Here is a 70,011-nt window from a genome sequence, read left to right as displayed (position 1 = left end):
TCAATACATCAGGAACTGAGTCAACATCTGTGGGTTGTATTTGCCTCGATTCCCAGAATGGAGTTATGTTTGAAGATTATTCACAAGGACACAGGAGGATGAGCAGTCCAGCATGTGTGTGTGGGTGACTGTCATGTTTCCAAGAGAGAGTGAGTGTAAGGTTTTAGAAAAATGTCTTAGGGTTGAGGAGCCTTACAAATGCATTCAGAGTCTTTAGTGCAAGAGACACTACCTTGTCTTGACAGTGTGTGACAGTCACTTTCTTTTGTGTCCTGCTTGTCCCATTAGGATAGCATACTGTCAGCAGTTGAGGCAAGGGCACTTTCTTGCCCAGTGACTTACTTTTGCCACAAAGAAAGCAAACTCCATGTGGAGTTTCTTCGATGCCCATTTTCTTCTCTGAAGTAGATTGGTGCTGCCAGGAGCAGACATGTCTCATTGTCATAAAAAAGAATAACCTAAATTATTAAAACATATTAAATGCCATATTCTGTAAGTCTCTGAAATGTTTGAAAATGACCTATTAAAATATGTCTTTGTTTGACCTTGAAAACATACCTATGAGACTATAAGTTCAATTATACTAAGTGATTAACTACTAATCTGCATTTCCTTATTATCCTAAACAGTTGGTAATAATCATTTTCAAGGACTAGAAATTTGCATTACGTTGTTAAATGAGTTATATAGGTATAATACCTTGAACAAGAATAGAAATGTATTACAGTACGTTCTAACAAAATTAATCTCAATATACAAAATTTGTATATAATATGCAAAAGTCTAAGCCAATGTAAAACATTTAAAACCAGTAGTTACTTTTTAAAAGTAAATTCAATAATCTACCTTTCCATTTTATCATATCTATAGCTTCCCTTTTTTCTTTTCAGAGTAGATTCAATAATCTATCCTTCTATCTTATCATATCCATAGCCCCCTTTTTTTCTTTTCAAAACAAGAACCCCAAATCTAATCTCCTTTGTTTAGCTTTTGTCCTGATCATTATCCATAACAACTTGTAACGAATTCTCTAAACAAACACAAACATCCACAATGCATTTAACAACCAATAAGCACCCACCCCACCTCTTGGGAATGTGGGCATCATATTCTCAAGTTTACTTCCTGCTGTCTGGGGGAGATGGTATCTTTAGAGGATCCTGAAAAGAAAAACTTGGGCTAATTGTCAAGTCCTGGAAGAGGTAGCTGTATCATTTTTTGTTCCATCTACGTATAATGGGAACATGCAGGGCTTGTCTCAAGTTCTGGCTAGAGTGGTCTGTGAGGCTGGCTCATCTCAGCTAGCCACCTTGAAACTACTCTGGGCAGTTGTAGTCCGAAGCTGATCCTTAGGTGGTGTTTTTCAGATTAGTGGTGTTTTCATAGTCCCGGAGGAGTCATCACTGTGGGATCCCATCCTCCTAATGGAGAATTCAAAGGTCGTTATGTTAGGCATGTTCATGATTCACTGCAGAAAACTGATAGAGACTCAAACCCGAAATCATGTACAGGAAGGTAGATGAAGGTAGATGAAACCTTTTCCTAGAATTAGTTAGTATTCTATATGACCACTAACATCATTACAAAAAGTGTGTGTGTGTGTGCGTGTGTGTAAACACATTAATCTTATAAATCTTATACATTGGTCAGGAGAGATGGTTCAGCTATTAAAGGGTAGGCTCACAACCAAAACAAATCTTGTACCTTTAAAAAAAAAAGCTGTCAAACAGTCAATAAAAAAACAAAAGGATTTTGAGATTTATAGCAATAAAAATCCTTAAAATTTTGTTTTTCTTCTGTCCCATATCATGATTCTTCTGACATGAGACAGAGATTTTGAATTTCACTTTAATAAGCATGCTTGGGTTTAGAGAAGGAGAGAGTCATACACCAACTCCAAAACAGCTTTAATCTTTAATTGGATTGGAATTACAGAAAGACCATTTGTATTATATGTCTGTAAAGAACAGTAGAAACAAACATTTGGGAAGATTTGTGGAAATTTACTCTGTTGGAAATGTGATATACAAATAGACCAATTTTCTCTTTTCCTTGAGACATTTTTTCTGGATAATTTGTTCTTTTTCTTCAAACATACTCATTTGTTCAGATTCCTTAGCTGGATACATTTATTCTGAAAAAACAGAAACAAACCCCTTCCCCAACCCTAACTTTGGGGAGATTCTCTTTTGGCAAGTTATATCTGATAAAATGAAAACCATTTGTTAGTTTTATAGATTAGTTCAGAATAAAAGACCATGATGTTTGATGAACAAGCATCTCTTCTAATTAAGAGGTGTATCTAGTTAAAATTGAATCTTTATCAATTTTGATGGTATCCATAGATTTTCTTCTCCTGTAGAAACAAAAGGAAAACCCCTTCTCCACCATGTCCTGGTTTCCATTCTGAGATCAGTATATCTTTTAAGTATATTGGCTGATTTAATTCTGTAGTTTTATTTCTATCATCCAATGTCTCTTCGCAGCTGTTTTCCTTTTTCATTAGCATTCAGAAAATTCAAAATTAATAAAACATTGTGCAATCTATTCAGAGGTACTTTTCATCCCTTTCTGTTTATTTAACATATCCTTTAGAGTTTGATCTTTCTTCCCCCCCGAAGATGAGGTTCGTGCCCACTGCCTTTGAACATAGAATTTTGCTTTATTCTTGTACACTGCTGCCTCTCACAGCCATGACAAACCCACCCCCAGTGATACACTTCCTCCCCAATCCTTCTCAAATAGTGCCACTCCCTGGTGGCTAAACATTCAAATACATGAGCCTATGCAGACGTTCTTCTTCAAACCACCACAGATGCATACCCTCACCTTGGTGCTGCCATGTCCAATCTGCTTAGAGTCGAGGGCTCAGATGTTTGCATCAGATGCAATGCTGTCCGCGCCATCTTTCTCCCAAATGCTAACTGCTTTGAAGCATTTTTGTGTGGATTCTGTTGTGCCCGTGTTGTAAGACTCCTCCCCGCCACAAGACCACCACAGAGCTACAGCTTCTGTGCAAAACACACTGGAGTATATTGATCTATTGATTTTTCAGGTTAACCCGGACCAAGTTTCAGCACACCATAGCAGCAGTAGAGAAAAACAGCTTTGCAGTTTGTCCCTTTAAAAAACCCTTTAGGGTGAGGGGTTTTTAAAGGGACAAACTGTAAAGCAGGGTGGCACAGGCCTTGGCGCTTCAGGAATGGGTATAGGTATGTAATCTTTAAAGTCATTGGTTGGATATAGTGGAATTTCAAAGCATGAACTGTCAGCAAGCAGAAATTTCAAAACAACAGTTTCATCTGAAGCTTACAAAGACGTCTGAGTCTAGCAGAAGTAAGCAGATGTTGTTTAGGTACCCCATATGGTCATTCTTGTTAAGATTTTTCCAGGCTGACAAACCTCTCTGCTGATGCAATAATCCAAATCAGATCAAATCAAACCGAATTAGAAAAAGGCCCAGGTTCAATGGATGCTCCCTCTCCCAGGAGGCTCTTCAGGCCCCCGAGGGAGGAAGACTAGGAAACCACAGAGAGGAGATGGAGAACAAGAAAGACCATGTGTTTGTTCCCTGGGGGGCAGTTTAAATAGCCTATGGGAGTGGTCTTGACCCTCTCTTGGGAGGGGGTCACCGTTTGGCTGGCTTTCTTGGAGGCAGAGTCTGGACCTTGGCATCTCCCAGGAGAGGAAGCTTGAAATGGAACTTTCCACCCAACATTCCAAAAATGGATGCCAGGAGCTGGGGTGACACTTCCAACCAAACATCCCAGACTTTTTTTGATAAGGATGTTAGGGGCTAAGGAGACACTTTTAACCAAACAATTCTGACCAGTGAGTGGGTTTTTCCTAGAATTATTATTTTTTCTTTTTTTTAATTTAATCTTTTCTTAAAGATTTCTGCCTCCTCCCCGCCACCGCCTCCCATTTCCCTCCCCCTCCCCCAATCAAGTCCCCCTCCCGCATCAGCCCAAAGAGCAATCAGGGTTCCCTGACTTGTGGGAAGTCCAAGGACCACCCACCTCCATCCAGGTCTAATAAGGTGAGCATCCAAACTGCCTAGGCTCCCACAAAGCCAGTACGTGCAGTAGGATCAAAAACCCATTGCCATTGTTCTTGAGTTCTCAGTAGTCCTCATTGTCCACTATGTTCAGCAAGTCTGGTTTTATCCCAGGCTTTTTCAGACCCAGGCCAGCTGGCCTTGGTGAGTTCCCCATAGAACATCCCCATTATCTCAGTGTGTTGGTGCATCCCTCGTGGTCCTGAGTTCCTTGCTCGTGCTCTCTCTCCTTCTGCTCCTGATTTGGACCTTGATATTTCTGTCCAGTGCTCCAATGTGGGTCTCTGTCTCTGTCTCCTTTCATCGCCTGATAAAGATTAATATTCAGGAGGATGCCTATGTGTTTGTCTTTGGGTTCACCTTCTTATTTAGCTTCTCTAGGATGGCGAATTATAGGCTCAATGTCCTTTATTTATGGCTAGAAACCAAATATGAGTGAGTACATCCCATGTTTCTCTTTTTGGGTCTGGCTTACCTCACTCATCCTAGAATTATTTTTAACTTTTACTGGGGTTAAGGTCATCCTCTAGTTGGCCCTTGTCTAAAATGGAGTTCCTTTTAAAATGGAGTTTGTTCTGCTCCTTCAATCCAACACACAAACTTTCTAGGGCTAATGAAGAAGATCACTTTCTCCTCTTTCTTTTTTCCATCTTAGTGTTTTGAGACAGGGTTTCTCTGTGTAACAGCCCTGACTCTGGAATTTGCTTTATAGACAATGTCAGGTATAATTCTTTTTTTTTTTTTAAGATTTTATTTATTTATTATGTATACAACATTCTGCCTGCCTGGATGCCCATACGCCAGAAGAGGGCGCCAGATCTCATTACAGATGGTTGTGAGCCACCATGTGGTTGCTGGGAATTGAACTCGGGACCTCTGGAAGAGCAGCTGGTGCTCTTAACCACTAAGCCATCTCTCCAGCCCCTCAGGTATAATTCTTAAGATGAGCCTCTCCACCATGCAAATAAATCCAATCAGACCAAATTAGACCGAAGGAAAAATGCCCATGTTTAATGCAGCGCTCGCTCCTGGTCACCCGGGAGCGCATGGCAGGAAAGAGAGAGCAGGGGAGACTACGCAAAACGCGGAGACCTTCCTTTGCTGGGTGGGCAGCCTAAATAGCCTATGGGAGTGGTCTGCCTGGGGAGGGGTCACTGCTTGGCTGTGCTCTCCTGGAGGTGGAGGTGGAGTCTGGACCAAGGCAACTACCAGGGGGGAGGGGGCTTCCAAAAATGGATACCAGCTATTACCGACCAGGCTGGCTTCAAATTCACAGAGATTCTCCTGTTTCTGCCTCGCGAGTGCTGGGATTAAAGGCTTGCAGCACTGACCGACTCCTTTTCCGTTTTTTTCCTTTGGTAGGAAAATCTACTCAAACTGAACAGAGACACATGTCTTCTTTTTGTAAAGAAAAAACCAACTTTCATGCACACAAATGGAACATAAGCCTTAAGTAAAACATTCAGAGAAACATTGCCCAAGAGCAAACAAGTTTTAAAACGCAGACACAGCAGAGAATTTGTGAGTATATTTGTTAGAAACTAGCTGCCCCCAGAGAATGCCTTCAGCAACTCAGCTCCAGCAGTAACGTCATCACCAGCTGCCAAATGCGACGCTTGTATGTACCCTGTGAAAGGTCCCTGCCATCACAGACCGTCTCTTACTCTGTCTGTCTCTGTCTTTCCCTCTTGTCCCTGCTCCAAGATGGCCTCTCACTCCCCCCATCCCACCCCAATAAATCTCCGAGACTTTCCTTGGCTCTGATTTGCCGAGGTACCCCTCAGCATAGACCGTAACGTTTCTATCCCCATTCATTCTCATCCCCACTCCAATCTTTTCCCTGTGGGCAGAAGTCTGAGGCTTGACCCACTCACTATACTAGGATTCATTCCCCAAACACCTCAACAGTGTAATTTCTCCTGCAGGGGCAACCGAATGACCTTTCCATTCCCCCACACCAGGAGGCCTTAGAGCGACAACATTCACTCTTTGTTCTAACATAGAACGGTCAATTTATATAGAGTCAATCCCGTAGAATTACCTGCTAATAGAACACAGAGTAATGACTGTGGAAGACAGGCACTGAGCAGGGAGGCAGCGTGCCCCACTTTTACTAACAAACAAGTCTGGGTATCCCCAAAGCTGGTTATCACAAAAGAGATGGGGTGAGGAGAATAGACGAATCCAGGATTCAGGGATGTTTAGTAACTTTATCTAATAGTTTGGAATGTCGGGTATTTCCTTTGAATGTTGGCTAGGTTGAGTCACCTGTTCCGGAGTACCGCTTTGTCAGGTTCTACCTGCCCTTTTTGTGATTGTGATATGCATATTATCATTGTCCTTGCCTATGGAATTTTCCAACTATGTCTGTAAAAACTAGAAACCTTGTGGAGCTCACCCCTTATTCTTCCCCTTATTTTTATTCTTCCTCTATGCACCCCCTTTCACTTCACTTTCTCTCCTCACCCAAAAAATAAAGAACATGCAGAGGTAACGTGCACGAGTTAATTTTTTTTATCCTCATAAACATCCTATTCTGAGCCCTCAGGGGATACTGAGGCTGGTACTCAAGGCTCCCAATACTCAAGGAACAAAACTGATAAAATGAACACAAAATTATATATATATATATATATATATATATATATATATATATATATATATACACACACACACATATGTTGTGGAGTTCAAGAACACCAAAAAACCACCCAGACTCTATCGTGATTTTAATCAGTCTTTGGTCGGATTTGCAACTGTGGCCCTTGCTGGAGCCAAGCTTGAATGGGGGTGGGTGCTAAAGGCAAAAGTCACAGTTCATTGCTGGGGACCTGTGCTTCTGCAGATGCAATTCCTGTGAACAAGCACCCTGGGTCTTTTGCATTCCTGGGATTCCTGAAATGTTCTGACTCAAGCTGCTGACAGGCCAGTCTCAGGCCTCTGGAATGGTTGCTTTACTCAGAAATGGCGTCATTTTAGACATTATATTAAAAGGAAATTTATTAGAGTGACTGTGGCCTAGCTAGTCCAACAGTGACTGTCTACCAACAGGAAACCAGTTGTTCAGCCCACAGACTGGTCTTCAGTATATGTCAGAATCCCAACAAAGTGGGCTCTAAGACCAGCAAAAGAACGCTTCAGCAGCACATAGATGAACGGACTAGCAAGGGTGAGGGTAAGCACGCAAAAATCAAAAGCTTCCTTCTTCCATGCCCTTCTGTGTATGTAGGCTGCCACCAGGTGGCGTGGCCTCAAATTAGGGTGGGTCTTCCCACCTCAAAGGATCCAATCAAGAAAACCCCTCATGGGCATGTCCAGAGGTTGAAGTTTTGGTTGATTGCAGATGTGGTCAAGTTGACAACCAAGATCAGCCATCACACCTACCCTGCCGGAATGGGACTGGCATTGGTTGGAGGAAGTACTCAAAACAAAACTGTCCCATATAGTATAATGCTGATAAAGAAAATAAAACAATTTGATGAAGATAAGAGGCTGTGTGGGAAAGGATGTGGGAGCTCTTTGAACCTTCCCTTTCATTTGCTGTAAACCTAAAACTGCTATTTAGAAAGCAAAACCCAGTGGGAACGCATCTGCCTTGCATACATGAGACCCTGGCTTTGGTTCCCAGCACCACAGGAAGTTAAAACAACTGAGATGGGGGCTGGAGAGATGGCTCAGAGGTTAAGAGCACTGGCCGCTCTTCCAGAGGACCTGAGTTCAATTCCCAGCAACCACATGGTGGCTCGCAACCATCTGTAATGAGATATGGTGCCTTCTTCTGGCCTGCAGGCATGCATATAAGCGGATCACTGTATACTTAATAATCAGATAAATTTTTTAAAAAATCAAAAACATAACTGAGATGGAGGTGAAAAACCAGCCTGTCTCCATCTTAGGCTGAAAATCATCTTCTAGTAAAGACAAACTAGGCTCATTCCTATTTATGATTAAACCCAGGATGCCCCACATGTAACCTTAACTACAAATGGTCCTGTGCTGATTGTGTCAAGAGTAGCAATCATGTCTTTGTTTCAAAAAGCTATTAACCATCTTGCAACCCTACCTGTGTCTCAAAAGGGTGGTTATGGCTACCTTGCTATGACTACCTGTTATCACAACCACCTTGCAACTATGTCTTTGTTTCAGGAGGTCATTAGGACTAACTTGTTATGATGTTCTGCTCCTGTAACCCTGCCTATGTTGCTGCTGAATCCCCCATTTGGAAACCCCTGAGCTATAAAGCCTTGTTTTTCTCACATCCAATGCTGACCTCTCAGATCCCACCTTAGAAGGAAGCAGTTTGTGTACATATATTAAAAAAAAGCTTGCTTTAATTAATCGCTTGCTTTAATTAATTTGACCATGATGATTTGCATCAGTGGTCTTTCCCCACCCATCTTTGGGATTAACAGAGGAAGATGGGTTGGCACAGCCATCCTCTCCTCAGTGTACCAGTCAGGGGAGGTAGCTACGGGGGCCATCATGAAGCCAGACAGGCTAAAGGCTGAGGCTCCATCCAGGCAACCTAAAAGGTCAACTGAACTGCAGGATAACTTGTTTGGAAATATTATGTCTTGGGACAGCTGTGGGATAATGCTCTTGTATACTATAAAGATTTGTCACACATATTAGTTTAATAAAAAAAAAAACTGATTGGCCAGTAGCCAGGCAGGAAGTATAGATGGGCTGACCAGACTAAGAATTCTGGGAAAAGGAAAGGCAGAGTCAGTTGCCACCTAGATGCAGAGGAAGTAAGATGAGAATCCCTCACTGATAAAAGGTACCAAGCCACACGTCTAAACACAGATAAGAATTATGGGTTAATTTAAGTTGTAAGAGCTAATTAATAATAAGTCTGAGCTAACAGACCAAACGGTTTATAATTAATGTAAGTCTCTGTGTGTTTTTTTGGGACTGAACAGCTGTGGGATTGGGTGGGACAGAAACTTCCATTTACATGGGACTCTATAAAACCGTGGAAGCAAACTTCTAGTTTCCTTTAACAGGATATCAGCATGAGAAGGGTGAACAGCAAAAGGAATATCCCACCCAAGGAGTATGGCAAGTATCCCAGGCACTTGATGGGTGGGACAAGGGGCCAGAATCACATGGATCAGAGGTTTTCAATTTTCTTAATGCTGCGGCCTGTTAGTACAATTCCTCATGTTGTGGTGACCTCCAACTACAAAATTATTTCATTGCTACTTCATAACTGTAATTTTGCTACTGTCGTGTGTAAAGTTTTTTTTGCCCAATAAGCCTCTTTGCTGATGCAATAATCCATATCAGACCAAATCAAACCAAATTAGAAAAAGCCCAGGCTTAATGGATGTCAGCACTCCTGGGTAGCCCTTCAGGAAAACACAGAGACTTGGAAGAAGAACCTGAAAGACCATCTGTTTGTTCTCTGGGGGCAGTTTAAATAGCCTATGGGAGTGGTCTTGACTCTCTCTGGGGAGTGGTCACCCTTTGGCGGACTTTCTCGGAGGTAGAGTCTGGACTGTGCAACTCCCAGGGGAAGGGACCTGGACCTGTGGCCCTGTGGCGTGGTCTCATGGCCTGCTGCCCCCTGCCGCCACTCGGGGGCCTGCAGCGGTTTACTTAAATTATAACACTAAGGCCTTGTGGTTCAATTTAATAGAATGCAGTAGTCACAGTAATTGAAGGGCCGTCTCATAGCACCCGGGATCTACAAATTTAGAGACTGAGGAGTGACTACAGGGCAAAGCAAAAACAAAACAAAAGACCAGGAAAAGTCCAGGAAAGATCTGCACCAGGTTCTCAGGGAGAATCTGGACAAGGCTACACTCAGCAGGAAGGAGGCTGGCGGCCATGTTAACCCCTCTTCTACAAGAGGATAAAAGGTGCTATGGGAGATTTTCCCAGAAGGAGAAAAGTGTCTCTAGTTTTCCAGTGGAAATGAGTGAGAAAAGAACTAACCGTCGGGAGAATTCCAAGACTTGCCAGAGGAAAAGAATCCCTTATCACCCGTAGTGTGGATGCCCAGGGCACACCGCCTTAAATCCGTACACGTCAGTCCGTTTGAGCTACCATAGCCAAGTGCCGTAGCCTGGCAGGACTGCGTGTTTGTGGTGATAGGGTTGGAAGCCAAGACCCAGCGCATACTAGGCAGGCACTGAGCTACTGCATCCCCAGCCCATCTAGGAGGCTTAGACATCACAAATACTATTTACTTGATCTTCTGAAGGCTGCTTGTCCATGATCGGGGTGTAGACAAGAGTTAATTTTTCCTAAAGTGTCTCTACTTGGCTTGTAAGTGGCTACCTTTCTCTATATACAAATTCCCACTTCATACAAGAACTTCAACCAGTCCCTGGCCAGCTCTAATTCAACTTAACTATCTCTTTAAAACTCTGTCTCTGAATAGTCACATTCAACCCCAAAGAACTCTTTATACATAAAATTACAAATGTTCAGACATTATCAGGAATCCACTTTCTAATAATGCGCTAATAAGGTGAGTCTGGCCAGGCTGTGCGCACACCTTTAATCTCAGCACTCAGGAGGCAGAGGCAAACTCTCTGAGTTTGAGACCACCCTGGTCTACAGGGCAAGTTCTGGGACAGTCAGGGTTACACAAAGAAACTCTATCTCAAAACAAACAAATAAACAAATTAATAAATAGATAAGATCAACCAAGAAGTGGATATAATGTCCAGGCTAATTTCTTGGACTTCTTTGGCCCTGGAAAATAGTATCTAACTTCAAAGCAACATGTCGGAGAAGTAGATACAAGAAATCTTTGCCTGACATTTTGTTTCTTTAACCTTTGCTCTGCTCCGAGAAGAACAGAAGGACAGACCTTCCTTGCACACTGCCATCCGCTGCCCGACTTTGGGCTCCTGCCCATGCACTTTGCATGAGGCCTCCTGGTGACCCAGGCACACGTGGACGGAGTAGCCTGGGGACATCAAAGGACAGGAAAGTTGAGTAAGAGTTTTTTTAAGCCAGAGCACACATGCCGTGGCTTGCTGTTTAGCATGGCTTCCAGCCTCTGGAGGTGGTAACATATGGGCAGGAGGCAGACTGGATGAAGAGCTGTCTCACGTGTCCACTGAGGCTTGCCATTTACACACAGAAGGGGTGTGTTATCCATTATAAAAGGCTGGTTTCAGTATTCAGTGAGTAGCAGATTCATTAATTTATTTAAGTTTTGTAATGCCAGGGATTTAGGGCTTCAAGCATTCAAGGCAAGTAAACTTAGACTTATTCACTATGTTGGTACATGAGTGAATAGTCTTTTTTTCTTTCTTTCTTTTTGGATTTGATGCTGAGGACAGGAGTCAGGGCCCTACCTAGACTAAACATGCCCTCTGCCACTAAGGTACCTGATACAGGGTATGGCTGGCATACCCTGTCCTCTATCCTGAACTCTCCAGCCCAGGAGGTAGGCTACAAATGTGTGAATGTCGAGAACAAGAATATTAATTCATACAATCGTCACAAAAACTATTCTGTACTTGAATGGAGGTAAGATAAAAGAGAAACTTGGCCGGCTTCAATCTTCATACCTGTTAAAGGCACACCATTCTGTGTTAAAGGCTTTGTCAGTTAGATGAGGAAGTTATCCATATTTCCCACAGATGGGTTCAGATCTGTAATAAAAGTTTTATACCATGTTATAACTGAACTTTCAGATTAGATCATGGGAAGGGGGTAGATATGTTCAGAAAGGGGATCAAGTAAAGGCCGAAGTTAAATCCATTAATAATAATAATAATTTCTTGAGAAGGTTTCTCTGTGTAGCCTTGGCTGTCCTGGAACTAGCTCTATTGATCAGGCTGGCCTTGAACTCACAGAGATCCTCCTTCCTCTGAGTGCTGGGATTAAAGGTATGTGCTACCACCAATCTGCCAAAGTCAAATCTTATCATCCCTAATTTTAATCTCTAATGAAAATCAGCAACACAACATGGGCCACTTTTTAATTTTTTGTCAGTTCTCCAAGAAACCCTGGACTAGTCCTAGTACCTTACCTGGGATCCTTCTCAGCACATTTCACTGGTCCACTACTGTATCCCTCCCTCTGAGAGGCTGAGCTTCTGTTTCCCCTCCTCCCGTCCCCCAGTTTCTCTTCCTTATATTTTGACCACTTAATCTCTTTGGTTCGGTCAGTCTACTGGCTATGTTCAGTTCGGACTCTCCGGATGTCTGCGGCTGTGCCAACACTCACTTCTACAATAAACCTTCTCTTCAACCGTGTCTTTTTTTTTTTTTTTTTGAATTTTCGAGACAGGGTTTCTCCGTAGCTTTTGGTTCCTGTCCTGGAACTAGCTCTTCTAGACCAGGCTGGCCTCGAACTCACAGAGATCCGCCTGCCTCTGCCTCCCAAGTGCTGGGATTAAAGGCGTGCGCCACCACCACCAGGCACGTGTAGCCCAGGCTGGCCTCGAACTCGTGATCCTCCTGCCTCTGCCTCCTTCAGCAAATCCTACCGGCGTGCGCCACCACAACCGGCTCAACCGTGTCTTACAGTGGCCATGTCCTCCTTTTTCATCCAATTTAAAATTACGTATACATATTTCTGTACACGCCTGTGTACGTGCGCGCGTGCGCTTGTGGTCAGAGGACAATTTTCGGGAGTGGGTTCTCTCCTTCCACCATGTAGGTTCCAGGGGTCCACTTAGCTTGGAAACACCTGCTGAGCCATCTTCGCCTACCTCACATTTATCAAAGACGCACTCAAGAACAGTTTCGGGGGGGGGGGCTGGAGAGATGGCTCAGCGGTTAAGAGCATTGCCTGCTCTTCCAAAGGTCCTGAGTTCAATTCCCAGCAACCACATGGTGGCTCACAACCATCTGAATGAGATCTGATGCCCTCTTCTGGCCTGCAGGCAGGCACACAAACAGAATATTGTATACATAATAAATAAATATTTTTAAAAAAAAAGAAAAAAAATAAAAGAAAAGAACAGTTCCGGGCTTTTCTCTGAAGCCCTAAACGCTATCTTGGAGGGGGGGGGGGTGGGAAACGACACAAAGACAGAGCATAGCGGCCCCATGCTGACCAGGGCAATCTTTGGTCCCCTTTTCTGTGCCACGGGATGAGCTAGTTGAGGCAGAGCCTTCAAAATGACCCCAGCTAAAAAGGCTTACTGCCTTCTTTAGGTTAAGTTAGGAAAAAAAAACCAAAAAGTCCCGTCAACGTTTTTACGCGAACTCCTATTCTCCTCCCAGACTCTTAAGAAGTGGCAGGCACTTAATTTTGTTTGGGTCGACTTTTTTGTAAGTGGTGAGTGAAGAGACTCGAAGTTACACTTTTGGACATTCAGGAAATGCCTTCCTAGTGTTTGCGTTTCCATAATAGGCGTGGACTAGCCTTCAACGCCCAAGGTTAAAACGGTCACTCCTCGCTAAAGAAATTCTAATCACAGTCACAGTTAGGGAATCCAACAAGTTTTGAGTTTAATTGTTTACAAACCCCGGTCTTGTTAACAAACCCCTGTCTTGGTGGTGTTTGGCTTGCGGCTCCCACCCACCTCACACCCGTAGGACACCTTGACAACACGTGCCCTCAGGAATGAGTGCCAGAGGCTCAGCTGCAGACGGATTTACAGAGGCCGCCCTTGACCAGCCGCCAGGGGCTGGAAATGCCCACCTTGCCCTCCCCGCAGCCGCCCGGTGTGGACTGGCTGAGAAGTGGGCGTGGTTTACCGCGTGGTTGGGCGGGGCGAGCACGGGGGCGGGGCGCGGGGAGAGGGCGGAGCGAACGGTGAAGGGTGGGGCAAAGAGCGCGGGGCGGGGGCTGTTGTGGGGAGGAGGAACTAATGGTGAGAGGCGGGGCCTGGGATGTGAGGGCGGGGCAAATAGGGCGTAGGGGGTGGGGCACGAGGCGCGCCTACTTGCGCTGCAACTTCTTGCCGGCCTTCCTGCTGCACGGCGCGCGGGCTGAGGCACGGCTTGGCGGGAACGTGAAAAGAGCGTGCGGAACCTCCGGTGTTGGCGGAGGCAACGAGTGGGAGCACGGGTCCGGCCGCAGCACGCGGAACTGAGCTGAAGGTGGCGGGGCCCGGCGAAGCCGCGATGAAGCCGAGCAGCGAGGAGGAGGAGGAGTCGGTGCGGGGAGTGGGCCCCTGGGACGAGTGCTTCGAAGTGGCGGTGCAGTTGGCGTTGCGAGCGGGACAGGTGAGCACGGTGGCCGCGTCCAGCCCTGAGGCACCCCCGAGATGGGCAGCGTGGGAGTGCTGCCGGCGCGTGGGCGGGAGCGGGGCGAGTTGCAAGGACAGGGCCTGTGTTGTTTCTGGGGTGCACCTTGTTTTGGCTCTTCAGCCCCCTGCTGCGGGAGGCGGCGAGCTTGGGGGGCATGGGGTCACCACCATGGCGAGAAGAAGGGCGCAGCCTTCGGGAAAGCGTGAGGGACGCGCTTCTCTTTTGGCAAAGGAATGGCCAACTGCTGGGTACATGACCTTGGCGTTTGAGTCACCTGGAAAGCAAACGTCCCTCCCAGGCTAGAATACCGCAGTTGGCTTCTTTTTAAGGACCAAACCTGCAGCCGGTTGTCGAGGCTCCCTGTTTCAACCCCAGGCGCGTGGAGCTCTGGCTGGGTTGCAGCTGATTGTCTTTCTCCGGGCATCCTGAGGCCAGGCAGCCTAGGCTCACAGCCTGAGAGCGCCTCCAGGGAGTGACTGGCACAGACCCGAGTTCAGGAGGAACTCGTTAGACTGCCGGAAGGATGGAAACCAGCGCAAAGCTGAAGAAAACCAGACTGGGTTTGAAAGCTTAACTGTGGAGTCTCTGTTTTTCTTTTTCATTTCTGTGTTCGCCCCCTAACTGTTCCTCAGTCTCTTCAGCAGTGCCGAACTTATAACATTGGTGGGGTGTATATGCACTGGCTCCCCAGGACGGCAGAGCAGGCCTTGCACCGTGCTTTGCTCCTTAAAACGTGGCTGCATACTGCTGACTTGGGGGGGCGGGGGCAGGAGTTACCGTAGTGTTGTGCACAGAAAGACTTATATCCAAAAAAGGGGGGCATTATTTTCAGGTGTATCTGAAAAATACTCTAAAGGGGAAGTCTGTATTAAAAGGTGTTGCCATGGTGCTGGGGATGGAGCCCAGTGGAGTAGTACATGTACAAAGCCATCCCAACATAGCAACAACCGGAAGAACAGACACTTTGAATTACCCTGTACATTATGGAGAATCCAGCCCTTCACAGACAGTGATAAAGCCTGTAACTCAGACAAACCCTCATCCTAGAAAATAGATCCTCTGGGAGCAGGAAGTGGCAGCCCTCTCTCCCATCTCCTCGCTTCTGTTCCAACAAGAGCATCCTTCTAGAGAGAGCGATGTCAGATGTCAGTGGGTGGAGGAACTTTAAGACTCTGCTCTAAAGCCTTTTCCCCTGGGGACTTTGAGAAACTAGGACTTAGGCACTGCTGTGTGAAAGCTGTTGAGTGGAGTTGCAGGTTCTGTGGCCTTTCAGATTTCAATCTTTAAAGGAATGGTGGTTTAAGTCATTTTTCCTATTCAGCGGTGCTCATCGGAAGTTTGCAGTACCACAGGCACAGTTGCAATTTCCCAACAGCAAAAAAGCTTTAAAAAAAATGTCAGTGAAATAAAGATTCTGACATTAGGAGTCTGGTCAGGGAGCTCAGGACTCTGGGCGCCCTCTTGGGAATTATGCGGTTTCCTGCCTGGCTGGCATTGAGCGAGGGAAAAGCTGAGAGAAACAGAAGACACGCGAGGTCACAGTAACTAACCTGTAAAGAGGGAAAGATTCTCTAAATGATCTGTAGGAATCAGGTACTGACCGGAGAAAGCGGCCTGTAGCGAGGCAGCCCAGTGAGGGCGGAAAGACAGTGGGTGACATCTTTGAGTCCTCCTGAGGCACGGGCTCCACCTGTGTGGATGCTCTGCCAGTTTATCACGGGCTGCTTACTCTCCATTGCCAGCTGAGGGTCTGGGTGCTGTCTGCTACAAGGTCAGGGCCTCAAAGGGAGGGAGCTCCCAAGATATTTGTCCAGTGTCCCCAGACTTCACTATCTCTTCGCACGTTCCTTTTGCTCCATCCTGAGAGAGCTCCCTGCCCAGAGATGCCCCTTGCCTTGCTGTCTCTTCTCTCTCCCCCTTACCTCCTGTGCACCCCACCGGTTTATCCTTAGCCTACTGGACTTGTTCCTGCCCGTCAGAAGTCCCAGCTGCTCACGTGCTAAAGAGGCTGCAAGAGAGTGTGTGTGTGTGTGTTTGTATGTGTGTGTTTGTATGTGTGCACGCATGTATGTGGATAGGGACATGCATGTGTGTTTTGCGAGGGACCCCAGCCAGGGCCTCTAGGGTATGCTCTACCACTTAGCTACACCCCCAGCCCTTATCGTGTTTTCTGTCTCTTTCCTTCTGTTCTTTCCTTTCCTCCCTTCTGACAGTCTCCATATTTAGCGCAGGTTGACCTTATGATCGATCCCCTTAGCCCTGCCTCCCAATACTGGGATTATAGGTGTGCACTGTAATGCCAGCTCATTGTAGTATTTTCTGTAGGGGAACAGGAAGATAAACAGCTTTTCTGACTGCAAAATTGAGCTTATTATCAATGGTTTTGAAAAATTATGATAATATAGTTTAAAATTTTACAGTTGCTGTCAACTGAGAACTTCAAATTTTCTTTAGTGATGCTGTATTTTGTATATTAATCATACTGTAGAAAAGAGTGTTGAACAGGCCTGATCCCAACTGCATGCATTAAAAACCTCACATATCTGGATGCTCACACCTTTCTGATGCCGGCTGCTCATACAGGTGTACTCCTTTCTCTGTACTGAGTAATGGTGACAACGGGCCAGGCCAATTGGTTTGGTGAACAGGAAGAGCGTGTCTGACAGCCGTCCTTTCCTGGCGGGCTAACAATAACTTACAGACAGATAATGCCTGCACGTCCCACAGATAGGTCTCGTCAGTCAAACCTAGGTATGTCTCCTGACACCTCCTTGCCCAATCTGACCACACCCTCTTCAGTCCCAGCAGATGCCAGGTCTGACAGAGAGTTGGTCATGGATGAAAGGGACAGGTCAGATCTAGTCACGGTAGCTGACTTCTGTGCGGTTACAAAAGGTGGTCCGGGGAGTTGAGACTGTTTCATTGTTGGTTCAGATGTCTTGCACATGTTACTTCTTCAATACTATTTGTTTTAAAACCACAGTACTAAAACACTGAAGTTCTCCACCAGGCAACATGTGTCGAGCAGCTCGGGAACTTCAGCCCTATGTTCTGTTTGTGACGCGCGGTCTTGTGTAGAGTCCTATGTGGATCCCATACGAATATGACTGAGCTGTGTAAAGCAGTGGTGAGAAATGATTGATTTGTGAAGGCTGAGGTGACAGTTCGGGTTGGGTGTAGGTCATGAGGGACGGGGTGCTAGGATAGCATCAGGGACGTGGGCCTGAAAATCGGGTTGCCTGCTGGATTTGCGGTGTCCGGAGACAGTGAGCTGCAGGAGGAGCAGAGCAGGTGTACGGCCGTTCCAAGCGTGTGGCCAGTGGACGTCTTGGTGAAGAGACGGAGTGGATGCAGGTTGCAGGAGAGAGGAGATGTGATCGTGGAGTGGCTGGTCAGCCTACAGGGCATATCGCCCCAGGCTGGGGTCTCTTCGGGAGAGTCCCAAATGCCCCTGTATGACCTCTTCATCCTGGTGGCTCCTTTCTCCTGCCTGGGCTGAGACATCTGCCACGGAGGAGGTGAGAAAGGTGGTGACCTCACATTTCCACCGTCTCCCCGTCTGCTTCAGTCCCTGCCTCACTTGCCCCCCTTCCCCGAGGAGCCAGCCTTTGAGCATTTGGTCCTCTCCCTGCCGGCTGCCCTAGTGCTGAAACCCAGGGTTTCCAGCAAGTACTCCACCACAGAGCCGCACACCCAGCCTTTTGTAAGGGCAGGGTCCCTGTGAGGCAACCGCGCACGTGAACCCAGAAACTGTGCTGGTTTTCCAGGTTCCTGACTGCACCTGAGAAGCCAGCTGTTGATCTCCTTATACAGAATCGTGGTGAAAGGGATGTTTTTCTTTTCTTTGGTTTAATAATTTATGTAGCTTTATTTTATGTGCATTGGTGTGAAGGTGTCAGATCCCGTGGAACTGGAGTTACAGACATGTGTGAGCTGCCCTGGCTTCCACATTTTATTCAGCTTTTGGTTTTCTTACCCCAAGGGAACGGGCTTAGGAACTTTGGGACATCCCTCTTTGTATTTCTCACACTTCATTTTGCTGACAAGAGCTGTCTGAGAAAAATGGGAACAGAGAACCTTCTCCACAGAGAGAAGACTTGCTCCCGTGCCTGGCACCTGTAGTTCTTGGCAGATAGGGAGTCCGGTAGAATTCCTCTTTGGTCTCACCTGAGGAAAAGCTGGCGGAGCGCCAGTCCTGGTCTCTGAGGCCCTGAGGTGGTCCTTTGCTAACCCAAAGGAAGCTCTGCCAATGGCGATAAGACCTTGGGGCTGGGGAAGGACAAGGCTAAAATCACGTAGCCAGAATCCCATAGCCAGAAGAGTGTAAAGTTGGCAATCAGTTCCAGGCATTCCGCTTCCATCCCCGCCCCAGCGCTGAGGTAGGTGGAAACTGAATAAAGCCTCTGGGTGCTGGGAACAAAGTAGGGTGCAGAAGAGAGGGGGGTCCTGGCCACCCCTCTCTCCCAGCCTCAGCTGGCCTGCAGCTGCCTTCTCCTGGGAGTTGAGGGGAGGGTTTGGTTTCCCCAGGCTGAACCAGTCTTAGGACCCCAGTGTTGCTATCTCTGCTTGCTCCTAGCCTCTGGTAAGTGTGGCCAGATGTTTCTTCGCAGTGGCTAGAGACTAGTCACAGAAGCCGGTCAAAGGACCTGAGAGGTGGGGCAGCTTCCTGAAAGATGTCATAGTTAATTTCTGTCCTCAAGAAGACTAGGTGATAGGCTCAGGAGGGTGAAGGGGAGGACACAGGGGATAAGAGTGCATATGAAGATGGTGTGGCTGAGATGGAGTACAGAATCCAGGAGCTGAGAAAGCCTAAGATGAGCCCTGGAGGGTCAGCCACTGGGCATGAGAAAGAGAGGTGCATGCTTGGCTAGAATAGGCACTCGGCTTAGGCTGTCTGATATTAAAGGAGATGCATACCTTTCTTTTTTGAGTTTGGAATTCAGACTTTAGAGACTTAGGTCCACATTTTATATATTAAACATTAACCGGGGGCTCTTTGGAGAGGGGAGAAAGTCATGCCAGGAGGTCTCCAAAGAACATGCTGTAGATAGTAACTGTTAAAAAAAAATTAAAGCATACACTAACTTGTTGCTTGTTGACTGATTAAAATCTCTTAAGAATGAAGGGAAAAAGAGTCATAGAAAGGGGCTTAAAACATAACAGTACACATTAACTTGTTGCTGGTAGAATGCTTAATATCTCTAAAATTAAGGGGAAGGAGTCATGGGAAAGGGTTTTAGCTAGTACTCAACATACATTCCCATCTCACTCTGCAGCTTAGCCATGGCCACAGAGCAGGGTTGCAGGTCTTTAAATCTTATCACTTGACTGAAAACAGTCTATCACCTTCCCTAGGTGTGGGAGATTTAGGAGTTAAATTTTCTTTTGTGTTCCTCTTTTTTTTTTTTTTTTTTTTTTTTATGTAGAGCTAGCCCCAGAAATCAAACTTTTCTTAACCTCAGATTTTAGGCGCCTGCTTGACATTTTTACGTGGCATGTTTGAAATAGGTCTCTGGCCTGGCCATAAGCCATTGAATTTTGTCAGGTCTGTGTTCTTACAAAAACCAAAGTGGTGGGAGTCTGCGAGTGTGGTGGTCAGCATGGGCACCTGGCCAGTACTGAAAACAATGCCACTGTTGCTCCAGACAAGGATGCTGGGGCTCGGGGTCCCGAGTAGCTGCTGAATTAAAAGTAGTTTATCCTTCCTACTCCATCAGTGATAGGAGGTGGGTACGAGCAAGAAGATGGATAAGGTAGTGCATTTGTGGAGCGTCCCCGTGTGTGGGGGTCCCCCTGGGCAGGTGCCATCCAGAACATGCTGCCTGCGGAAACTGAGCTTGTCCTGAAGCTGCTCAGGGGAAAGGCTTACTGCTTTGAGTCCAAGGAAGGGACAGTCAGTGCCTCTGCCCCCTCCCCAGTAGCTAAATGCTGTGACTAGCAGCCACTAGCCAAGTAGATGGGTGCTCAGCCAAGACCTAAATGTGCTGAGGAGTGACTAGCCAGTGATGGGTTCAGCAGTAGCTAGGACTAACTAAAAGGGACATTGTGTCCAGAGACACAGATGGGAGGAAGCAGGCAGGAGGATAACCAGAGAGGGTCTGAGCCTGGCGTAGAATGGTCCCAGGTGGCCTCAAGGCCAAGTACGCTTCCGGCTGGGTATGAAGGACCTGCCGCTCAAGATACAAAAAGCAAGTTACCTCGCTGCATTCTGTAGTCTCCACACTCCAGAAGTTGAGGCAGAAAAAGTACCAGTGCAATGCTGGCCTGGCCTGTACAACAAGACCCTGTCTCCAAAAACAAGGGTGGCGCCGGGAGAAGGCATGCACAAGGCTTAGTGCGAGGCCAGGACCTGATGGAGTGCATGAGGTGGATAAGGGGGACACACCCGTCCCACTATTGGAGGACACAGGTACTTTCTGTCTCTATGGCAGCTATGGCAACACACAAGGCAAAAAATGAACAGCTTGTACATCACAGTACAACATGTCACCCCCTCTCCCCAATCCATGCTGCTCCACTGTTGTAGAATCTGTAGTGAGGTGAGGCCTGGCTGTGGATGGAGGCCTTGGGGTCTTAGTGACCAGGCCCAAGTTGCCCACAGAGCCCCTGAGCTCCACACTCAACTGCGTGTCTTTTGGAACTAGAAAACCAAGCTTATAAGTGTCCCTGAGGTTAGACATGATGTCACAAGAACACTTGTTAGTGTGGTTAGTGGGTGGTTCTGTACAGCAGCAGGACATCTTTATCTGCTCCATCAGCAAGTGTTCACGGGGCCCTTCAGGTGTGGCAACCCACGCTTGTGAGAGATGGACACGGAATGAAGGGGTTCTCACCAAGTGCTAAGTGCAGTGGGGAGCCTTCAGGTTTCATTGTGCTGCAGTCCTGTGGAACAAATGCTGGGCTCCGTGGTGGGCCTGTTGTGGAGGGGGGTGACTTTCAGGTTGAGTCAGAGGGAAGAGTGGTGTCTCAGCTGCTCTTCTATTGCTGTGAAGAGACACTGGTAGCTTGAATAATTGGACATCATAATCGCAAAGGCACTATTAGGAGGTATGGCCTCGTGGAGTAGGTATGGTCTTGTTGGAGGAAGTGTGTCACTGTGGAGGTGGGCTTTGAGGTCTCATATATGCTCAAGATACCGGCCATTGTTACAGTCTACTTCCTGTTGCCTGCATATCAACATGTGTCAGCTCCTTCTCCAGCATCATGTCTGCCTGCGTGCCCCCATGCTCTCCATCATGATAATGGACTGAGCCTCTGACACTGTACGCCACCTCAATTAAATGTTTTTCTTTTATAAAAGTTGCTGTAGAGGCTGGAGAGATGGTTCAGTGGTTAAGAGCACTGGCTGCTCTTCCAGAGGTCCTAAGTTCAATTCCCACCACCCACATGTAATGAGATCTAGTGCTCTCTTCTGGCCTGCAGGCATACATGCAGGCAGAGCACTGTATACGTGATAAATAAATAAAATCTTTAAGAAAAAGAAAAAAAGCTCTGGTCATGTGGGGCGGCAGTGGTGAGCACCTTTATTCCAAGCACTTGAAAAGCAGAGGCAGGTGGATCTTCTTGAGTTCGAGGCCAGCCTGGTCTACAAAGTGAGTGTCAGGACAGTCAGGGATACATAGAGAAACTCTGTCTCGAAAAACCAATAAATAAAAAGAGTCATGGTGTCTCTTCACTGGAATAGAAACGAAAGCATCTAATTGGTGGATTTCTTACAGTTTCAGAGGCTTAGTCCATTACCATGGTGGGAGCATGGCAGTACACATGGCATTGGAACAGTAGCTGGGAAATGCATCCTGATCCACAGGCAGAGAGAGAGAGAGAGAGAGAGAGAGAGAGAGAGAGGGCGAGCACACCACACCACACCACCACCTAATCTTTGTAATTCTTTCAAACCCCTTGGTGACCAAGCATTCAAGATTCAAGTGTATGCGCCTGTTCGGGTCATGCTCACTCAAACCACGACAGATTCCCATCTGGTCTGGCACTGAAAGCCTCATAGAAGAATGTCAGCCTTAGAGGGAGCATGGAAAGGGGGAGGGTAGACATGAGAGACAGGGCTCTTGTTGGCCTTTAGGAAGTACAGTTAACATATGGCCCAGAGAGAGGCTCTGCTTGTGGAACCCCCAGGAGCCAAGGTCCTTTCTCCTGTGCCGAGGGCCCTCTTCTTGTGACTGCCCTGGCTGTCATTAGTGGGGATCACGAACTTGTGAAGGAAGAAACACACTGAAGGGGAGCACAGTCTTTTTGAGGCTGTGGCTCTGAAGTTGCAGCGATGTCTCCATATCAAACCCAGCAGTACAAGAGGGAAGTCAGGATAACCTTTGAAGGCAGCTCTGGGCTCTCCTGAAACATGGGGTCTCTGGTCCTGAAAGGAAGAAGGGAAGATAGATGCCTAAGGCCAAGTCCAGAAGCTGCTGAACTCCTCGCTTGTGACCTTGACATCCAGGGTAGTGAGGGCCGTCTGTGCAGTACGAGGAGAGGAGATGCATGGTTATGGAGGTATAGCTGGCTGCTTAGGGTGGGGGCCTGAGGCAGACTGAGTTCAGCTTTGGAAGCAGGGTAGTAGATGAGGCCACGTTTTAGGAAGGCCCCGAGGATAGCAGGCTCTGGGCCCAGTGGAACCTTGGTTAGCACAACCAGAAAAGGAGGCAAGAGAACAGACATGGGTGGCCAGTGTTTACAAAGACATCAGTGGTCCTGTTGGAAGGAACATGGTAGGAACCACTCCAGCACTCTGTCCTTCCATTCCCACAGCTCTGTGCTGGAGGAGAAAATGGGCAGCTAGATAAAATGTCAGGGAGCCTCTGCTGTCGTGGAGCTCATGTTGCCATGGGAGCAGCACAGCCAACTCCACCTACAAGACAGCCGCAGGTAGGGAGAAGTAGATGGAGGACCAGACAGTGAAGGCCCTGAATAGGAACATTCTGCCACCATCAGCGGGGATGTCGGAGACAGATGTAGGAGAGCAGCTTGGTATGGTAACCCCTGGAAGGTGAGGTGACAGGCTGGCAAGGATCTGGCCGTGTCGTGTTTGGGGTCCTTCTGGCAGCAGTAGGAAGCCACTGGGGAGTTTTCAGATCTTTGTCTTTAATCCTTAATCCAGCTTCTACATGGAGACCACATGGGTGTGTATCAGGCTAATTGGTTTCATAGCTGCTTCCTCTTAAGCAGGTCCCAGGAGGCACTGGTTTCAAAATGGAGATATCTTTGCATGAACACACACATACACACACACACCCCTTCTGCCAAATGAGACTGACCCAGCCTCCCGGTGACCCTCCTTGCTCCAAGGTATGAATACTTCCCTGCCTCCTTACCGTGATGAATCTTGCCAGAAATGTTGATCTCAGACCCCAACCCTGACCTGGCAACCAGTCTTCTCCCAGCAGATCCCGGAAGCTCTGGTGCTGTGTGGTCCTGTTAGACTCTTGAGATGGGTCTCTCTACCCTGTTCTTACATTCTCCTGCCTCTCCCACCGCAGCATACACTTTACCCAGATACACTGGCTGCACACACACGCTGAATCAACTTCCCTGTATAAGATATACACACAGTGCCAAGTGGCCTGCCTGGACTGGCCCAGAATTGGGATTCCTGGAGGATGTCAGGTTCTGTGTGAGCTAGACAGTAAAGAGTGTTGAATTTATGAGCACCGTGGAGGTTGGTTACACAGACACTGTGTGTAAATTGGTGTGGTAAGAGAATTAGCATGGTGGTAATAGGCAGGATATTGCCAATTCAAGACAGGAAGCCCTGCAGTGCAGGTTGGAGGCCGGCAGGATATGAACAGTGGCGAGCTGACGTTAATGGACTGTAGGAGGCCTCATGATTTTCATATTTCCCATCACATCTCAAATCTATCATGGTTATCTGTTATTTTTGGAGCCCAGATTCAAACATAGCCTCACCTTGGTAGGCGCATCATGGGTCAGTTATGGGAAGGACAGTGAAGCAGAGAGGAGGGACCACTAGATGTCATGTTTCTGATTGTTCTTTAAGATTCCATTTGTGGGCCGGAGAGATGAGCCACCAAGCCTGAGGATCTGAGTTTGATATCTGGGACATGCCAACTCCTGCAGATTTTCCTGTTTTCCCCATGTACACTATGGCTTGTGTGTGCTCACAGATGGCCAGACACACATACAACACAGAAGTGAAATGTAATTTATTTATTTTATTTTATTTTATTTTGGATTTTCGAGACAGGGTTTCTCTGTAGCTTTTGGTTCCTGTCCTGGAACTAGCTCTTCTAGACCAGGCTGGCCTCGAACTCACAGAGATCTGCCTGCCTCTGCCTCCTGAGTGCTGGGATTAAAGGTGTGCGCCACCACTGCCCGGCGTGAAATGTAATTTAAAAGATTCTATTTACGGCCCTCCTCCCCACTAAAGTCCTCTCCACCTTGGCATCATTAGTACATAGACCTTGGTGTCTTTAGTACACAGTAGTTGGGCCAGGTACTGCTTGTCGGATGCTATGGACTAAGTGTCATAAATGAACAAAGGATATCAAGTCTGAGTAGCCAGTCTGGGTAGTACTTTTTTATTAATTTATTATGTATGTGTTCATGGGGATAGGGCATATATACGCTTGTGGAGACCAAAGGACAACTTTGTGCCCCACTTTTCTCCTTCCACCTTTACGAAGATCCTGGAGACTGACGTCATCACGGCACTTTGGAGAGAAACGCATGCTTTGGTGAGGTAGCTGGTTCTGGAGGGAACAGGGCAGGTCTATTTAGGTTTCCTGACCGCCACTTTTATCCAGTTTTAGACACACTTGGATAAAACAGCCCCAGATAGAACTGGAGGTAGCACTTTTTCCCACAAGCTGAAATGTCTCCTTTTGAAACATTCAGCAATGGACCGACTGCTGATTTCTTGTTCAGGTCTCTAGAGGTTTCTGGGACTACCCCAGGCCAACAGAAATGGTGCTAAACCAGGCCTTACCCTTACAGTGGGTTCAGTCCAGATGTGTTGCATCTTGCCCAGTTGTAGAGCCTGCATTTGTGGTCCCTTAGATGCCTCCAGTATCTTTGGTGTGCCCCTTGGGAGGCTGGTGCTGTTCTGCAAACAGCATCAAGAGCCATCCTTGGTTCCCGTGGCAGTTGAGCTCTCGTGGGGACGTTTGTAGCCTGCATTCCGAGGCACACCGCATTTTTGTGTGATTTGTGAAGTGAATCAGAGGGAAGTTTTTATACACAAATCTTGCCGATTTGAAATCACGGAATTCTAGGAGGCAAACCTGTGACATGCCGTCTCATTTGTGGGAGTTCCCATTGATGATGTTCCAGTCGATGACGTTCCAGCATTTTTCAAAACCTTTTCTTCCAGAGTAGAGTTTCAAATGGAATTTGAATGTAGAGTCTCAGGTAGGGAGTCTGTCTTGTGGTGGTTACAGTTCCTAGAGGTCCTGAGAGCCCAGCATGATACAATGCTTCATTGAAGGAGGAGGAGGGTAACTGCAGGTCCTTGCCAAAGCCAGCCAGTCCCCAAAAACAGAGTGCTAGGGGCTGGGTAGGAGGAGGAGGCCAAGAGTTCTCACCGCCTGCCACGCTCTTGTTTCAGATCATCAGGAAAGCCCTCGGTGAAGAAAAGCATGTCTCAACCAAAACCTCCGCTGCAGATCTGGTCACAGAGACAGATCACCGTGTCGAAGACTTGATAGTTTCTGAGTTGCGAAAGCGGTTTCCTTCCCACAGGTGAGTGCCCTCTTTGGAGGCATGCCCGGGTAAATATGACATTCTTGTTTTCATGATAAAGAACTAGTCATCTTCTTGGGCCATCCTGTGGAGGATTGACTATAAGCCAGTCATCATTTCCTTAAAATAGTTAAGATATTTATTCAGCATTTGCATATAGCTCTAGAAGAGCCAGGGGCTCTAGAGTAAGACTGTAGAGCAGCCCCTTCCTGGCCCCTGGTTTCTGCAGGACTCATCTTGAAGACCAGGGCCTTGAGTTCAGGGATTCCCTTGCCTTCCTCATGTGACAGCTCATAAAGATGCTGAACTTGTGAAAATGGGATTATGGTTCCTGGAGTTCTGGGTGTTGATTATTCCAATCTGGCTTTGTATCTGTGAGGCCATGGGTGACAAAAATACATACATGGTAGTCTCTTTAGAGTCTGGGACATGATAGGTGTCACCCATTTTTACTGTGATAAATGCATTAATTAAAGAACAAGTTTTGGTTAAAATATATACATTATTTTACTGCTTTTTAGTGTCCTCTTTGGGGAGGCTCATCAAGTTGAACCCATGACCTGAGAATGCTACACAAGTTTTCAAGTACTGAGCTAAAACCCCAGCCTCTACTTTTAGCTCTTTTTTTTTTTTTTTTTTTTTTTGAGGTATGTGTTGTCTGTTCCTAGTTTCTTCCGGACTTTTATCTGACTTTGTCAGATGTCTTTTTGTATCTATCAAGATGGTTTTTATCTTCAAGTCTGTCTATGTGATATCAGGATACATGGCTTGCAGTGTTGAACCAACTTTGTATCCTTAGGAAGAAGCCAGCCTGGTTGTGATATAGGATCTTCTTAATGTGTTCTTGAATCGATTGCAAGTACTTGGCTGTGAATTTTTACATCATGGGCTTTGAGGTGGGCTTTTTTTAATCCAGTTTAGGTATTATTTAGATAATACTGCATTTAATAATTTAAGCAATACTGACTTGGTAGATGGAGCTTGGTGGTGTTCTCTCTGCTTTTAGAGTGGTTGAGAACTGTCGTCATCAGATCTTCTTAAAGGGTTAGTAGGATTCAGTAGTGGATCCTTCTGACCTGGGGCTTTTATTAAGTTACCACCTCAGTCTCGTTGCTCGTTATGGCCTGTGTACATTGTCTGCATCTTCTGGTTTTAATTTTGGTAGGTTTATACTTAGAAAATTTCTGCATTTTTTTTAGCTCTAAACTGGAGTATTCAGTGATCTCCTGAATTTCCCTGGAGTCTAACAAGCCCCTTTCATCTCTAATTTTATTAATTTACATTTCCTCTGTGTGTTTTGATAGGCACTTGTCAGGTTGATAATCTCTGAAAAGAACTAGCTGTCTGTTCAATTCTGTGTTTTGGTCTCTTCATCTCTTTTGGTTGCGGTGGCCTGTCACCGATACAAACCCTGTGGTCATCAGTATCCTCTTGAGTGATGCCTCCAAGATGCTGAGGTTCTCTTGAGCTGGGGAAGAGGATGGCAGCTTGAACAGCTGCTCAATGTCTCTGCTGCCTTCTGCCCCCTCGAGGTCATTGTAACCTGGTGCCCTCTGGTGTCCTAGCACAAAGCAATATCTGCTGCTGAATGCATAAGTCAATCAGAACATAAAGCAAGGTCCTTGACCTAGGAAAATCCTTTCCTGCCACCAAACCTGGACATTTGTGCCCAGTCATCTTCCCACTGCGCTTTGCCCTGGACTCCCCTCTGGGCTGCAGTGGGAAGACAGGAGCAAATAGCATCAGTCATATCTGCAGACTGAAGAGACAGTCCTGACTTATTCGAGACCACATTCAGTAGCTGGAAAAGAAGAACATCTCAGAAGCAGACACAGCCAAAATGACAATGGAGAGCTTGTTACAACTCTTGACTTGAGGCGGATCTTTTCATCACTGTGTCTACCTGGTGCTGCATTCATGGGCTTTGGCACCTGTTTCTTGGATGTGTTTTTAAGAGTACAGTACATTTTCTGGGGACCGGAGAGATGGCTCAGTGATTAAGAGCACTGACTGCTCTTCCAGAGGACCCAGGTTCAATTCCTGGAACCCTCATGGAGCTCACAACTGTCCGTAACTCCAGTTCCAGGGGATCTGATGAGACCCTCACACAGACACACAGCAGGCAATCTGATAACACCCTCACACAGACACACAAGCAGGCAAAACACCAAAGCATATAAAATTTTATATATATATATATACACACACACACATACACACATATGTATATATAGAATATATATAGAATACAGTATTATTTTCTTTAAAAACACAACTCTAAGATACTTAGGAAAGTCAGGTAACTACAGAGGACAGTGCCAAAAATGGTGTGACTCGTTATGTCTTTGCCCAAGAAGAAAAGTGGCAGAGCTAATGGGCCACTTCTGTCCAAGCCTGCGTGTGGGTGGAAAAGAAGGGATAGGTGCTTCCCTGCCTTTGGGCTCAAGCAGCTGGGGCTTGTTGACCCTGTTTTTAAAAAGTCTGGCATTCCCTTCTGCACAGGTTCAGTTTGAGATTTGGGTTCTGGCTCCTAATAGGAGCACACTTGCAGCAACTGGTCATGGTGGAGCACACCTTTAATCCAGCACTCAGGAGGCAGAGGCAGGCTGATCTCTGTGTGTTCAAGGCTAGTCTGATCCACAAAGCAGATGCCAGGACTGTTGCACAGAGAAACGCTGCCTCAAAAAAAACTACACACAAAAGAAAAAAGGAAAGCAAGAAAGCACCCTCGTGAGGGTAGTTAAGGAGCCTTATTACAGAGGGCCTTGTCACAGAGGGGCCAGTCGAGAGCCCCCGTCACCTGTGTCAACTTCTCAGCTGAAGACAGCCAGTGTGACTCTAATGGAGCACGTAAGGAGGCCACCATGAGGACAGGAACCTGCTTCAGCACTCGGGACAGGGGGATGTAAAGCCTCCTGCTGCCCACACTGCTCCCTACTCAGGCCCTTATTTTCTCTCAGAGAGAAGGAAGCAGAAACCAGGGAGGGAAGGGTAGAGGGAAATGTGGGTGATAGTTACTCTTCCACGGCCCGGGTTCTGCTCTGCATGCCAGCATGACCTTTTGGGCTTCTGCCACTGAATTGGGAACCAAGTTCCGCTTGCCTCCACACTCGTTCAGGTGCTCTGAGCTCCTGCATCTCTACCTGGCCTGCTCTGTTTCTCTTGTGTGCCTCCAAAGCTGCCATAGTGAGAGGCACTCTGGTTGGGGGTGGCTGGGGGCGGGGGTTGAACTGGGGCTGGAACCCAGAGTCTGTGGCTGTTCCACATGCTCATCTGCTGAATGTTGGACATTGACTCAGGCTGAGCCCCCCTGCCCCAGCAGGTTCATTGCAGAAGAGGCCACAGCCTCCGGGGCCAAGTGTGTGCTCACCCCCAGCCCAACCTGGATCATCGACCCCATCGATGGCACCTGCAACTTCGTGCACAGGTGAGGAGGGGCTGGGAGCTTGCAGGCTCAGGGCTTCATGTGTTCCCTGGATTTTCTTTTCAATAACCTAATTTTTGAAGACATAAATGTACAGTAGATAACTCGTCTTTTAAAAGAAAATCAAGTCTTGACTTTTTTAAAAGAGCTTTCTGTCAGGCAGTGGTAGCACACACCTTTGATCCAAGATAGGCGGATGGATCTCTAAGTTCAAGGGCAACCTGGTCTATAGCATAAGTTCTAGGACAGCAAGGACTACACATAAAGAAACCCTGTCTTGGGGGTAGGGGTTCCGTTTGTGACTCTAAAGAATTCGGAAGGATATTTTGTTTTGTTTTGTTTTGTTTTTTCGATTTTTCGAGACAGGGTTTCTCCGTAGCTTTTGGTTCCTGTCCTGGAACTAGCTCTTGTAGACCAGGCTGGCCTCGAACTCACAGAGATCCGCCTGCCTCTGCCTCCCGAGTGCTGGGATTAAAGGCGTGCGCCACCAACGCCCGGCTCGGAAGGATATTTTGTTTTAAAAATATTTTTTTGCCAAACATGTTGGCACACGCCTTTAATTCTAGTGCTTAGAGACAGAAATAAGTAGATCTCTGTGAGTTCCAAGCCAGCCAGGGCCATATGGTAAGACCCTGTCTCATTTGTGTGTGTGTGTGTGTGTGTGTGTGTGTGTGTGTGTGTGTGTGCGCGCGCGCACGCGCATGTGTTTGTTTGGAAGTTTGGTAGCACGCACCTGTGTGTGTATATGTGTGTGCGTGCGTGAGTGTGTGTGCATGTGCGTGTGTGGAGATTTGGTAGCACGCACCTGTGTGTGTATGTGTGTGCATGCGTGAGTGTGTGTGCATGTGCGTGTGTGGAGATTTGGTGGCATGCACCTGTAATCCCAACACTTGAGAGATGGAGACAGGAGAATCAGGAGCTCAAGGCCAACTTGAGACCCCCCCCAACACTTTTTAAAAGTGTTTTTTCCTAGTACAGGCCTACAATCCAAAGACCAAGATGGAATCACAAGTTTGAGACCTGCTTTCCCTATACTTAAAATATTTTCCTATACTTTAAAAACTGAAAACGTAATTGCCTATAGATGAAACTACTGCTTTAAGGAGTTGCCACTACAAACGAGGTGGAGCCAGGAAAAGAGGCCTGAGTCTGAGGGACGGAGCCAGGATGTGCCAGTGAGGTTTGAGTGTCACTCTCAGGAGCTAACACGTGACTGCAGACTGGGCTTATGGGAGTAAGGCTGAAGGGCCTCCTAGAGGTCCCTGGCAGTGACTTGTGCAAAGACCCAGCAGTACAGTAGGTGCCGTGACTTCCACAGGGAGCAGGTATTTTAACTTGCCATTCCCTGGAGTCGTTCTGTGTTGCCAGCACTTCCTCACCCCGAGACCCACACTCACAGGTGGGGGCTGCCTAGCTCTCTGGCCCCTGTTGGCCTCCGTGCTATGCTTACCTGTAAAGTAGTTCCGAGTATGCATTAAATATGACTGTGTAGTGACCGTTACCTCGAGAACTCAGTCGTGCATGACTGGGGGACCCTTTTGATGCTGTGGAGTAGTGCCATCTGCTGCCACCAGGCTGTCACTTCACTAAAGCATAACTCCTCGGGGTGCTTTGCTGAGTGGGGTACCTCTCACTTCTGGTTTGTCATCCAGGGTACTCAGAATAGGGATGCAGTGTCCTATAGAGCATTCCCGCCAAGGGCCATATGTTCATGTTGAGGTCTGCTATGGCTCTGCTGTCCTTCGGGTCTCTAGTACTTCCTGATCTGCAGCCCTCAGGGGAATTGGGCTGCAAAGAGTGTCCTGAGAAGCAGGCTCTAGAGTTGACCTGGCAGTCCCAGTATGTGAAGCCACAGCTGCAGCCTGTGACCTGAGCCATCTGAAAGCCTGCAGTGCTGGGCCCATAGCCAGCATGGTTGAGGGAACGCTGTGAGGAGCCTGCCTAGGAAGCCAGGAGGCTTGGCCTTGCCCTTCGGGGTTTCTGCACAGGATTCTGTTCATGGTCCCACTTGGTATTTCTCCCTGTGAGTTAACAGTACTTGGTCTTTCCTTGCCCCCTTCCTGTTTTTTAAACTCCTATGATCTTAACACAAAGGACAGATTATTTGGAGACCCAGCAACAAACCGAGAAGACTAAAACCACAGCTCTAAAATAAAACTGTCTCTCTACCACTGACTCGCCCTGCTGTTGCCTGCTTAGGAGCTCAGGCAGGAGACAGGATGGGGGTGTTAGCAGTACTGAAAGGCCGCATCTGTGTGGTGGCTGCGGTCCAGCGTCTGTGATGTCATCTCCTGGGTCCTCCACATGCATTCTCAAGTAGGGGCTGGCTTTTTTCAAAGTCTCTACCTGCTTAGGCTGCTGGGAGCCAGCAGTGTGGTTGTTACAATCATCTCTAGTTAGTATTATGTGGTCATTGTTACATTGTATCAGCTTTACCTCGGCTTGCAGAGCCCAGCTGTTGCTTTAAGTTAGCTATCTCACAGCACGGCTAGCTACGGCTGTTTATGTTGGAGGCCGTGGGTGAAACTGGAAAGTCATTTTGAAAGTCAAACCCAGCCAGAGCGCAGGAAGGTCCCTGTGTGCTGGATGGGAGCCTTCCCACAGCCACACACACAGCTTCTGAGAACTGTGTCCCTGCATTCTGTAACCCATGCTGCTGTCTTCGCTTGCAGATTCCCTACTGTGGCAGTCAGCATCGGATTTGCTGTTCACCAGGAGGTAACGTAACCCTCCTTGTTTGGTTTCAACCTCCGCATTGCTCTTTAGCATGTACCTGAACCGTGACTAGTACATCCAAGTAGGAATTTTTCAAATCCAAGAAAATAAAGAGTCACAGAAGATTTTTGTAGGGGTGTTGGTTTTGGGCTTATCTCCCAGGCTGGGCTGGCTCTTGTTAGTGCTGTGGTCTAGTCCTAGCTGCTGTGCAAAGCGATGTTCTGAGCAGATGGTCAGAATGAATCTCCATCTGACCCCGAGAGCGTGTGATCTTGTCACAAACAAGGGAGCTCCTATTTTTGGATGACATTTTTAATCTCAATATTCTATTCTTCTTTCCCTCCTGGCTATTAGTCTGAGAACATGGCCTTATCAGGATTCCCAGAGACTTTCTGAACGAAACCATAGCATGAGACCTGAAGGAAAGGCAAGGGCTGGAGGCTCATGCAGGAACATGGCAAGAGCCTTAATTCCTTGTAGTAGCATGAGCAGAGTTGGGGTCTCCATGTCTTCTACAACTGCCCCCCTTCAGAACAGCATGGCATTGCCATCCTCAGTACCATCTTATGTTTCCCTCATGAGAACAAGAGTTTGCTCATACCTCAAAGCCCTTTTAGTGTACGTCAGTAAATATTTGAATATTGCCAGTTGGGTAAGGGATTGATGAGCCGTTACTTTCTCTGTCTGGTGTTGTCACGAAGACTAGCAAGGGGTATCTAGAAAGTATTACTGGAGAGCCACACACTGATGGGAAGTCCCCTCCGGCAATCAAGCCTGTCCTGTAGGCTGGGTACCCATTTCTGAGTGGCTAAGCTTACCTCAGGGATACCTAAGACTCCGCTAAGGCATCTTAAAGCTGGGCATGCAGGTCCTGACACCACGCTCGGAGTGTATTAACTCCAGGTGATGAAGGTGGGCAGGAAAGGAGACAGCAGTGCTCGAGTGGGAGGCTCATCACTTCCACTTGTTGGGAGGTTTTGTCTAATTTGTCACTGATGATTCCGCCTGCACAGGGACCCTCTCTGGGCAGTAACCATGCTCCCTGGGGCTGTCCATGGGTTCCTGGTTCCGTTGCCTCGATGGATGTGTGCTCAGCTCTTCACACACCAGCAACCTGGAGAAAACTTAAGCTGGCTTTTTTTCTAGTCACAGCCAGGGGAAGGAAGGGCAGAGGGTGATGAGAGAGAGGCCACTCTAAAGATGGAAACTTTCAATACTTTATTATGGTAACTTTTTAAATTTTATTAGTATTTATACAGTTTAACATGTTCATCTAAGAAACGGCTTGCTTTCATGTCCAGGTGTAGTTTGAAGCCAGCTTTTCTCCATTCCTTTTTTGGAAGGCGGTTTCTGTCCCATTGTCATGGTTCTGGTTCCAGCTCTAAGAGGAGCCTTCATTTTTAGACCGCTGTTGCTTCCGTGTCAAGGAGTGACGTGCGTCCGCTTTCTTCCTACCCCTTGTAGCTGGAATTCGGAGTGATTCACCACTGCACAGAAGAGCGGCTGTACACCGGCAGGAGGGGCCAGGGTGCCTTCTGCAATGGCCAGCGACTCCAGGTCTCCAGGGAAACAGGTGAGGTTCATTCAGCTCCTCTCAGGTTGTTTCGGATAGAGATAGGGGAGTGGGAGATGCCCAGTGTCACCCTTACACAGATGGTGGTGGCGAGAGTGCAGAGAGTTCTAGCTCTTTTTAGGGGTGCCATGGCCCTAAGTGGTCCATATAGTGCCAATGCCTGAGTGGTCAGGAGCTTTGAATTTATTATTACCTCCCCTTGTATCTGTCATCTTTAAAGTGGCAACTACTGGTTACAGTTTGGTCTGGTGATACTAAGAGAGTAGCCAAGAGGACCAGCAGAGCATCCGGGCCCAGCTCAGCGGTACCCATGGCCACAGTCATTCACATTTGGTCTCTGACCTGGGTGTTAGAAGGACAAGCGCGGTAGGGATGAGCTGTGTAGAGAGGCAGTGTTTGTTTGCTTGTGCCTCAGGCCTACCACCAAGATTGCAGCTGTCCATGGAGAGGCTTAAGGACGCTGTTCGCTTGTGGGAGCTAAACCCTGGAACTGCCCGCCATTAACAGTGCCAGCTGGGGGCTCTCCATCCTCCCTTTGTCCCACAGTGACTAAACGAGTATCTTTTTTGCCTATAGGATAGGTAGGGTGGGCAACAGAGAAATGCCAGGATTTTCGTGTATGTTGGTGAGGTGGAGACATGGCAGTGTGCAGGTTCAGAGAAGAAAAAAGGGGCCTAGAAGAGAAACAGCAGTGGGAGAGGTAGACTTTAAAACCCCCGCGCGAACTCGCAATTGAGTCTGGAAAGGCAACAAGAGCTCGGGATGAAGCTGGTGATGGAGTATCTGCCCAGCATGCCCTAGTTTGTTCTGCAGCTCAGGACAGGACATGCGCTTCAGTCACGGCCTCGGCTCTTGTCTGTCTGTCAGAGGCTGCACATCTTAAAGAGCCCCAAAGTCAGTCTCTGCTTTCTGTTTGCTGATCCTGGCATCGGTCCCAAGATGACAGCACTTGGCTCCCAGCCTGTCTGCTGCCTTGTGCCCATTGCTGGTTTATCTTCAGCAGTTCCTTTCCATGTCACCTTCTCTCTGTTCCCCCACTGCTTCATCCTCCCTGGCCAGCTTCGGAACCATCAAGGGCAGCACGAGCCTGCCTGTGAGGAGCTGACCGACGGGCTGTGGGTGAAGGCGCCGTGTGTGGTTGTGGAGAGAGGCTGGGAGAGCGTGCGTGGACCAGAGCAGAGGGAGTGGAACTCCCAGCAGGACGATTGGCCAGTCAGTGGGCCAGAAAGAATACCTGCCCATTTCTCCCTCTGCCAGGGTTTAGTTTGGCTCTGGAGTGATTTCAGTTCCAGCCGTGCTGGCAAAAGGCATCCGTCCAAGCCTAACTGGGAAGTGCAGGGCGAGGAAGCCGATTATTAAACATGCCTGGGTGAACTTTGCTCCAGATTTCATTTGATAGGACACTCAACTATTCACACACCCGCTTCCTGGTTGGCTGCCTTCGCAGTTCGTCCAGTGACTGCAGGCTCTGAGAGACCCACCCACCTCTGCTCGGGCACCTCCTAACCCTGCAAGGGGAGACTTGGTCTGGCTTCCACATTTCTGGGTAGAAAGAAGCCTGTCCCTAAAACTGCTGTCCCCACTGGTCACTCACCTCCCTTCTGCACACTGCCACACTGTGCCCTCACCCCGCCAAAACACATCTGTGACTACACGTCCAGTGTGTATGTTCTCAGCTCTGGTCACGGATGTCAGAGTGTTCTGGGCAGCACAGGGGCTGACGCCTCCCGAGGCTATGCCTGGAGCAAATCAGGTAACCTCTCAGAACCCAAGCTGGCACGCTCAAAAGCAGCTGCAGGTGGAAGATAGAGTGATTTGGGCGCCATCTTGGAGGACTTTAATCCCAGTTCTTAGGGAAGGTGGGAAAGGCGGGCCATCCTGGTTTGCAGGACAGATTGCTAGACTACCAGAGCTACATAATAGAGAGAATCTGTCCTTTTTTTTTTTTTTTTAAGCTGTGACTGTAGGTAGCAGAGACGTGGTAGTACATTTAGGAGGTGGAACAGGAGGTCTGAAGTCTTTAACTCTCTGGAAAGATACAAATTTTCCAAAGTTGTCTTCTTTTGTTTTGATGTTTGAAATGGGCTTTCCTGATGAAGGCCAGACCTGCCTTGAACTTACAGCAGCCCTTCCACCTCTGGCTCCTCAGTGCTGGATCACAGGCGTGCACTACCACGCCCGACACAAGCTCTCCCAGATGCCAAGCTCCGCTTGGATTTAACCTGATGATGTTGGTCATTGGTGGGCATACTTTTTCTTTCTCACTTCCAAATACTCAAGTCATAATAATTTTGGTTTATCAAAAAATCCTCTGACAGCTGGGCATGGAGGCACACACCACCTTTAATCTCAGAACTAGGGAGATAGAGGCAGGACAGATCTCTGAGTTTGAGAACAACCTGGTCTACAGAGTGAATTCCAGGAGAGCCAGGGATACACACAAAAAAAAATCCTGTCTCAAGAAACCAAGAAAAAAAAAAAGAAAAAGAAAGAAAGAAGGAAGGAAGGTTAAACCGTGTCTTTATGGGGACTGGAGAGATGGCTCAGTGGTAAAGAGTTCTGAGTGTTCTTCCAGAGGACCCAGGTTTAGTTCCCAGCACCCGCATGGTAGCTCACAACTATTTGTAACTCCAATTCTAGGGGACCCAGTGCCCTCATGCAGACATACATGCAGGCAAAACCCCAATGTGAATGAAATAAAAATATTTTTTTTAATCTTAAAAACGTCCTCTGGCTGCTTGCCTCCTTACTGTAAAGATTACTTCCAAAGAAAGAGCTTCTTATAGTTCAATATTTAATGCATTTGCTAATATTCACAGCTTCATGGTTGTGAAGGACACTGGCTGTTCTCCTACCGTGTGTGACAGGAGAACTCCATGTCTAATAGCGCCAGCTGGGATGGTGAGACTGTGGGCTACTTTGGTGGGGACACCCACCTCCCGTGTTTGCTGTTGTCAGAGGCAGCCTAGCGAAGAGGACAGCCATACCCCGATTTAATGGGCGATACTATTGGAGCAACCAGTGGGAAGTGATGGGAACCACACTTTGAGAATAGAAGCCTATTGACCCCTCAGGACGGGTTCATGAGAACAGCGCCGTCTGACTTCCTTGTGTTCAGTGCAGCTTATCATGGGCCTTTTACTTGTAAGTTTGTTTTTCTAGCAATAAGATCCAAGGCTTGCCTCTTCTGTGTCGAATGTCTAAAATGTTCCCCTTGTGTGCTGGCACAGATAGTGTTGGCGAAAGTGAATAGTTCACAAATGGGTTTATTTTTAAGGCAGGATCCCACTGTGTAACCTAGTCTGTCCTGAAACTCTGCCTTCCTGCCTCTCCCTTCTGAATGCTGGGGTTACAGAAGTGCCACCGTACCTGGTGACAGTTTAATTTTCTTCTTGTAAGGTACTTTGGTTTCCTTCCTAGATGCACCTTTTTAGTCTTTTGTTAATTTAAAAGGGGTTTTTGTGGGGTGTTTTTTTTGTTTGTTTCATCTCTAGACTACAGTAATTTTTACTGAGGTAGACTTCAGAGCTGAGTCTGTTTTCCTGGGGACGTGGTTCTTTGAATATTTCACCTCTTTTTAATTAAAAAAAAAGTATTGAATTGTAATTGTTAGTTTTTTTTTTTTCTTAACTGTGTTTCTTTTCGTTCTGTCTTGGGGCATCTATTATGGGGAATTGGTGTCCTTTCCTCACGAATCTGTTACGTGCAGATGCCCTCCTGGTCCAGAAGAGGGTGTCTAGTTTCCTGAAGCTGGAGTTGCAAGTGGTTTAGAGCCATCTAGTGTGGGTGCTGGGAACCAAACTGTGGTCCTCTGGAAGAGCAGGAAGTTTAGCCCATTTTCCATTTTCCCCCTTAGCTCTGTGCCCTCTAATTTTGAGCTTTTGCTGTTTTTTTACGCAGTCTTTTTCACACCATTTCTATTTTATGGGCGGGATTTCAAGTGTCCTTTTATTGACTGTCGAGATGGGGTTCTGCTCTTTTCGTTTACCCCTTTATAGCTGTGTGTATGGTTCCCCCTGGTTTGCTGTAGTTCTAAAGCTAGAGCCTGCCTGTATAGACAGGAGCGAGGGGATGTGGAATGTGGAAGGCTGTCTCGGCGGTGTTTCACAAAACAAGGCCTGTCGAGTAAAGTAACATGGTAGAGGCTGTCCCCCCGAGGCATGAAGTCGCTGTGATTTCTACCAGAGCACCCCAAGTGTGCTCCATCCTGCCTGCAGTGGGACCTGCTGAGGTGGGACCAGTTTGCACTCGTGACACAGGGATAGGTTGCTCCTGACTTCCCCCAAAGTGAGTCACAGTCATGCTCCTGACCCAGAAGCTAGACTTCCGGCTCAGGTACTGTCCAGCCCATCACAAATCTGGGTCCTTGGTGTGAGCATTTATATGGCCCTGGAGTGATGGCGGCCATGAGTTTCCAGGTGTTCGCCCCTCTGTGTCCAGATCGCACCATGGATCCTAAGTCACCTCCATAGGAAGAAACCCACTCCTGTGATCAGAGAAGACAGAGGAAGTTCTTTTTTTTTTTTAAATATTTATTTATTATGCATACAATATTCTGTCTGTGTGTATGTCTGACGGCCAGAAGAGGGCACCAGACCTCATTACAGATGGTTGTGAGCCACCATGTGGTTGCTGGGAATTGAACTCAGGACCTCTGGAAGAGCAGGCAATGCTCTTAACCACTGAGCCATCTCTCCAGCGCCAGAGGAAGTTCTTAAACTCTCATGGAAGGATATATTTGATGAGGTCCTTTTCATCTTCAGACATGGAAGATTGCCAGTGTGGGATCACTTGACAGTGGCTGTCTTTATAAGCCGCTGGGTTCTCCTGAGGTCCGTGTGCTCCTCCGTACAATAGGGTGTCCCTGAGAGGAGACTGGGAGGTGCTCCTCAGCAGTCAGGGCAGGGCAGTGACAGTTTGAATAGAGCAGGTTAGTTTCACCTCTTCACAGAGAGACACATGGAATTAGCCTGGGCTCAGTGTGTTTGTGCTGACGGGAAATTCTTTCTTGCAGATCTCGCCAAGGCCTTGGTTCTGACAGAAATTGGGCCCAAACGTGACCCCGATACTCTGAAAGTATTCCTGAGCAACATGGAGCGGCTGCTGCACGCCAAGGCTCATGGGTACAGGTCCTCAGTCCCGTAGCCAGTGGGTTGAAAACCAAATGTGCTCTTGGCTAAACACTCCCAAGGGATGTGAAGAGGCGACATCGAGAGAGGTAGGGCAGGAGGCTGCTGGCACCAGGCCCAGAGAGGCGTGCCATGCGCCATCATCCACGGAAGAAACAAGGGGTCCCGCATCCTTCTAGTCTGTGCTGGAGAGCCGAGGAACTAGGCTTGGGTCCCTCGACCAATGAGTCTTAGAGGTCTTGAAGAATCTCTCAGTGGACTTCTGTGGACCAGGGGTGTTTTTATTCCTATGACCAGATACTATGACTAAGGCAACTTATGGAAGACTTTATTTGGGTCTTAGAGTTTGAGAGGTTTGGAACCCATGACCGTCATGGTGAGGAGCATGGCAGCAGGCAGGCATGGTCCTGGAGCAACAGCTGAGAGCTCACATCTTGAGACAGCAACCCCAAGGCAAAGAGAGATGGCTGGGGAATGGTGTGTGGGCTGTTGAAACCTCAGAGCCAATACTTCCTCCAACAAGGCCACACCTCCCAATCTTTTCCAAACAGTTCCACCAACTGGAGACCAATTATATGTGCCATGTGCACCTGGGGGCCGTTCTCTCTCACAACACCACAGTGTTCAACCATTTGATGTTCTGTTAGGGTATCATTCTTATAAGCAGGTTGGGTCACATTCGTACCTAGACAGATGTGGTCTATGGCCACAGGTTGGACATACCTGCTAGATAAACAGTTGTTTGGTTGGTTATTGTTTGTTTGTTTATTGGATTTTTGAGACGGGGTTTCCCTGTGTACTTTTGGCTGTCCTAGAACTCACTCTATAGACCAGGCTGACCCTGAACTCACAGGGATCCACCTGCCTCTGCCTCCCAAGTGCTAGGATTGAAAGCATGTAACACCACTGCCCAGGTCTGTTGGTTATTTAATTCTCACATGTACTTACGCCAAAATTACTTCATCATCATCTCCCCTTCATCTGTGTGGTAACCACCAGCCACTTGAAGGCCTACACGTAACCTTCTCACGTTGAGAAGGGTAAACTTCAGGCCTCTGGCTGCACTGGCCACAGTTCACACTCAGGAGCCCCTGGTGACCAGGCTGAGTGACACACTATCTTCATTGTAGAAAAAGTTCATCTACCCAGGCCTGCACTCTGTGTCCTGAGCTTGCTGGCAGAATCCCTAGCAAAGGGGTGAGGGGATGAGCATTGAGCGTGGCATGCCAGGTGCCGTCTCGCTCACCCACATCTGTCCTTCCCTTCCCTGCAGGGTCCGAGTGATTGGAAGCTCCACCTTGGCGCTCTGCTACCTGGCCTCAGGAGCCGCTGATGCCTACTATCAGTTTGGCCTTCACTGCTGGGACCTGGCAGCTGCCACAGTCATAATCCGAGAAGCGGGTGGCATTGTGATAGACACCTCAGGTAAGCTCTATGGCCCCTGGCCACCCTCCCTACCGGAAGCAGACACTAAGTCAGTAGATTCCCCCACTTCCTCTGAATTCTGCAGGTGAGACTACACCGGGGTGCATGGGGAGCGGTGGCCAACCAGAGAGGGCTTTGGTCCTGCCTTTCCCACACATGAATTAAGGTCACTTGGCTAGTAACAGAAGGGGCAGCATTCCACGTTCATACCACTGTGTCACATCCACCCTCGACCAGCAAGGAAGATGCAACACGCGGAGCTCTTCTTGCAGCAGTTTATTCAGGACTTTATTCACAGCAATCTTTCTCCTTCTCCTCCTCCTCCTCCTCCTCCTCCTCTTCCTCCTCCTCCTCCTCCTCCTCCTCCTCCTTCTTCTCTCTCTCTCTCTCTCTCTCTCTCTCTCTCTCTCTCTCTCTCTCTCTCTCTCTCTCTCTTCGGGCAAACCTCTCCCAGCCCTTAAAAAGGCACAGGCCTGCCAACCCCGGATTGCCAGGTGGGCACTGCCCATAGGTCCACACATATGCAAGCAGCTGACAATCATTGCGTTATCACAGAGAGCACTCGCTTTTGGGATCGCGGAGGGCGGGAGCCAGTACATCAGGTGGCTGCACGCAGCTCTCTACATTGCCATCAGGTGTGGCTCTGTGCACCACTGACGGTTTCCATGTCTTCTCCCCAACAATGCAGTTGGTGGACAGCAGGTACTTCCCCGAGAGCTGCAGCCTGGAGTTGTTCTGTCCTGCTGCTTATGTGCCATGGAGTCCCAGTCGCTGGTCCTCTTGTTTAGGGCATATCTGAGCCCCATCCGCATCTGCCCAACCACTCAGAGCCCAAAGCCCCTCCCCCCCCCCCCCCCCCGAGTTCTGGCAATTTTTTTTTTCTGGCAAATTTTATTAGACTCATTTTTCCTTCTTGATTCTCATTTCGAGTTTTATCAGCAAAAATGCTGTGGCCCACTTTTAACTACTGGGTGCAAAAAGTGGATCTTCCATAGTCTGGCTTCTACCTTCATCCTGTTTGTCTTTTGAGAGGCTTGGATCTCCTCACAGTATAAAAGTGAAGTTGGCTGGCTTTGGCACGGAACTGTACAGGACAGTCCTATACTAAAAAGTATCTCACACTCTGGGTTTTACCATTCAAGCACTCCAGGCCTGAATCTGTGTGTTTGTCATCACCGGCTGTGACGGCTCGGGTAGGCAGGCTTGGTCCTCCCAGATTTACTGAGAAGCACTTTGTCCTGCCGAGCCACAGCAGCCTGCCGTATGGTGAAATACAAACTTTCCACGCCCATCCTGGTCTCACCTGGTTTCTCATTTCACAGAACCGTCATAATGCTAAGATGGGGCAGCCTTGGCCACGTTCCCACTAGGGCAGAGTAGGTAGCAAGAGTCACCAGCCAGGTTCATTTCTTGGCTGCTTGTTGGATCCCAGCCCTGGGACTCTACCTCAGGCCTGTGAGCTATTTTTTTCTCTGCACACATCTGTGAGAAGTTGCCGAACAAGACTGTTGTGCAAGCTCCCATAACTCAGTTGTCTGCTCTCCCGCTTTCCAGGTGGACCCCTTGACCTCATGTCCTGCCGAGTCGTTGCTGCTGGCACCAGAGAGATGGCGGTGCTCATAGCTCAGGCCTTACAGACTATTAACTATGGACGGGATGATGAGAAGTGAGGCTCGGAGGCTGGAACTCAGCAGCTCCCTGGGAAAGAGCTGTCCCCGTGGTGAGCGCTCCACGACGACAAACGTCTGCCGTCTGCCGTAGCTCTCGCCAGGACTCGGTGCTTAGCTGATCTCTCTCTAATGTCATGTAGCCTTTTTCAGGTCGGTACAAGTTCTTTCATCGGAGCCAAACCCAGATCTCTTGTGAGGTGTGCGTGAGTCACGCAGTCTTGATTGTTTTTCCAGAACGTAAATCTCAGGTAGTAAAGCTTTAGAACTTGCTCTCAGGCCCTCCCCTGCCTGTGGTAATACGGAATGCAATAAATCAGGATTATAGCGTCCTGCTCTTTGTTCCCCTCCGGCCTCTGGTTCTCAGGCTTCCTGAATCCCCACGCTGTGCAGGCAAGTTACTGACGTCACCCCAACCATGGCAACAATGAAAACATTTCCCCTAAATATCAGTCTCCTGATCTACAGGCTGAATTTAATTGTGCATATAGATCATCTTTAGCCATTTTTTTAATACTGCCTTTAGCGGACCTTCAGGGAGTAAGTGTGCTGTATAAAATTAAAATGATATATATAGAACCTTTATTGACGCCAACATGTATTGAAAGGGGAAAAAAAATGAGAAGCTGAAAAACAATACTAAAAAATTTTTTTTTCATTTTGGTTTTTCAAGACAGGGTTTCTCTGTGTAGCTTTGGAGCCTATGCTGGAACTCACTCTGTAGATCAAGCTGGCCTCAGACTCACAGAGGTCCACCTGCCTTTGCCTCCTGAGTGCTGGGATTAAAGGTGTGTACCACCACTGCCCAGCTCAATAATAAAATATTTTGTGACAAATATTTTTTTAATCTTTTAGGAGTTGCAACTTTTTAAACAATGGGGTTTGGTTTTGGTTTGGGGGGCTTTTTTTTTTTTTTGGTTTGGTTTGGTTTTTGGTGTGGGGGGTGGGTACTGGGATAGGATTCAGGCCCTCCTGCATGTTAGACAGGCTTCCTACCACTGAGCTACATTGCAGCCCTAAGCACCAGAATTCTGGTTCTAAGCTAAGCTATGACTCTAGACTGTTGTGTGACTGTAGGCACAGCCCAGGTGTCTTTGAAATATCTGTAAAAAACCTCAGGGCAGCCGGGCAGTGGTGGCGCACGCCTTTAATCCCAGCACTCGGGAGGCAGAGGCAGGCGGATCTCTGTGAGTTTGAGACCAGCCTGGTCTACAGAGCTAGTTCCAGGACAGGCTCCAAAACCACAGAGAAACCCTGTCTCGAAAAACCAAAAAAAAAAAAAAAAAAAAAAAAAAAAAAAAAAACAACCTCAGGGCAACCAAAACAAAAACCAAAAAAACTCAGGGCGTTTTTCTGTCTTGTGAGCCTGCCAGTTCCAAACATGCCGTACTGCTGTAGTTGTTGTCAGGGAGAGAGATGATGCTTTCCTTTCGTGCTAGAAAAGACCTTGTTCTTTTTCATCTGTTTGTTGTTGTTGTTTGAGACCAGGTTTTTCTGTGTTGCCCTGGCTGTCCTGGAACTCACTCTGTAGACCAGGCTGGCCTCAAGCTCACAGAAATCTGCCTGCCTCTACCTCCCAAGTGCTGGGATTAAAGTCACACGCCACCATGCCTGGCACCTTGTTCTTAATTAGTGGGAAATTATTGTACTCCCCTTGTTTGACGCTAAAGTGAGCACTGTGCCTTTGTCAAGTTCTCTTTCTCTTTGAGGAGATTGTCACACGGGGCTGCACTGGCAAAAAGCAAAGCTCTCCGTCCTTGGTCCTCCTGGGACAATCTCCCTGGTCTTTTCTAGTTCACACCCCTAAATACTTCCAAACCCAGTTCAGCCATTTTGAGATGCCTTTTGGAATTTCTTTGCTTTTTTTCATCTGCAGATGCTGCTTTGTTTATCTGCGTGATTGTTTCATACATGTTCGTTCTGGTAGCACACTTTTTCCACAGGTGAATTGTTTTGTTTTGTTTCTTTGAGACAGGATCTCATGAATCCCAGGCTGGCCCAGAACTTTCTGCATAGCCAAGAATGGCCTTGAACTCCTGATCTCCTGCCTCCCACCTCCCCACTGCTGGGATTACAGTCATTTGCCACCATGCCTGGCAATAAGATGTTTTCTGATACCCCTGGCAGGCTCAGATTGGTGCCATTTCGTTTTCTCAGCATATACTCAGAACAGCACCTAGCACATGTGCAGATACACAAGACATACCTCCCGACTCTTCACCATGCATTGTGAGATGTAGTACTTAGTTAGGAAGATCTCCTGGGCTGAATGATTATGGGGTGATCTTCAAATAAGTAACTGCAGGAACAGCCGCTCCTCAGGTCTTCAGAGCACTTAAGCTGTGTCTGCATCTCACTGACACTCAGTAGCTGAGTCTAAACCGACTCTGGGCTGACATAATCCTATTGCTCCGAGAGAAGCAGAGAGCTCTGAGGAACAGGGAAGCCCCAAGACTGGGCCAGGCAGGGACCGTGCTGGCTCACTTGCTTGTTTGCTCGCTCACTTGCTCCTTAAGGATCTGTTAAGAATGTAGCTGGCCAGATTCTTCTGTGGTGCTCCAAGTCAATAAAATCCCCACCCACCCTCCCACACGGGTCATTTTTATTTCTTTTCCACATAGCATTCATCTTATCTGGTGGTTATTGAGTCCCGGCCTTCAGAATTCTCACTGGCTTCCACACACTTGCCCCTAACAGCATCTTTATTTCATCAGCTTTGAGGTAGCATCCTGTCCCAGCAGTTCTCCTCCCTGTGGGTGGCGATGACCCCTTTGGGGGACCGAATGGCTTTCACAGTCGGAAAACTCAGATATTTTCATTATGATTCATAACAGTAGCAAAATTGCAGTTATGAAGTAGCAACGAAATAATTTTATGGTTGGGGGTCACCACAACATGAGGAACTATATTAAAGGGTCGCAGCATTAGGAAGGTCGAGGGCCACTGCTCTCAAGGGTGTTTGGGGCCTGCCTTTTGTCAGCTAGCCAGATGATAAAAGCCCTGTCGTCCACAGCAGGGGTCGGTCAGGTGTGGGCCTGTGGTTTGGTTAATGCCCCCTCAGGAAAGCCGCTGAACCTCCCTTTCCTAACCTGCCCTTACCGCAGAACTGTCCATGGGCATCCTGGGAAACCATCAGGTGGATTTTTGGGTTTTGTTTGTTTGTTTTGTTTTTACTGAGTTTATCTCCAACTTTCCTCAACAAGTACAACATGGTGTTCTGCACAGATTCTTCCCTGTGGTTCTCAACTAGTTATCACTGTGGTGTGCTGTTCTGTGATATTTTGATCGCACTGTTATGCTCCCGAGACTGCCAATAAAGTTTGCTTTGAATCAGAAGGCGGAGCTAGCTACTTGCTGACCAAAACTAATCATAGAGATTTTGGAGGACTAAGGACAGAGAGGCACAGGAAGTAGGAGGGCGGGGCTTAGTAGAGGGTCTTGGCTTTTTGAATTGGAGGGAGAGGCATCACTTGTTTCTTCACTGCTTTTTTGATCATTCAGGTTTTTACCCTGATACCTGACTCCGAGATTTATTGATAAAGAATAATTAGACAAACGCTTCAGTGTGCTGTGTCAGATGATCAGGTTCTGCTTCACGAAGCAGAAAGGGAAACTGTGGTGAAGAACAGTGTCACAGACTGTCCAGTTTTATCAGTCTTGTCCGTTCTTTTAAAAATAATGCATAGCCGGGCAGTGGTGGAGCTTATCGTTAATCCTGGCACTTGGGAGACAGAGGCAGGTGGATCTCTGTGAGTTCGAGGCCAACCTGATATTCAGAGCTAGTTTCAGGATAACAAGGGCTGTTTCATTTAAAAAACGAAAATAATCCAAAGCTACAGAGAAACCCTGTCTTGGGGGGAAAAAAACAAAAATAATAATTATAATACATAAAAATGTAAAAATTATATATTATGAGATACATGTGATTTCAATGTATTTACATTATATGTTTAAATTAGTAAAGCATATTAGTGGTTTTTCCATTTCTTTTATGAGAAAATATTCAAATGCTTTGTTGTAATATTTTAAAATGATAATACTAACATTATATACAGGCACTTTACTGTGCACAGCTCTTTACTGATCTTTTGTTCTTGCTAACTAAACCATCTCCCACAATTCACTAGGATGGCTCACCTATTAGAGAAACCAGAAATGCTCTTGTCAGGCTATCCTGAAACTTAGACAGGTTTTACCTGGTTGAAAAGCCATTTACAGAACCAGTGTCGTAGCACACACCTCTGATTCCAGCACTCGGGAGGCAGTGGCTGGTGGATCTTTGTGAGTTGAAGGCCAACTTGATCTTCATAGTTCCAGGACAGCCAGTGCTACCTCGCAAGACATGTCTCAGAAGACCAAAACCAAAAAGTGAATAAATGAATAAATAAAATAAATGGGGGGTCTGCAGTACGCAGTACCCAAGCCGAGATGCAGGACAGACATCTCAGAGCCCATGAAGCCAGAGCAGTCACCACTGAGACTGCTCATGAAGAGTACCTGAACCAGAGACTCAAAGGAAGTGTCTGCAGGAAAGTGGAGAAGGAGCTGGTGTAACTCAGCATGGGGAGACTTGAGATGCCGCTTCACATGCTAAGGCCTTTGTTTTGTTGGCAGAAGTTTCTACCTGTGACCGCCAACAAACAACCTCTCATGGGCCCATTCCCCCAGAGCCCACTGAGTGTAGCTGCATGGTGCCCCGTGAGGCAACAGGCACAGGGTGGGAAAGCTACACAAGGACCAGCATGGAGGAGCCCACCAGGCTTCATGATGGCAGTGCATGTGACCTTGGAACTGGGGTGGATTGGGTGAGAACCCAGAGCAGGTCATCAGATGGTGAGGAAGCAAGAGTGTAGGGTGGGAGGGGAAAACACTTTTAAGTGAGAAGCAGGAGCTCCCAGGTAGCAAGTCAGTGCCATTTAGGGAGACCGCTATCAGTGGTGATGGGTGTGCTCTCTCTGGCAGAAAAACCAATACACGTGTCAGATTGAACAATGAAATAAGATGGGTCCCTGCCCTGTCTTAGGGTTTCTGTTGCTGTGAAGAGACACCATGACCACAGCAACTCTTGTTAAGGAGAACATTTAGTTGGGTTCAGAAGTTTAGTTATCAAGGTGGGACATGGCAGCATGCTGGAGAAGGAGCTGGAATTCCTACATCTTGGCCTTAGGCAACAGGAAGTGATCTGAGACACTTGAGTGGTATCTTGAGCCTATATGAGACCTCGAAGCCCAACTCCATAGGACACTTCCTAATAGTGTCACTCCCTTGGGGGCCGTTTTCTCTCAAACCACCACAGGCCCCTTCAGGTTAACCCTGTTCTTTCGGTGGCATCATTAGGCAGGGTCATTACACAAGGTCAACATTGGGAAAGCTGAATCGGTAAACTACTCCCTGGCTGTTGGAGGAGAGAGATGTAAGGCTGTGGGTTGCTCCGGTCAAGTAGAGCATCTTCCAACCCTCTCCAGATGGCTATCAGCAGGAAGGAGCATGGCTTAGACTCAACAAAAGACACCCTTTTTCTCTCTGTCCAGCATCAGCTGGATACTGTCTGCAGCCAGTTCTGGGGCTGTTCATTAAAACCAATCCAAAAAAGCCAGAATGGAACCAAGTGGTGTTGGCACCGGTCTTTAATCTCAGGAGGCAGAGGCAGGTAGATCTCTGAGTTCAGGGTCAGCCTGGTCTACAGAGAGTTTCAAGGCTTCATAGACCTTGTCTCAAAAAAAACACAAAACAAGAGGGCTGGAGAGATGGCTCAGGTTAAAAGCATTGGCTGCTCTTCCAGAGGTCATGAGTTCAACTCCCAGCAACCGCATGGTTCCTCACAACAATCTGTAATGAGATCTGGTGCCCTCTTCTGGCATTCAGGCAAACATGTAGACAGAACACTATAATAAATAAAATTTTAAAAGTAACAAAAAACAAACAACTCAGGGTGGTGTGAAGCCATCTGCCTGCCTGGCTTCACTGCAACTGCCGGGTGTCCACATCTCCCTAGGACATTAGTGTGCCACAGCCTTTACCGTCCTACCCCACCGTAGAGTATGTCTCAACAGGACGTTAGTAACCGAGGGTCACATGGCACACACACATGAAGTATCAGTCTGGAACCAAGGGTGTTTGTTTTTCAGTTGTCAACAGGGATTGACTTAAAGCCTTTCATAGGTACAGCTATTAAAGTGTATCTCCATGTAGTGTGTGGGTTGTTTGTTTTGTTTTTCGAGACAGGGTTTGTCTGTGTAGCCCTGGCTATCCTGGAACTTACTCTGTAGACCAGGCTGGCTTCACACAAAGATGTGCATACATTTGCCTCCAGAGTGCTGGGATTGAAGGCATGTGCCACCACTGCCTGACCTGGGTGTTTGTTTGTTTGTTTGTTTTGTTTTTTCATTTTTTCCATTTCATTTGACCTTCCAGAGATTGTAATGATACTAGCATTCACGGGGCAAGTTTACCATTGTTTAACCCTCTAACTGCTTTGTCTGCACATTCCCTGGGAGGCAGAGGTTATGTCTGGACTGCACTGGGAAAACGACTCGTCACTAGTGGGCCAGGTCTGATCCAGGAGGGATCCTAAGTAGACGAGTCTGAAGAGGTTGCAATCACATTAGGAACACCTAGGGACTGTCACAGGACAGACAGGCAGTTGATAGGGACTCCAGACCTGTGCAGTCTCTGTAAGGGCTACTGGGCCACAGGAAATGGGCTTGTCCAAAGTGTTGGGTGGGCTAGCACGACAAGACACACGGAAGGACAGAGAGAGAGAGAGAGAGAGAGAGAGAGAGAGAGAGAGAGAGAGAGAGAGAGAGAGAGAGAGAGAGAGAGAGAGAGGCTTTGCCTGGGGTGTTTGACTTTGTCCTGGCTGCGTTTGTCAGCTTTTTTCTTAGATTCTGTTTCATGGCAGCACCGAGGGAGGCAGGCGGGTTTTTCAGGCCCCTTGGCAGCCACTTAAACCAAACGGAGGGGTTGACCTTTGGGGTCAGCTTTCCCCGAGAGAAGCAGAGAAGCCAATTCAGTCTCAGGACTCCATGCGCTGTAATGTTAGAGTAAATAGTAGCAAGCAGCTTCCAGCGCCTCTAGGGCCAGGTTGTCATGTCCCTACATGGAGCCATACTGTAACTTTTGGCTCGCCAAAGCTATGCTGGGACGGGGCGTTGGGAAGCAGCTTGTTGGCTTTATCCTTGGTATTCACGGAGCTTCAAGGGCCAAGGTGATTCCTTATTGTTGGTTTTAGTAGATGCAACCTATTGTCCTTAATGCCCGTGGCCTAACTGGCAGCTTTGTCGAGAGCTCTTCATCCTAAGGGAAGCGCGCCCTCTGTTGTCCGTGGTGGTGAACTGCACCACGCTCTCCAAACCACAGCTTCCTCAGAATATGTTAAAGTGGGGAGAATCTGTTAGAAGGGGGACAATCTGTTAGAGTGGGGAGAATATGTTAGAAAGGGGGAGAATCTGTTAGAGTGGGGAGATTATGTTAGAGGGGGAAGAATCTGTTATAAGGGGGAGAATATGTTAGAGTGGGGAGATTCTGTTAGAAGGGGGAGAATCTGTGAGAGTGGGGAGAATCTGTTGGAAGGGGGAATATGTTAGAGCGGGGAGAATCTGTGAGAGTGGGGAGAATCTGTTAGGGTGGGGAGAATCTGTTAGAAGGGGGAGAATCTATTAGAGTGGGGAGAATATGTTAGAAGGGGAGAATCTGTTAGAGTGGGGAGAATGTTAGAAAGGGGGAGAATATGTTAGAAGGGGGAATATGTTAGAGTGGGGAGAACCTGTTAGGGTGGGGGAAATATGTTAGAGCGGGGAGAATCTGTTTTCTTTAGGATTTAGTCCTGGTAGAGCAGTTCCATAACCATGCATATGGGCAATACAAACTGGGCTCAGTGGGTTATTTGAAAAAATGTATCTGAAGTCTGAAAAGGACAGAGGTGAATCTGAGTTATGGGGAGTGGTGGGGTGAGTGTGATCAAAATACATTGTAGTGAAGGAGCACTCCATTTTAGAAAGTCCCTAACTAGGGGGGTGAACACAGGCCAGCAAAGTCATAAAACATCCAAGAAATGTGCCAACCCTGGTCAAAGTGGCCCCACCAGGGTGTCCAAATAACATCTGTTTGCATCTGCTTGCTTCAAACGTCCTTGTGGATACCTGATTAACCACTGTTTTGCCTGTGTGTGTTTTTTTTTTAAGAAGACTCATTTATTATGTATACAGGGTTCTTCCTGCATGTATGCCTTCAGGCCAGAAGAGGGCACCAGATCTTGTTATTGATGGTTGTGAGCCACCATGTGGTTGCTGGGAATTGAACTCAGGACCTCTGGAAGAGAAGGCAGTGCTCTTAACCTGAGCCATCTCTCCAGCCCTGTTTTGACTGTTTAAAAATTCCCCTATACCCCAGCCAACGAATTCAAAAGTTGTCTACTTTTACCCAATCCCAAAATGCCAAGACTTCTGCCACCCCGCTTGCAGTTTTTCCCTTTAGAAACCCATTACCCTGAGAGCGCGGAGCCATTTTTCCTCCACCAGTGCTTCCGTGTGTTGGATTGCTGTCCAAGTTATCTAACTTGTAACCAACAAACCCCGATGTGTTTGCCTCGGATACCGGCTCTGTGGTGGTCTTGTTTGGGGGTCCCGTGACATGAGCACAACAGTAGCACGTATGAACGTCCCCAAGAGGTACTTTTCAAAACAAGGATAGCGGATCAGCAGTTAAGAGCACTGGCTGCTTTCACAGAATACATGGGTTCAGTTCCTAGCACCCACATGGTAGCTCATAACCATCCGTATTTCAGTTACAGAGGAGCCAATGCCTTCTTCTGGTCTCCAACACACTATATACATGTAGTTCACATACATGTGTGCAAGACCCGTTATGCATACAATAAAATGTAAACACACACACACACACAAGGAAAAGGAGTAGACAGAGAACTCTCTTGCAACTGCCTGCGGGTTCTAACTTGTGTTCCACTCAAAATTCTCATCCTCGGTGGTCCATGTGGGGATGACGTATTTAGAACCCATAAAATACCTGCTCACACCGCTCTTGACCTGTATTTACCAGTTTTAAACATTCCCACACCTCTGTTACCCTCTCTCCTCCAACTGAAATATTTTTATTTCTTTTTCTTTTTTTTTTTTTGAGGGGAGCTGTTTTTTTGTTTGTTTTTGAGACAGGGTTTCTCTGTGTAGTCCTAGCTGTCCTGAAACTAGCTTTGTAAACCAGACTGGCCTCGAACTCACAATAATCCTCCTGTCTCCGCCTTCTGAGTGCTGGGATTAAAGGCCTGCACCACAACCACCCGGCTGAAATCCTGTTCATGCCCCTAAACCCCACTTCACTTTCATGACATCCATTTTGTGTGTGACCCAGTTAAACAGGACCCTTTGCACGAACGTGAGTAGGGCATTATTTACCAGAGCATGGGCACATCCATTGAAAAACTGGCACCTGCTCCCCCAGCAAATATTAACTGCCAATAGTCAGTCCCTCGTGGAGGGGGAACTCACAAGCCCCTCTTCCATCCAGGTAGCATGTTAGTAGGCTCCATCTTGGGCAAGAACCCACAGCTACTGTTGAGTTTGAGTGCGGTGAACGTGTCATATCTAGAAGACATCTCCACAGCACTTCCGTGTGTTCCCTGAGCCTCCAAAGGGATGATAAAGACATCCTGGATAGGGCCAAGCACGCAGCAGTCACTTATTCTCCGCAGTCTGATACGTTGTGAGTCTACTGTAAAAAAAAAAAATAATAATGGGGGGGGGTCTGGTCTTCTCCAAACCAACACTGAACGGATCTATGGGTATACATTTAAGTGTTTATAATACAATTTGACACCATGCTGGCTAGTTTTATGTCAACTTCTCAGTAGCTAAGCTATCTGAAAGGAAAAACTCAATTAGAATGCCTCCCTAAGATCCATCTGTAGGATGTTTTCTTAATTGGTGATTGATGGGGGGTACTGTGAAATATTATTTTAACTGGGCAAAGATGTGTTACATTTGTTTACACTGTGGAATATTATTTTAACTGTGTAAAGGTGTGTTACATTTGTTTATGCTGTGGACTGATATTTTAACTGGGCAAAGATGTGTTACATTTGTTTATGCTGCGGACTGTTATTTTAACTGTAAAGCTCTGCATAGACCTGAGCTTCAGATGATCAGCTTCTGTGAGCCCAGCCTGCTGGGTCCTGAGCCTTCTCCCTTTGTGCCTCTGATGCTGACTTCCCAGATGGTCCTTCTGAAGACCCCTCCTCCTTTGAACCCTTCTCCTGGGCTCCCAGGGCAACATGCCCCTCAGGTGGCTCTGATCTGAAGGTACCTCTGGAGTAGGTATGGATGGAGACTCCATGCCCTGCAGGTCTCTGAGCTGCTGGCACTGGCTGGGAATTGACTTGGTGCCGGGCAGAGGACTCTGAGCTCAGCAGCTTGAAGGCACAGTGGGATATGTACAGGGAGCATCTGGGGTACCCCTCCACAGGTTCAGTTCTTGGCTCCTAGGAGTGATGCTGACCCTAACCTCACCCCCAAACTTGTTTTTAACTAATTAAACTTGAATTTCACTTAGTTTTGGAAGCTGGAAGTCCAAACGGCACGGCACGAATACTGGCAATGGGCCCTCTTGCCTTCATCCCCTCATGTCAGGTGGCATTGGGAGCACATAGGGGACCAGGAGGTCACCTGGCAAGACTGGAAGCTAAAAGATGTGAGCTTCGCATCCCTTCCTAGGGCATTCATCCCCCTAACTGACCTCACCAGCTCCCACTAGACCCCACCTCTTAAAGGGTCCCTTGCCCAGCGTCGCCGCTCTTGAAGCTTTGGGAAGCACAAAGCACAGGCAGACCCCAGCAATTATCAACTAGCAACAGGGTAGAAAGAAATAAGGGTTGGAAGGAGGAGAACTGGGCTGCCGAGGGGAGACTCCAGGATGTGTGTGTGTGGGGGGGGTGTTACATAAGAGATCACCTTTGTGCCAGATCTTGAAGGATGGATGCCATTTAGACAGGACAAAAAGCATTTCTGAGAAGAAAAAAGTGTTATAAATAATACAGACTCATAGGCTGGAGAGATGGCTCAGCAGTTAAGAGTATGGGCTGCTTTTCCAGGGGACCTGGGTCCAATTCCCAGCACCCACATGGCAACTGACAACTGTCTGTAGCTCCAGTTTCAGGGGACCTGACTCTTTATGGGGACATATGTGTGGGGAGATGTGGGGTCTCCATCCAGGCCGGAAGGGACAGGAGTGAAAATAGAAACAGGAGCTTGAAGCTTCCTGAGCCAACCAGAGTGGACGTACACTCAGGAATGAGCTTCCATTGGCTCCAGCTGACTCCCAAGGCCTTGCTCAGGTTCAGGGACTCTGCACTGGGGCCTGTGTACAGGGTGAGAGACAACGAATGACTCCTTGTTATAACACCCTGAAAAGCCTTACCCATGAGCTACACTGTAGCTATAACTGTATCTTTTCTAGAGTGCTACAGAACACCCAGCTCTGATACAAGCCATCAGAGGTGTTTGGAAGGCCCCAGGCCTCCCCAGAGGTGTCACTGACAGCTATGGCTGCAGGTGTGTGCAGCACAGAATGTGAGGTGTTGGATGGTGGTGGCAGGGTAGACAGCAGGCAAGAGAAAACCCAGCAGGGCTCCCAAGGTGCTCAGCAAGCTATCGAATCAGCACTGTGGTTAGCCCTACCAACCTACACCCACCCAGGAAGGGTTAGGGTGTTGGCTGTAAGCAAGTGTCCCTGAGGACAAGTCATGGGTCTGGGCAGCACCCTCTCCCTAGGGCTTTCTACCCCACTGCCTCACCCCACCCCCCAAACGTCAGAAGGCCACTTGAAGAGCCAACCAGGTCAGGAGTGAGCCTTGTGTAAGGAGACAACAGGGTATGAGCGCCACCTCTTCACTCCTTCCTTTGGGAAAGAACGAGGCTTTGCATGGTCAGGGCCACTGTCAAACCTGGTGCTAGCTGAGTGATCCCCATCAGTGAGGCCAGTGCCCAGAAGAAAGGGAAAAGTGACGAAGGACAAAAGTCTGTACTTTCCTGGTCTCTTATTTGCACAGTCACCTCCATGTTCCCCATAGCCAGCAGGAGGAATCGGCCCGCTTCTAGCTCAGCCCTAAAAATGAAGGACAGACTCACAGAGGTGAGTGTTGATGGCATTGCGCTAAGGGAAATAAGCCTGCCTGTGGTCAGAGCAGTCAGACCTATAGAGACAGAAGTTGGGGGGCAGGGGTTGTAGCCAGAAACTGGGTATGGAAACGGGGGCTACTGCCTAGTGGATGAAACAGTTCCACCTGGGACAGTAAAGGATTTTGTCAACGATGCATAATGTATGAGGCTGTATACCAAGGACAATCCCCTCAGCTCCCAACCCAGGCTCCTGTCACTCCTCCAGATGAGGTTACCGTGAAGCACACTTTGGTTCATGAGTTCGGGGATGGGCTGGAGAGATGGCTCAGTGGTTGAGAGCACTGGCTGTTCTTCCAGAGGTCCTGAGTTCAATTCCCAGTAACTTCATGGTGGCTCACAACCAACTATAATGAGATCTGGTGCCTTCTTCTGGCCTGCAGGCATACATGCAGACAGAACACTATACATAACACATAAATAAGTCTTAAAAAATAAGTTTGGAGAACTGACAATGTAGACTTCTATAATCCCGTCACATCCCAGGCTGTGCCTAAGACAAGAACTCCGTTCTCTCCTCCAAGGCCCTGCCTGTTCCAGCCCTGCAGCTAGCTCTCTATGCCTTTGTGGCCGGCTTTTGCTCTTCCAGCATTTGAGACTCAGCCATGTTGCGGTGCCGATCAACCACTAGTCCCTCTTTATTGCACATTGTAATGTGTAAACTCCTCAGCCCTAGCTTAAGTCATCAGTGCTCGCTAACCGTTCTACTGATGACATTAGCGCTATTGTGTCTTCTCACTCTTGTGAGCAAGTGTACTGGGAACATGGCTTTTGTGAACACATGCTGCCTTCTCTGGGATAAATACCTGTGAGCGGTGGAATTCCTGGGTAATTGGATAGCTGTGCATTTAATTCTATTGGTTTTAAACTGCCAAGAGGTTTCCTGAGTGGTTATACCATTTTTGTACTAAGATCTTTCCAAAACAAACTATTGGTGGGGCCTGCGAGATGGCTCAGCAGTTAAAGGCGCTTGCCTCACAAGCCTAATGACCTGAACTGAATCCCCAGAACCCATGAAGGACAGAGCCAGGAGGTAGTGATGTGTGCCTTTAATCCCAGCACTAGGAAGGTAGAGGCAGGCGTATCTCTGAGTTTGGGGCTAGCCTGGTCTCAGCACAGAATTGGAGACATCTCTCCATACGATGCACAGAAGTCAGAACAGCGGGCCTGGTTTGCATGTTTGCTGCAGGTCTGTGGCCTGTCTTTTCATTTTCCTCTTGGATAGCAGTCTGAATCTTGGCGTCCCCCACTCCACTTTCTTTTTCTTTTATGAATTATGACTGTACTTTTAGCTATAGCTAAGAAATCTCCTTCTAAACTAAGATTTGTCCTCGGGTTTCCTGTTTACTCTGGGCTGTAGTCTGGCACTTGGCTAGTGTGATGACTTGAATAGGAATGGCTTGACCCACAGGGAGTGGCACTGTTAGAAGGGGTGGCCTTGTTGGAGGAAGTGTGTCACTGTGGGAACGGGCTTTGAGGTCTCATATATGTTCAAGCTAAATCCAACACAGTTTTTCCTTCTGCTGCCTGCGGACCAAGATGTAGAACTCTCTGTTGCTTCTCTGGCGCCATGTTTGCCTGCACACCATCGTGATAATCCCATACTAAACCTCTGAAACTGTAAGCTGCCACCTCAGTTAAATGTTTTCCTTTATAAGACTTGCCGCCGGGCGGTGGTGACACACACCTTTAATCCCAACACTCCGGAGGCAGAGGCAGGCGGATCTCTGGGAGTTCGAGGCCAACATGGTCTACAAGAGCTAGTTCCAGGACAGGCTCCAAAGCTACAGAGAAACCCTGTCTCGAAAATAAAAAGAAAAAAAAGAAAAAGAAAAGAAAGAAAAAAAGAGTTGCCACCATCATGGTATCTCTTCTTCACAGTAATAAAGCCCTAACTAAGACAGCTCACATTTTTAAGGCCTGGCTCCCATTGCTGGCATTAAAAGCAGTAACTGAAACAGCAGCTGGGCCGGTGCAGGCCTGAAAGCCCTCTGCCCTTCGGGAGGCTGAGGACCGTGAGTGATACCAGCCTGGCTACATGGTAGGAATTTGTCAAGAGCAAAACAAGACGACCCTTTGCTGTTTGTTCAAGGGTCAGTATCAAGTCTCACGTCAGCCAGGGGCACTGAGTCTCAAACACAGACACAAAGGAAATCTCCCGCTCACCTTCTTTCTAAATCTTTCCTAGGGTTATAGTGTATGTTTAGACCCATGATTTACTGGGAGTTGGTTTTGCGTACGGTTGGCACACAAGGTGGCTCAGCAGGTGAAGTCACTTGCCTCCAAGTCTGATGACTTGAATCCACATGGTGAAAGACACAATACCCACACATTGCCCTCTGACCTCCACGCATGCCCTTGTGGCACAGGCTCCACCTCCAGGTTTCCCCCATAAAATAAAATTCAAAAATAAAAAATGTAAAAACAAATTTTTAATTTATCTTTGGCTTTTCAAGACACAGTTTCTCCGTGTAAAAGACCTGGCTGTCCTGGAACTCACTCTGTAGATCAGGCTGACCTCAAACTCCCAGAGATACCCCTGCCTCTGCCTCCACCTCCCAAGTGCTGGGATGAAAGGCGTGTGCCACCACTGCCTGGCCAAAATTGACTTTTTAAAAGGTATGGGTCATAGTTCATTTTCAGACACGAAGCCTCATTCCAGTGGCCTTGCTGCAGAGCCTGTTCCTTGCACGGCCCTGTCCGCACTCTGTAGAAGGTCAATGCATGAACGGTCTCTGAACTTGTAGCTTCCTTCCGTGCCATAACTATTTCTTTCGCCAACACCACACAGACCCTATCACTGTACTTCACAGGAAGTCTGGAAATGGTGGAGTGAGCCCTTCCCTTCCACTCTGTTCTTTTTCAAAATTGCTGGGCTCCTTTCTTTTCCATAGGAAGTTTAGTATCAGTTTGTTGGTTTGTCTCTTTAAAATTATGCATGCGTGCACACACACAGACACACAAAGTGTGGGTGCCAGCAGAGCCCAGAGGGCATCAGATCCCCGGGAAGTGGAGTTACAGATGGTTGTGAGTCACCCAGGGTGGGGTCTGGAACCTGAACCCAGATTCTCTACAGGAGCAACAAATCCTCTTAACCACTGAGCCATCTTTCCAGCCCCTGCTGCCACCTTTTAAAGGTTAACTATCGTGGGAACACACCACACTTTGCTCATGTATCTGTTGGTGGACATGTGAGCCGCTTCCTGCCTCTTGGCCTTTGTGGATACTACGAACATTAAACTATGAGCATGCTCACACGAGTGTTAGCTGAGTGTCTACTGTGAACTTTTGAGGAGAGTCCTAAAAACAGAAATTGCTAGTGACGTAAGGGTTTTTGGGCTTTGTTTCTCATCGTGTTGAGGATTGAACCCAGCACTCCACGGGTATAGGTTTGTGCTTTGTCATTGAGCTCCACCGCGTTCCAGCCGAACACATTCCGAAGAACAGCCACACCTTCCCCGGGGCAGCTGCGTCAGGTCCATTCCCATCAGCTGTGCGGTGTACATTCCGATTTCTTCACAGATTCGCTAACACTTGTTATTTTCCTGGCTTTAAAAAGTGCAGTCCGGGGAGTGGAAAGGGTACCTCGCTGTGGTTTCGATGTTCATTTCTCTAAGGCTCGTGTTGTAGCTGAACATTGTAGTTAGTGCTTTCTTTCCGCTGTGACCAAATGTCTGACAAGATGCAGTGTAAGGGAGTGTTGACTTTGGCTCCCAGTCTAGGGCGTCACAGTGTGTTGTGGTAGGAAGACATCACGGTGATAGAAGCAGAGGGCAGCCGGTCACACCGTCTCCACAGTCAGCAGAGAGCGGAAAGGAAGCTGGACCAGACTACCAAGCCACAAGGTCTGACCCCAGTGACCCACTTCCTGCACGGAGGCTCTACCTCGTGAAGATTCCATGACCTTCCAAACCAACTTCACATGCAAACCATTTCTGGGTGTGACACCCCAGTGAAATACTGTGTAGACAGGATTTGTTTACAGGCGCAAACAGCACGGCTCACACTATGGACCAATGGAAACACCTCCAAGGTCCAACAAAAGGAGAAATTGAATAGGCTGTGATATACGTATGTGATGAAATAGTATGCAGTAGTTTAAAGGAGGGAGTAAGTCCCCGCCTCCTCAGAGGAAGAGCTACATACCGCTGTTAATGTAAAGTACATTGCTGAATATGATATGCAATGCCATTTATAGAAACAAAAGGATAACACCACATACAGTGTGCGTCTGTATCATCTAATGGGGAGGAAAACAGCAGGATTTCAACTGAACTGAGAGAGTAGTAAATAGGGACCCAGAGCCACTGTTGGACGTGGTCCAAGAAGATGCTTGCTCTATCCAAATGTCTTCGTGAAGGTGGTGAGTCACAGAACGTCACACAGACTGAGAGAAAGCTCTTCCAGCCAGGCATGGCTGTTCATGCTGGGGAGGTGGAGGTGGGAGTTCCAGGGTAGCCTGGGCAGTAATAGATCCTGTCTCCAAAATGAAATCTTTTGGAGCTGTAGAGATGGCTCAGCGGTAAAGAGCACTAGCTGTTCTTCCAGAGGTCCTGAGTTCAATGTCCAGCAACAACATGGTGGCTTACAGCCACCTATAATGGGATCTGATGCCCCCTTCTGGCATGCAGGTGTACATGTATCATATACACAATAAACAAAGATTTATTTATTTATTATGTATACAACATTCCTTTCATGTATGCTTACATGCCAGAAGAGGACACCAGATCTCATTACAGATGACTGTGAGCCACCTTGTGGTTGTTGGGAATTGAACTCAGGACCTCTGCAAGAGCAGTCAGTGCTCTTAATCTCTGAGCTATCTCTCCAGCCCCCCACAATAAAAAAATCTTTAAAGAAAAAAAAAAGAAGGAAAGGAAAGGAAGAAAGAAAGAAAGAAAGAAAGCAGAGAGAGAGAGACAGACAGACAGAGATACAGAGAGAGAGGAAGAGAGAGAGAGAGAGAGAGAGAGAGAGAGAGAGAGAGAGAGAGAGAGAGAGAGAGAGAGGACATTTAAAAGACCAGGACATGTGTATGAGGAAAGCAGAGCTGGTATGGCCTGTTCCTTTGCCCTTCTGCTCAATTGTGGAAGATGGGGTATCCTCCACAGAGGCTTCTCTGGACACGTCAAAAACAAAAAAAAAATAGATAAATGACACCTCGCACTGAAGTCAGCAGCAAAGAACACCACCGTTGTTCCTACACTTGGAAGGAAAACAAAAATCCAAGCCAGAAACAGCAACAACCCAAAAGGCGCCAAGCAATGTGAGGCCAGAACCCAGGGTATTAATAGCACCCACTGAGGGTCTGCCAGCTGCCTAGATAACCTTTCCTCCAGCAGAGCAGGCTTCCAGCTGGAGCTCCAGGGACTTGTGGGAGCTGGCACACTGCTGGTGGGTGGGTCATGTGAGCACTTTAGGCAAGAGAGGCCATGACCTCCATTAGATGTATGTGACCTTGAACCCAAAAGGTTGCAGGCCACTGCACAGGGGCTGTGATAATATCCACTGCCTGTAGTAATTTGTGGTATTGGATTGGTTCCTATGTCTACGTTCCTGGACTTAGAACCCAGCATCTCAAGCACACTAGGCAAGTGCTCTACCACTAAAACATTCCCAGCCCCAGTAGTAAAAATTTGTTTGACACAGGATCTCACTATGTAGCCCTGGCTCTTCTGAAACTGACTCTGTAGATCAGGCTGGCCTTGAACTTGCAGAGATCTGCCTGCCTCTGCCTCCCAAATTCTGGGATTAGAGGCGAGCACCACCATACCTGGCTCCCCATATTAAGTTTTAAAGCAGGATATGCACAAATCTGTGAAGATACTAATTCCTATTTTAGAATCCTTGGCATATTTGCTTTTAATCTAGTGGAAGAAATAACTGTATAGAAGAAGGGATCTTTGCACAAGTGTCCTGACCACTCCCAACTCTGCACCCCAGCCTCCTTCACCCACATTTACACCCCCCCCTCCCGTGCTCGTACTCAAGTGGGACAGTGGAGGTGACTGTCTTTTACATTGTTCAGAATGTAACTGACCTCAGGCCATGTATAGGGTTTGAACCTAAGCTAGTAGTAAGAGAAGTCAGGTACAGTGAAGCCAGCATGGTTACTTTGTCCTAAGCCCTAAATATGCCTTTCTTCCCGTGGTGGCTGGTTTTGTGTGTCAACTTGACACAAGCTAGAGTCATCAGAGAGGAGGGAGCCTCAGCTGAGGAAATGCCTCCCTGAGATCCAGCTGTAAGGCATGTTCTCATAGTGATCAGTAGGGGAGGACCCAACCCATGGTGGGTGGTGCCATCCCTGAACTTCATTCACCTTCAATTGCTGTGAGATATCATGACCAAAAGCAACTTGGGGAAGAAGGGTGTTTATTTCTGTTTACATTACAGCTTACAGTTCGGCACGAAGGCAAGTCAGGGCAGGAACTCCAGGCAGGAACTGAAGCAGAGGCCATGGAGGAGTGCTGCTTACTGACTTGCTTGCTTTCTTTGATTTGACTAATTTGCGGGTTTGCTTTCTTATGCAACCCAGGACCACCTGCCCAGGGGAGGTGATGCCCACAGAGGCTGGGCCTGCTCACACAGATCATTAGTCAAGAAAATGCCCCTCCTCCTGCCTAAGCCAGGTGGTGGTGGCGGCACACGCCTTTAATCCCAGCACTCGGGAGGCAGAGGCAGGCAGATCTCTGTGAGTCTGAGGCTCGCCTGGTCTATAGAGCTAGTTCCAGGATAGGCTCCAAAGCTACAGAGAAACCCTGTCTCGAAAAACCAACAAGAAAGAAAGAAAGAAAAAGAAAGGAAGGAAGGAAGGAAGGAAGGAAGGAAGGAAGAGAAAGAGAGCAAATGCCCCCACAGATATGCCCATAGACCAGTCTAATGGAGGCACTTCTCAGTCTAGGTTCTCTTTCCAAACGATCCTGGGGTCAAACTGACCCCAAAAGAAAACAAAATAAACAACAAACCATAGTCAATGCACTTAGCCATAGGACTTCAGGTAGCAAGGCAGGAGTCAGACTCAGAATTCATTGTTAATGCAGTTGGTTACTAATACGAGCTAAAATCCGAATAGACAGTTCCTAAACCACTAAACTTTCTCTGAGTGTTGAGCACCTATCTTTCCCATGACGAGCCCCATAACTGAAAAGGTGCCTGTTCTCTGCTTCCAGCAGGGACCTCCCCTGAGCAACAGTGGGGGGTGGTGAGGGGCCGCTCCTGCCAGAGTAGATTCAGCTTAACCCCTACTCCAGCCCTGAACTGAGCCTCCTACTGTTGCTCATCTCTCAGGTGTTGTGTTGCTTCTCGGGACACCCAACTAAAAATACCAGGGGCCTCTCCAGCTCGTCCCCTTTGTTATCACCATGTCCTTGAAATGTCCGAGCCTACCCTCACGTCCGTGCCCGCTGTTAGCACCCACGATGACACTTGGCATCTTTTATTTGGGTCACTGCAGTTCCTCCCCTACCTAGTCGAATCTCCTTTCTTCCAGTCCATTACCTTTTTGGGGGGGCGGAGGGCGGGGGTGGGCATTCGAGACAGGATTTCTCTGTGTAGCCCTGGCTGTCTGACCTGAAACTGAAATTCACTCTGTAGACCTGGCAGATCTCCAACTCACAGAGATCCGCCTGCCTCTGCCTCCTGAGTGCTGGGATTAAAGGTGTGCGCCACCACTGCCTGGATGCATCTGCCTTCTTAAACCAAGGTCTGAGCAGGCCATGCCCCCTGTCTGCAGGCTCTCCACCACTCCCCATGACCCACACCTATTAGCCCTGGGCAGCTTTTCAGGTCACTCATGTTCCATGGAGCGTCTACTCTCCCTGAAAGCAAGGCAGGACAGTCTTGCTGCCTCCCCACCTCCAGCTCCTCCTCCATTTCCAGCTCCTTCAGCGTCAGAACCAAGTCACTGTGTCTATGCTATTCCTGACCCAGCAGCCAAGGCAGTTACGTCATCACCTGTCGCCAGGTGCCTTTCCACCATCCGCTATGTGATATGTGCACCCCTTAAGTCTCCAGACACAATCCTCTCTCTTGCCTTTCTTGTCTCTTACTCCTCTTGCTTTCTCGTCTGTCTGTCTGTCTGCCCGCCTGCCTCTCTCCTCTCATGTCCCTACTCCTAGAGGACCTTTCCGAAGCTCTTTTACTCTCCCCCTCCCCCAATAAACTTCTGGCACTAACTCTATTATGAATGGTGTGCTTGCTTAGTGGCATACCTTGGCAGGACCTGCACAAATATGCCCACTTCACCTTTTTTTTTTAATCATCACATATGCTGTTGGAACTGAATTCCTCTCCTTATTCCTTTTGCTGTTTGCATTCAGGTATTACGTGGCAGCTCATTTGTTCTTTTGTGTTCAAGTCTACATGACTTCTGAGCCAATCAGGTCGCTAGACTCCATGACCTTGACGTTTCTCACTCCCAGTGCCTTGTGTATTTATAGCAATTACCCTGAATGGTTAGGGCATAGACTACAGACTATCATTTTTGTTAGGAATGATCCCATTGATCTTTGGGGAAGTTTTCTCATATTTTTTATTAGTTTTCTTATTTGAGAATTCCAAACGTTGTATAATACATTCTGGCTACTCTCTATTCCCTACCCCTCTCCTGTCTCCCACTTACCCTGTCAATCACGACCCCCTCCCCCACATCAGTTCAGACCCCAGATGCATGTCTTGGTTTTGTTCTGTGGGCCACTAAGTTAAACCAGGACCATCTGCATGACAATCAGGTTGAAACTGTCCATTGGCGCCCAGTGGGGCTGTCAGAGGGTGCACAGCTGAAGGCCATGTGCTCAGTAGCAAATTGTTCAGCAGTGAAGACAAGGCCCACTGAAGCCCTCCTCCAACCACGCCATCCATGCCAGATATGAAATCATTGTGCTGTGAATGTAGAGTGTGTGTGTGCGTGCGTGCATGCGTGTGCATGCGTGGTAGAGTGGGCTGGGGGACTTGACACACACAGACTGACAGATGTAGGGGAGAGGGTGACCCGGAAGGGGAATGTCCTGCTTTATCAAGTTCCACCTTGTTTACTACCTCACTCAAGGCTCTTAACACCGTACAGGCTCCCAGGCGTCCCGCTTCTGTTTTCTTTTGTGTTTTTGTTTGTTTGGTTTGGTTTTTTTTTTTTTTTTTTTTTGATTTTTCGAGACAGGGTTTCTCCGTAGCTTTTGGTTCCTGTCCTGGAACTAGCTCTTGTAGACCAGGCTGGCCTCGAACTCACAGAGATCCGCCTGCCTCTGCCTCCCGAGTGCTGGGATTAAAGGCGTGCGCCACCACCGCCCGGCTTGGTTTGGTTTTTTGAGACAGGTCTCTACTACATAGCCTTGACTGTCCTGGAACTCACTATGTAGATCAGGTTAGCCTCAAACTCACAGAGATCCTCCTGCCTCTGTCTTCCATGTGCTGGGATTAAAGGTGTGCGCCGCTGTGCCTGGACCTTCCGCTAGGATTTTATGTGAGTGCTGGGATCCAAATTTCCATCTCTCCAGCCTTGTGAGAATTTTTTTTTCTTAAGGAAATGCAGATTGCTGGGAGTAGTGACTTTAAACACACAAGGTAGAGGCGGGAGAATCTCTGTGAGCTAGAGGCCAGCCCAAACAAGCAAAGACTTCAGCTCCCTGAGGGGCTGTGAACCCGACTGACCAGATCCCTGTGCGTCTGGACATTAGAATTTCTCTACAGTAAGGCATTTTCCTAAAGGTGATTTGAAGTGAATGGTCCCATGTTCTCACCTCCTGGGTGAGGTATCAGTAGGAGGGTGAGCTAATGACCTCGGGTGGCTTTGTCCAGCCCCATAACCCTGGGCTGGACAGGCCGCTCTGTGAGCCTCTTGCAGGGCGTTCACCGGAAATAGCTTTTGGCTTCTATTTTCCTGCAGGTCAGGTGAGGTTTGTTGACACCAATGACCCCCAAAGGAGGAGCAGTCTTTGCTCCGTGAAGTGGAGGACTAATGATCACGCCTGGAACACAAGCTCCAGCGACAGAAAAGAGCTTCCAGCAACTCCCTGTTTCAGAGTTTACAGCTTGCGAAGAAAGTCGACATTGTAGCGGATCTCTGGCGCATGCCCATCCGCTCCTGGCCCCATCAGTTTTCAGCTTTCCTTCCGTCTCTCAGAAGCGAACCTAGGACTCTAGTAATGAATGGTGGCAGCCGGACCCACAGGGAAGCCGTGGCACCTCCGAGAACCCGAAGTGTTGCGCTTCCGCGTATCCCAGCAACTTCCCTGTCCCCCGGGAAGTCGCTGGCCAGTCGCCCAGCCGCCCAGCCCCGTGTCGGGCGCTGGAGACTCCAGCCTGAAGACCGCGGGTTGGGGCACTCCGCTCGCCCCACGCACAACTGCTTTTTCACTGCCAAGCGATGCCGCTGGCATTGGTAATGCCGGCAGTTACTCCTGCCTCCAGAATAGAAAGACAAACTGACAATAGCCACCAACACCACCAAATCTGCGGTTCCAGAGCCCTCGGTACCGTTTGCCCACGAAGGGGCGTGGCCCCGGGACCCAGGCGTGGGAGCCAGAACTGTTTGCTGCTCACAGAAGCGCAGATTGTCGCCAAGGTCCGGGCCAGGTCGGGTCAAGTCGGCGCGGGGCGGGGCGGACAGGGCAGTGCTTTTAAGAGGCCAGGCCTGGGGAAGACTGAACGACCCGCGCCGATGGAGACCGCCATGGACTACGCGGGAGCCCTCATCAGGCGAGTGCAGCCCGCGCCCCCCTGGACCCGGGGAACTCCGTTTGTCTCCACTTCCTCTGCTCCCCGGGTCCTCCTGCGTCCCGAGTGGCTCTCACCCCATGCGTTCTCTTGAACCCCGAGCTCCTCCTCTCTTGCACACCCCATCCGTCCCCTGCCTTCGCTGAGTCGGCTGTGGTCCCCCTACAAGTCCGAACCGCCAGGACTACTCCCATCCTCACCAGCCAGTGCCCACCGGCTCAGCAGCCCCGAGGTCCCTCCCACAGAGGGCCATTGGTGCCCGGTGGGTCACTCCTGAGGTGCGTGGGAGTCCGCGAAACGTGACAGCGGTGAACGCGCGCGCTGTAGGGGAGGCTGCGCATCTCTTGCAACTCCTACGGACCACGGCTACAAGCCTTAGCAATGTGTCCATGCTGAGGGGACAGGGCTCCTCTGGGTCCTGGGTCTGAGAACAGAGTTGGGGTTCAAGGGGAGAGTCCCAGCTTAGGTTCTTGAGGTGAATGCGGACTCTGCCTACCCAGGGGGGGCTGGGCTCTCCAAGTTTGTGAGAGCAGTTTTGGCTCCTAGCCAACTCCACATCTAGGCCTTGCTCAAGCCGTTGGCATCACTCCCCTTCGGTTTATCTACATATGTTGATAGAACATTCTGGTTCTTGATAATATCCTAGACATTTTGAGGCAGAGGGTTGTGTGTCTGTGTATATCTACGTAAGAAGAGACAGAGACCCAGAGAAACACTGAGACAGAGATGTGGAGACAGAGACAGGGAATGAGAGACAGAGATAGAGAATAACACACAGAGAGAAAGAATTAGAAACATATAGACAGAGAAAGAAAAAACTGACAGACATACAGGGTTTCCCTTCAAGGCCCAGCCTAGCTTAGAGCTAACTATATAGGCCAGGCTGGTCTCGAACTCATAATCATCCTGCCTCTGGTTCTCTAGTTCTGATGACTGGCTGGCTTTCAGAGTCAAGACCAGCTCCATGGCAGCGACTCTACAGAACAGTGAGATCTTGATTCTCTAAAGATGGTAAAAGTACAGCCAAAGGATCAAGAAGCCCAAGTGCATAAAAATAGGGGCGCCACAGTGACAGACCTCACTGTGGGGAGAAATATGGATGAGGAAGAGTAGGGTCGCCAAACATGGGTGCTCCAGCAGCGTGTGAGACAGGGTCATTTCACGAGGTTAGAAAAGTGGCTACCGGGCTGGAGAAATGGCTCAGCGGTTAAGAGCACTGATTGCTCTTCTAGAAAACCCGGGTTCAATTCCCAGCACCCACATGGCAGCTCACAACTGTCTGAAAATCCAGTTCCAGGGGATCTGACACCTTCACACCAATGCACATAAAATAAAGATAAATAAATCATAAAATATTTAAAAAAAAAAAAAGAAAAGTGGCTACCAAAATGAAAAGGCTGATTGATCCTCTGGGATCGTACCTGCTTCCTCATGAAACAAATTAAAGAAAGCCTTAACTTTAGGGCTTGGGGGATTTGTCAAGGCTCCCAAATAACACTGCATTCCAGCTATCAGTGGCAGAGGATGTGTGGGAGGAACATCGGTGTTTAAATGTCGTGAGACAGCTTCACAGACTGAGAGCAGCCCTTTGCCAGGTTTCTCAATTCCACCTGCAGCCCCACCTCCTCACCCCAACCTTCCCCTGTAGCTCCCCAGTTTCCTCCACTCCTGTCTGTGCTTGTTCTGGGAAGCCTTGCTTTTCCCCATCCACTTTGTCCTGCCGCTCACACTGGTCCAGGGGCTTCTCTTTGCCGCCTTCACCACTAGACATGCCATCCGCCCTCACCCACACTTTTAAACTCCAGGACAAGGGCAGTGGACCTGTGGTTTTCTTCAAAGGCCGAGGTTTAGGGATGTTGGTATTAACTAAGCAGTTGCCAGTTGGCCTCAGAGTGGGAGGCATGAAGGCTGAGCTTACCCTTGGGTCTAACTATACAACAGCTCATTGAAGTCCAAAATATTTCTGGGTGACGCCTCCATGGTGTCATATGTGAGGTGGAGGTGGCTCTGAAAATCAAAACACTGTAGAATATATGATCTATGGCGCCGTCCATTCCATCCTGGTGGGTCCCTGGAGCTCGTGCCTTTTTGTTAGTGACAAGCTTGCTTCAGTTCTCAAAATAATCTACCTGCTTCCAGACCAGCCTGCTCTGATCCTTTGGCATCACTCGATTCCAGCCCAAACTGGAAGAAAACAACTTATAATACTTGCTGAAGGGAAAAGTATTCTTCTCCCCCTTCTTCCCCCGCTTCCTTGAAATCCCACCCAGGCTAAAGAGTCACAGGCAAAGCCCACTGCTTGCCCTTTGTGGTCTTGCTGTATTTCTGCTTCCTTTCAGTGAGTTTAAGCAGCCCAGTCCAGTACACCGTAGCTGTCATTCATTAGCTAATAACTGGATTCTCCCAGGGAGGTAACTTTATCAATAGACACCTTATGAAGAAGATAGATACTAGTTCTGAGGGTGTGGCTCAGGAGTAGTGTGCTCGACTGACTTGGAGGAAGCCCTGAGCAGAGATGGGAGAGAGGAGAACTAGCTCCGGGGTCACGGGGGAGGGGCAGTGTTTGCTGCACACGCCCGAAGATCTGGGTTCCGATCCCAGTACCCTGGTATAAAGTCGGACATGATCACAGGCACCCGGGACCCCAGCCCTGTAGGAAACAGAGACAGGAGGATGGCTTGGGCTCACTGGCCAAAGCTCCAGCCTCACCAAAGACCTTGTTTCAAAGGAATCAAGCAGAGAGACTGATAAAGCAGGACACCCAGTGTCCCCCTTCAGGCTCTAAGTATGTTGCAGGCTTGTGTACACAGACCGTGTACACAAAGTACAAGTTCTTCTCTATCAAATTTTAAATTTTATTTGTGTGTATCTGTGTGCACTTTAAGTGTGCGGAATGCCTGAAGAGGACAAGGTGTTTGGGATCCCCTGGAGCTGGAGTGACAAATAGTGTGAGTCACCTGACGTGGGTGCTGGGACTCAAACTCCAGGTCCTTCTCAAGAGCAGTATGTCCTCTCAACTGTCATCTCTCTGGCCACTGACGGCACATGCTTAAACAGTTTGTGGACGGCTTGTGAACACTGGTGAGAAGGAAAGAGCCTGGAGTCTTCCAGCAAAACGCCGATATTTGTAGGTTTTTATTATCACAGACATTCTGCTTTGGCCAAACTCTGAAGCTGATATTTACCCTAAAGGGCAACATGAGCATTTGTAATGATTTATGTCATGATTTAGATCTTCTGTGTCTGGATGCTACTCAGTGGTGCCGTGAGTGCCTAGCAAGTCCGAGAGAATTAGGAGACTTTCCTTTTTTTTTTTTTTTTTTTTGCTTTTAGCATTTTTTATTGATATGTATCGAGCTCTACATTTTTCTCTGCTCCCCTCCCTGCCTCTTCCCTCTTCCCTTCAACCCTCCCCCACGGTCTCCATGCTCCCAATTTACTCAAAAGATCTTGTCTTTTTATACTTCCCATGTAGATTAGATCTATGTGAGTCTCTCTTAGTGTCCTCATTGTTGTCTAAGTTCTCTGGGATTGTGGTTTATAAGCTGGCTTTCTTTGCTTTATGTTTAAAAACCACTTATGAGTGAGTACATGTGATAATTGTCTTTCTGTGTCTGGGTTACCTCCCTCAAAATAACGTTTTCTAGCTCCATCCATTTTCCTGCAAAATTCAAGCTGTCGTTATTTTTTTCTGCTGTGTAGTACTCCATTGTGTAAATGTACCACATTTTCCTTACCCATTCTTTGGTCGAGGAGCATTTAGGGTTGTTTCCAGGTTTTGGCTATGACAAACAAAGCTGCTATGAACATAGTTGAGCACATGTCCTTGTGGCATGATTGAGCATCCTTTGGTTATATACCTAAAAGTGGTATTACTGGGTCTTGAGGAAGGTTGTTTCCTAATTTTCTGAGAAATCGCTACACTGACACCCAAAGGGATTGTACCAGCTTGCATTCCCACCAGCAATGCAGGAGTGTTCCCTTTTCCCCACATCCTCTCCAACATAAGTTGTCATCAGTGTTTTTGATCTTAGCCATTTTTGCAGGTGTAAGATGGACTCTCAGAGTTGTTTTGATTTGCATTTCTCTGATGACTAAGGATGTTGAACATTTCCTTAAGTGTCTTTCAGCCATTTTAGATTCCTCTGTTACAAGTTCTCTGTCTATGTCTGTACTCCATTTTTGTATTGGATTATGTGATCTTTTGGTGTCCAGTTTCTTGGGTTCTTTGTATATTTTGGAGATCAGACCTCTGTCTGATGTGGGGTTAGTGAAGATCTTTTTCCATTCTGTAGGCTGTCGTTTTTTGACCATGTCCTTTGCTTTACAGAAGCTTTTCAGTTTTAGGAGGTCCCATTTATTAATTGTTTCTCTCACCTCCTGCTGGGATTATATTTAGGAAGTGGTTCCCTGTGCCAATGCATTCAAGTATACTTCCCACTTTCTCTTCTATAAAGTTCAGTGTGGCTGGCTTTATGTTGAAGTCTTTGATCCATTTGGACTTGAGCTTTGTGCATGGTGATAGATCTAGGTCTATTTTCATTCTTCTACATGTTGATATCCAGTTATGCCAGCACCACTTGTTAAATATGCTTTCTTTTTTCCATTTGATATTTTTTGCTTCCTTGTCAAAGATCAGGTGTTCAAAGATGTGTGGATTGATATCCGGGACTTCTATTGGGTTCCATTGGTCCTCCTATCTGTTCTTATGCCAATACCAGGCTGTTTTCAGTACTGTACCTCTGTAGTAGAGTTTGAAATCAGGGATTGTGATGCCTCCAGAAGTTCTTTTATTGTTCAGGACTGTTTTGGCTATCCTGTTTTTTTTGCTTTTCCATATGAAGTTAAGTACTGTTCTTTCAAGGTCTTTGAAGAATTTTTCTGGGATTTTGATGGGCATTGCGTTGACTCTGTGATACTTTCCCTTTTATAAGGAACTTGATTTGTACAAGTGGTTCTTCCAGTTCAGAATCTAGACTAGCATCTGCTGCAGGCAAACCTCCCAGGTTTCTGTTTCTGGCACCAAACCTCCTTTTAGAATAATGTTGCAAACTGTTCAAGGGCCCTTTATACCAAGCATTCCACTAGGTCACTAAGAATAGACGCGGGTCAGACAGCCTGTGTTCAGACTTGTGCTCAGGCATGTTCCAACTGTGTGTGCTGCCTACAAGGAGCCACGTCGGGGGCCTGGCGATGGGAGCCTGCTTTGCTGACACTTGCCATTGGGACCTGCTCCCTTTGGATGCTGCCC

The 70,011-nt window shown here is 47.8% G+C and overlaps 2 protein-coding genes across 3 annotated transcripts in view; both read left to right on the top strand.

The window, feature by feature from the left end:
* Positions 1 to 13,881: 13,881 nt before the first annotated feature.
* Impa2 (inositol monophosphatase 2) lies at positions 13,882 to 42,135 on the top strand. Of its 2 annotated transcripts, none has more exons than XM_075968428.1 (8): positions 13,882 to 14,202; positions 25,796 to 25,929; positions 29,252 to 29,356; positions 32,026 to 32,071; positions 33,533 to 33,641; positions 38,656 to 38,764; positions 40,044 to 40,195; positions 41,750 to 42,135. In XM_075968428.1, the coding sequence occupies exons 1-8, from the start codon at positions 14,101 to 14,103 to the stop codon at positions 41,863 to 41,865; spliced, it is 873 nt and encodes a 290-aa protein (XP_075824543.1). In that variant the 5' UTR covers positions 13,882 to 14,100; the 3' UTR covers positions 41,866 to 42,135. The 2 variants fall into 2 exon arrangements, with proteins under 2 accessions (XP_075824543.1, XP_075824542.1); XM_075968427.1 differs by having other exon boundaries at positions 13,941 to 14,202; positions 29,249 to 29,356; positions 41,750 to 42,011.
* A 21,919-nt stretch (positions 42,136 to 64,054) lies between these two features.
* Positions 64,055 to 70,011, top strand: part of Cidea (cell death inducing DFFA like effector a) — a 24,665-nt gene continuing 18,708 nt past the window's right edge. The window contains exon 1 of the mRNA XM_075970818.1: positions 64,055 to 64,742. Coding sequence (XP_075826933.1) covers positions 64,411 to 64,742 — 332 coding nt within the window. The 5' untranslated portion in view covers positions 64,055 to 64,410. The remainder of the gene's footprint in view (positions 64,743 to 70,011) is intronic.

Source organism: Microtus pennsylvanicus, chromosome 4 (genome assembly GCF_037038515.1).
Source record: "Microtus pennsylvanicus isolate mMicPen1 chromosome 4, mMicPen1.hap1, whole genome shotgun sequence".
In the NCBI taxonomy this organism is placed as follows: domain Eukaryota; kingdom Metazoa; phylum Chordata; class Mammalia; order Rodentia; family Cricetidae; genus Microtus; species Microtus pennsylvanicus.
Note: the sequence above shows the minus strand (reverse complement) of the source record. Positions and strands in the feature narration are given on the sequence as shown.

What these genes read in the sequence shown, in the direction of transcription:
- Impa2 (XM_075968427.1), top strand. Translation starts at nt 14,101, where the DNA reads ATGAAGCCGAGCAGCGAGGAGGAGGAGGAGTCGGTGCGGGGAGTGGGC. An exon ending in ACCTGCAACTTCGTGCACAG is followed by an intron (nt 29,357 to 32,025) that starts GTGAGGAGGGGC and finishes CTTCGCTTGCAG; the next exon opens with ATTCCCTACTGTGGCAGTCA. An exon ending in CCAGGTCTCCAGGGAAACAG is followed by an intron (nt 33,642 to 38,655) that starts GTGAGGTTCATT and finishes TCTTTCTTGCAG; the next exon opens with ATCTCGCCAAGGCCTTGGTT.